Raw genomic sequence first — 72089 nt, 5'->3', positions numbered from 1 at the left:
ACACTGTGTGGGGGCATCATACATACTGCATAAGGGGCATAATGGGGGCATTACACTGTGGGGGCATCATACATACTGCATAAGGGGCATAATGGGGGCATTACACTGTGTGGGGGGCATCATACATCCTGCATAAGGGGCATAATGGGGGCATTACACTGTGGAGGCATCATACATCCTGCATAAGGGGCATAATGGGGGCATTACACTGTGGGGGGCATCATACATCCTGCATAAGGGGCATAATGGGGGTATTACACATCCTACATAAGGGGCATTACACTGTGGGGGTCATCATACATCCTGCATAAGGGGCATAATGGGGGCATTACACTGTGTGGGGGCATCATACATCCTGCATAAGGGGCATAATGGGGGCATTACATTGTAGGGGGCATCATACATACTGTATAAGGGGCATAATGGGGGCATCATACATACTGCATAAGAGGCATAATGGGGGCATTACACTGTGTGGGAGGCATCATACATCCTGCATAAGGGGCATAATGGGGGCATTACACTGTGTGGGGGGCATCATACATCCTGCATAAGGGGCATAATGGGTCATTACACTGTGGGGGGCATCATACATACTGCATAAGGGGCATAATTGGGGCATTACACTGTGTGGGGGCATCATACATCCTGCATAAGGGGCATAATGGGGGCATTACACTGTGTGGGGGGCATCATACATACTGTATAAGGGGCATAATGGGGGCATTACACTGTGTGGGGGGCATCATACATCCTGCATAAGGGGCATAATGGGGGCATTACACTGTGTGGGGGCATCATACATCCTGCATAAGGGGCATAATGGGGGCATTACACTTTGTGAGGGGCATCATACATCCTGCATAAGGGTCATAATGGGGGCATTACACTGTGTGGGGGGCATCATACATCCTGCATAAGGGGCATAATGGGGGCATTACACTGTGTGGGGGCATCATACATGCTGCATAAGGGGCATTACACTGTGTGGGGGCATCATACATCCTGTATAAGGGGCATAATGGGGGCATTACACTGTGTGGGGGGCATCATACATCCTGTATAAGGGGTATAATGAGGGCATTACACTGTGTGGGGGGCATCATACATCCTGCATAAGGGGCATTACACTGTGTGGGGGCATCATACATCCTGCATAAGGGGCATAATGGGGGCATTACACTGTGTGGGGGCATCATACATCCTGCATAAGGGGCATTACACTGTGTGGGGGCATCATACATCCTGCATAAGGGGCATAATGGGGGCATTACACTGTGGGACAGTAAAGGGGTCCTGTACTATGAGAACAATACGTTTCCTCCTTCCTGTCTCCATAGTTGGGTCGTATGTATCTATTACAGGAAACAGAACAAAAACCTTATGATTCTTATAAAGGGGCAACACAAGACCCCAAAAGAGTCTCCGTGCTGAAGGGGTTACTGCCCCCTGCGCCCAGTAATGGGGTCTCCACATACCTCCACCTGCAGAGCCGCCACCACATATATGGCTGCTCCGTGCGCGCAGGCGCTGTGATGAGGTCACAGGAGGGGAGGAGTCAGGGGTCACATGATCAGGGGCCTCAGTGGATGCAGGACTCTGCTGTGCTGGTTGTCATGGTGCTGGATGAGCTGAAGTTTATGTGTGGGGTCAGGAGGGGTTTACAGTGTGGATGTAGCAGAGCCGCGTGTGTACGAGGTGTACGGAGCGGAGCCGCGTGTGTACGAGGCGTACGGAGCGGAGCCGCGTGTGTACGAGGTGTACGGAGCAGAGCCGCGTGTGTACGAGGTGTACGGAGCGGAGCCGCGTGTGTACGAGGTGTACGGAGCGGAGCCGCGCGTGTACGAGGTGTACGGAGCGGAGCCGCGCGTGTACGAGGTGTACGGAGCAGAGCCGTGTGTGTACGAGGTGTACGGAGCGGAGCCGCGTGTGTACGAGGTGTACGGAGCGGAGCCATGTGTGTACGAGGTGTACGGAGCAGAGCCGTGTGTGTACGAGGCGTACGGAGCGGAGCCGCGTGTGTACGAGGCGTACGGAGCAGAGCCGCGTGTGTACGAGGTGTAAGGAGCGGAGCCGCGCGTGTACGAGGCGTACAGAGCGGAGCCGTGTGTGTACGAGGTGTACGGAGCGGAGCCGCGTGTGTACGAGGTGTACGGAGCGGAGCCGCGTGTGTACAAGGTGTACGGAGCGGAGCCGCGTGTGTACGAGGTGTACGGAGCGGAGCCGCGCGTGTACGAGGTGTACAGAGCAGAGCCGTGAGTGTACGAGGTGTACGGAGCAGAGCCGCGTGTGTACGGAGCAGAGCCGCGTGTGTACGAGGTGTACGGAGCGGAGCCGCGTGTGTACGAGGTGTACGGAGCAGAGCCGCGTGTGTACGAGGTGTACGGAGCGGAGCCGCGTGTGTACGAGGTGTACGGAGCAGAGCCGCATGTGTACGAGGTGTACGGAGCAGAGCCGCGTGTGTACGGAGCAGAGCCGCGTGTGTACGAGGTGTACGGAGCGGAGCCGCGTGTGTACGACGTGTACGGAGCGGAGCCGCGAGTGTACGAGGTGTACGGAGCAGAGCCGCGTGTGTACGGAGCAGAGCCGCGTGTGTACGAGGTGTACGGAGCGGAGCCGTGTGTGTACGAGGCGTACGGAGCGGAGCCGCGCGCGTACGAGGCGTACGGAGCGGAGCTGCGCGCGTACGAGGCGTATGGAGCGGAGCCGCGCGCGTACGAGGCGTATGGAGCGGAGCCGCGCGCGTACGAGGCGGACGGAGCGGAGCCGCGTGTGTACGAGGTGTACGAAGCGAAGCCGTGTGTGTTTATGGAGCCCTGTGTCTACGGAGCCGTGCATGTACTGAGCCGTGTGTGTACGGAGCGGAGCCGTGTGTGTACAAGGTGTACGGAGCGGAGCCGCGTGTGTACGAGGTGCACGGAGCGGAGCCGTGTGTGTACGAGGTGTACGGAGCGGAGCCGCGTGTGTACGAGGTGCACGGAGCGGAGCCGTGTGTGTACGAGGTGTACGGAGCGGAGCCGCGTGTGTACGAGGTGTACGGAGCAGAGCCGCGTGTGTACCAGGTGTACGGAGCGGAGCCGCGTGTGTACCAGGTGTACGGAGCGGAGCCGTGTGTGTTTATGGAGCCCTGTATGTACATAGCCCTGTGTCTATGGAGCCATGCATGTACGGAGCGGAGCTCTGTGTGTACGGAGTGGAGCCATATGTATATGAGGTGTATGGAGCCGTGTGTGTATGCTGTATACAGCTGTATACTCCCAGGTTCGGTCGCAGACCCCACGGCTCTTTATCAGACTGTAGAAAACTGACACTGGACACTCGGTAAAACTGCGCTCGGACGTCTCTTGTTTCTCGCACAGATATTGATGACATAAGATGGAGTCAGACGAATCCTCCTACAAAACCTGATAACAAAGTCATTACTACAGGACTGGATGAGAAAGGGATTTATTCTACAAGAAACGCTGGGGCCACAAATGAGAGAATCCGGGCCCCGTGGCTGGATACTCCGGGCCCCCAGCGTGTTAGGGCCACACGGGATCTTTGTTCCTGGAGCTTCTCTACTTGGTATAATGAGACTCTGATCTTGTTCTTATAAAGAGGGTTGGAGTAGAATAGAAGCTGCCTGAATATGAGGACCTTGTCTGATCTCTATGTCCTTATATACAGAGCTATGGAGATAGCGCTATTCTCTGTATAATAGATGTGATGTCGCTGGAGCCCTAATATTCCTGTACAGGGGTCTCTGTAGAGATAATCTTACCCCAGAATTATAGATTAGGAGAAAGAAAAAAAGGGATTGGGGACATTTTATTGTAACTTCCGTTAAAAAAACCCTGTAATCTACTATATAATCGGCTAATGTTTTGGCTAATTTGAATACTATTCCACCTGCTGATTTTGATGCTGATTTTGATGTGTTGTCTGATTTACCTGCCGGTAATGAGAATGTAGCCTTCACTGGCGGCATCTCGTCTTCTTTTCTACCTCCCACTAGTCCTGGTAATTAGTGTTGAGCGATACCTTCTGATATCAGGAAATATCGTATCGGATTGGATCGGACCGATACTCAAAAAGTATCGGATATCGCCGATTCCGATACCGGAAACCAATGCAAGTCAATGGGACACTAATATCGGAATGAAAATAAACCCTTTCTTTCCTTGTAGGTTAATTCTACATGAAGTAAAACAACTAAGAATAATGTAGAATGTATGCGAAAAGCCGGCAATTCATCAGCGCATACACCGGTACCCGACAATTTACAAGAGAAAGAATAGAGCTTCACACATAGATTAGATAGATAGAAACATGTCAGTCACATATATATGAAGTACAGTGACAGTGTTGGTTACTGTACTTGTCATTTAGTGTAAAGGATTTATATAAAAAAATAATAGTGTTTTCATGCACCGTCTCTTTAAGAAAGCCGGCCGGCAATTCAGCATCTGTACCCGACAATTTAGAATTGAAGGAATAGAGAATCACACATAGATTAGATAGATAGAAACATGTCAGTCACATATATATGAAGTACAGTGACAATGTTGATTACTGTACTTGTCATTTAGTGTTAAAATAAAGGATTTATTTAAAAAAAAATTGGCGTGGGGTTCCCCTTAATTTTAGTCTCTAGCGGAGGTTAAGCAGACAGCTGGGGCAGATGTTTGAAGCCTGGGAAGGGGGTAATACCCACGGAGCTTCCCAGGCTACTAATATCAGCCCCCAGCTGAATACCTAGCCTTTACTAGCTATTAAAATGGGGGACCCCCCAAAAAAAATGACGTGGGGTCCCCCCTATTTTAATAGCTAGCAAAGGCTAGGCAGACAGCTGGGGGCTGATATTAATAGCCCAGGAAGGGAGCCATGAATATTGGCCCCCTCCCAGGCTAGAAACACCAGCCGTCAGTCGCCCCAGAAATGGCGCATCCATAGGATGCGCCAATTCTGGCACTTAGCCTCGCTCTTCCCACTGCCCTGTAGCGGTGGCAGTGGGGTAATAGGGCTGGGGTTGATGTCAGCTTATAATGCCAGCTGACATCAAGCCCAGGTTAGTAATGGAGAGGCGTCTATAAGACACCCCCATTACTAACCCCATAGTGAAAGTTAAAAAAAAAACACAAACACCCAGAATAAAGTCCTTTAATTGAAATAAACACACAATTCTTTATTGTTCTAAATTAAACCATACTTACCGTCACGCCCATTCCAGCTGAAGCCAATGATCTCCTGCAAATAAAAGAAAAATAATAAAGCAACCTCATCCTTACCTTTCCATGGTTCCCACGACGGCTCCAGCTCTGCTACATCGAGATGACAGGCTGGACCGCAGCAGAACACTGCCATCCAGCCTGTCATCCCACTGAGAAGCGCAGGCTTGCTTGCGCTCCTCAGTGTCTCTCTGTGACGGCATCCAGATGAGCCGACAATGAACTCGGCTCACCTCATGCACGTCACTGACAGCGTGGGAGAATTCTCACGCTGAAGCGCTGAGTGCAGGAGAATTTTCCCACACTGTCAGTGACGTGCATGAGGTGAGACGAGTTCATTGGACATGACCTCACCTCATGCACGTCACTGACAGCGTGGGAAAATTCTCCTGCACTCAGCGCTTCAGCGTGAGAATTTCCCCACGCTGTCAGTGACGTGCATGAGGTGAGCTCATGTCCAATTAACTCAGCTCACTTCATGTACGTCACTGACAGCGTGGGAGAATTCTCACGCTGAAGCGCTGAGTGCAGGAGAATTTTCCCACGCTGTCAGTGACGTGCATGAGGTGAGCTGAGTTCATTGGACATGAACTTGGCTCATCTTTATGCCGTCACAGAGAGACACTGAGGAGCGCAAGCATGCCTGCGCTTCTCAGTGTCTGCGGGATGACAGGCTGGATGGCAGCGTTTTGCTGCGGTCCAGCCTGTCATCTCGATGTAGCAGAGCTGAAGCTGTCGTGGGATCCATGGGAAGGTAAGGATGAGGTTGGTTTATTATTTTTCTTTTATTGCAGGAGATCGTTGGCTTCAGCTGGAATGGGCGTGATGGTAAGTATAGTTTAATTTAGAACAATAAAGAATTGTGTCTTTATTTCAATTAAAGGACTTTTTTCTGGGTGTTGTGTTTTTTTTAAATACTTTACTAGAAATTCATGGTGGTCATGTCTAATATTGGCGTGACCCCATGAATTTAGGGCTTAGGGCCAGCTGATAATGCCAAGCTGGCCTTAACCCCTTTATTACCCAGTGAGCCACCGCACCAGGGCCCTGGATGAGTTGGGTACAGCGCCAGAAGATGGCGCTTCTATGAACGCGCCATTTTCCGGGGCGGCTGCGGACTGCAATTTGCAGCGGGTGGGGCCCAGAAAGCTTGGGCCTCCCTGCGCTGCAGATTCCAGCCCCCAGCTGCCTAGTTGTACCTGGCTGGACACAAAAATAGGGCGAAGCCCCACGTATTTTTTTTTTTAATTATTTCATGAAATTCATGAAATAATTAAGAAAAAAAGGGCTTCCCTATATTGTTGTGTCCGGCCAGGTACAAATAGGCAGCTGGTGGTTGGGGGCAGCCCGTTCCTGCCTGCTGTACCTGGCTGGACACAAAAATAGGGCGAAGCCCCACGTATTTTTTTTTTAAATTATTTCATGAAATAATTAAGAAAAAAAGGGCTTCCCTATATTGTTGTGTCCGACCAGGTACAAATAGGCAGCTCGTGGTTGGGGGCAGCCCGTTCCTGCCTGCTGTACCTGGCTGGACCCAAATATAGTGCGAAGCGCCACATCAATTTTTTTTTAATTATTTCATGAAATAATTTTTTAAAAAAAGGGCTTCCCTATATTGTTGTGTCCGGCCAGGTACAAATAGGCAGCTGGTGGTTGGGGGCAGCCCGTTCCTGCCTGCTGTACCTGGCTGGACACAAATATAGGACGCAGCCCCACATCAATTTTTTTTTAATTATTTCATGAATTTCCTGAAATAATTAAAAAAAAATTGAAGTGGGGCTTTGCACTATATTTGTGTCCAGCCAGGTACAGCAGGCAGGAACGGGCTGCCCCCAACCACCAGCTGCCTATTTGTACCTGGCCGGACACAACAATATAGGGAAGCCCTTTTTTTCTTTATTATTTCATGAATTTCATGAAATAATTAAAAAAAAAAATACGTGGAGCTTCGCCCTATTTTTGTGTCCAGCTAGGTACAACTAGGCAGCTGGGGGCTGGAATCCGCAGCGCAGGGAGACCCAAGCTTTCTGGGCCCCCCCCCCGCTGCAAATTGCAGTCCGCAGCCACCCCGGAAAATGGCGCGTTCATAGAAGCTGGATGCTGTACCTGGCTGGCATACAAAAATATAGCAAAGCCCACGTCAAAATTTTTGGGAAAAATTAATTAAAAAATAAATAATAATTTAGGGACTGCATCTTTATTAACTCCTCAAATGTCATTTAGTGTTAAAATAAAGGATTTATTTAAAAAAAAAATTGGCGTGGGATCCCCCATAATTTTAGTCTCTAGCGGAGGTTAAGCAGACGGCTGGGGAAGATGTTTGAAGCCTGGGAAGGGGGTAATACCCACGAAGCTTCCCAGACTACTAATATCAGCCCCCAGCTGAATACCTAGCCTTTACTAGCTATTAAAATGGGGGACCGCCCCAAAAAAATGACGTGGGGTCCCCCCCTATTTTAATAGCTAGCAAAGGCTAGGCAGACAGCTGGGGGCTGATATTAATAGCCCAGGAAGGGAGCCATGAATATTGGCCCCCTCCCAGGCTAGAAACACCAGCCGTCAGCCGCCCCAGAAATGGCGCATCCATAGGATGCGCCAATTATGCCACTTAGCCTCGCTCTTCCACGCTGCCCTGGTGCGGTGGCAGGGGGTAATAGGGCTGGGGTTCATGTCAGCGCCAGCTGCCATGAAGCCCAGGTTAGTAATGATGGGCGTCTATAAGACTCCCCCATTACTAACCTACAAAGTGTTAAAAAGAAAAAACACACACTACACCCAGAAAAAAATAATTTATTTGAAATAAAACAGACCATTTTATTTAATTCTTAGTTTACTAAAAAAAAATACTTACCTGTCCACGTTCCTGCGCTGATCTCCCATGCACAGCTGTCACATCTGGAGATGGTGACAGCTGTGCATGGCTGCTGTAAGCTCACACTGCCGGGAATACGTCCGCTCCCGGCAGCGGGAGCCACTGACTGAGGTCACCGGAGTGCATTCAGGCAGCGCAGCTCCGGAGACCTCCTTTACGGCACTGCTGTACCGTGGGAATTCCTCACGATACAGCAGGGCCGTAAAGGAGCTGACCGGAGCAGCGCTGCCTGAACTCCGGCGAACCCGCTTATGCAATGACGGGGCTGCTTTACGGCCCTGTCATTCTAGCGGCGGCAGCGGTTCAGAGCGGTCACATTCTATGTGGCTGCTCTGAACTGGAGATCTTCGTGGGACACTCGTGGACTACTACGGAGGGGTAAGGATAAGGTTGTGGTTTATTATTTTATATTTTATTACAGGAGATCGATGGCTTCGGGGAATTAGGTGTCTAGGTGAGTATAGGTGTAGTTTTTTATTTTTTACTTTATTTTAGGTGGCGATCGGCGGGGACAGGTAATGTATGAACTAATTTATTGTAGGTAACCACTGGCCACCAATGACATGTATTTAACATTTATTGGGGACACAGTAGGGCAATTTATATAGCAGGATCAGGCTGATGGGAACTACTGCTCCCATCGAGCTGATCCTGCTGGCAGGAGTGGACGGGGGACAGACATAGGCCGATGGGAGTAGTAGTGTCACATCGGCCTATGTCTGCCTGCACGCGCACACCCGCAGACATCGCACAGACACCGCACACACTCGCAGACACCGCACACACCCGCACACATCCCGCAGACATCGCACAGACACCGCACACACTCGCAGACACCGCACACACCCGCACACATCCCGCAGACATCGCACAGACACCGCGCTCACCCGCAAACATCGCACAGACACCGCACACACCCGCAGTCATCGCACAGACACCCCGCACACCCGCACACATCACACAGACACCGCACACACCCGCAGACATCGCACAGACACCCACACACACCAATCATGACGGGCTGATGGTCTGGGAGGTGAGGCTGACCTGTGCGGCCGTGGGAAAGTTCATGTGAGTTCATGCAATGCAGTCAAGCATGAACTCACATGAACCCTCTGAGGGCACCGCGGCGACTTCAAATGAACAGCTGATCGGCATCACCTGATACTGCAGCTGTTCATTTGAAATAACCGGCGGGAAAGCGCAGCACAGAACGGGAAAGCCGGCGGTGAAGTCTTTTCACTGCCGGCTTCCCCGCCCGGGTCCTTCGCTCCCCGCTCCTTTGTGCTGCACTCCCCGCCCGGTCCTAACTTACGATCGGGATGGGAGGTGGTGAGGGGAGCGGAGGATCGGGGTGGGAGGCTGCGGGGAAGCAGTATGGGGCTGTGTGATTGTTTAAAAGCCGGCGGCTTTTTACCGCGCGCTGGCTTTTAAACAATCAGGAGAATTCTCCCACGCTGGGATGGCATTCTGATGACAGGCTGGATCGCAGCTGAGCACTGCCATCCAGCTTGTCATCCTTCAGAGAAACGGCAGAGCGCAGGCATTATGGGAACTTCCGATTCCGATATTCGATATTGTAAAAGTATCGGAATTAAGTATCGGAATTCCGATACCGCGAATATCGGCCGATACCCGATATTTCAGTATCGGAATGCTCAACACTACTGGTAATATTATTGACACCTTTCAGGATCGTGTTATCCGGGAGGTTGAATCATTGATTTATGTACTCCCGCTTTCTAATTTATCACAAAATGAGAAATCGGCTTTGAATGAAATTAAATCTTGGAAGGATGTTGTACGTAAAGCAGATAAAGGTGGTAAAATAGTATTACTTAATAAAGATTTTTATGTGGCAGAGTCATTGTCGCAATTGGCAGATTCCAATACTTCTACACCTTTACCTAGTGACCCCACATTTAAAAATAAAAATTTATTGAGATCTTTATTAAGAAAATACGTAGAAAAAGGCGTTCTATCTAAATCTACTGCTGAAAAGCTTCTGCCAGAATTCCCATTGAGGCCTTATTGGTATACTATACCTAAAATCCATAAGTGTACCAAAATCCCCCCAGGCCGCCCTATTGTCTCCGGGGTGGGCTCCCTTTTGGAGCCTCTCTCGAGATATATAGATTGGCTTTTAAAACCGTTTCTACAAAAAATACCTTCATTCATAAAGGACACTGATAGTTTTCTGGTTGCTCTAAAGGAGGTTAACTGGCAACCTGATTTTTCTCTATGTTCTATAGATGTTACCAGTTTATACACTCGCATCCCCAAAGCACTAGGGTTGGAGGCAGTAAAAAAATTCCTGATGCAGTCTAATAAAAGAGTAATTTTCCTCCTTTATTTTAGAAAGCCTTGATTTTGTGCTCTCAAATAACTGTTTTCAGTCCCAGAACCAATGGTACCGCCAGAATATCGGGACTGCGATGGGCACACCCGCAGCGTGTGTCTATGCTAATATTTTTTTTATCTTTTTGTGAAACGCAATTTATTATTTCCTGCAAAAATCCGTTTGTTAAGTGTATTAGATCTTTTTTAAGATATATTGATGATATTTTCATCGCTTGGTCGGGTACCGCAGAAGATTTTACGGCTTTTGTTCAGTTTTTGAACACCACAAATACAGCTAATATGAATTTTACTGCGAATTTTGGAGGACTTTTTCTTGATTTTCTGGATGTTTCCATTTCAATTGAAAATAATACCATTCACACATAATTATTTAAAAAACCTTCAGCTGGTAATACTTTGTTACATTATAATAGTGCTCATCCAGTGCATACTAAATCTGGGGTTCCATACAGCCAATTTCTCCGTCTGCGCAAACTGAATACTTCTGACCAAACCTTTCTTGATCAGGCTTCTGAGTTGAAAAACAACTTTCTTGCTCGTGGTTATCCTAGACATGAACTAAATACCGCACTTGAGAAAGCACAAAAATTTACACGAGATAGTCTTTTATCAAAACGCTATAAGTCATCCTCCCATCATGCACAAATGGCTACTAAAAGGTTTGTAACACAGACCTGTAGAAGCGTCTTCACGTGAAACAGCTGTTGTCGGCTTTTTTTTTCCCGCGCTCCCTGCTTGCCGGACTTTTTATCCTCAGGGAATAAAGATTCTGCTTTTAAGGACTGGTGAGTGCAGCTCATTTTTCTTTCTTATGGTTATTTTGGAATTATTGACAAGTTTATTATGACATCATAAAGGTGAGTGCAACCAGCACTTATTTAATATATATTTGAGTCTTGATACTGCACTTACAATCTGCGCTCTCTCCCCTCTACTTATTTTATAGTATGTTTTTGGAGTGTGGGAGGAAACTGGAGAACCCGGAGGAAACCCACACAAACACGGGGAGAACATACAAACTCCTTGCAGATGTTATCCTTGGTGGGATTTGAACCCAGGACCCCAGAGCTGCAGGGCTGCAGTGCTAACCACTGAGCCACCATACTACCCTACCTTTCCACCCCTCTTTGTTACTTCGGGAGCCGGGCTAACTATGGGGCAGCCGCCACTGGCCGTTGAGCACTGGTCAGCTGCCCATATATTGATAGATTGGATGATTCTAAATGCAGCGACACCAAATATCTGTATATTTTATTTTTTTTGTTATTCTATTTTGAATGTGGTGAAAGGGGGGGATTTAAACTTTTATATTTTTTAAATATTTTTAAAAGCATTTTTTTTTTACTTTTCACTTCCTTCAATAGTCTCTATGGGAGAGTAGAAGCTGCGATCATCAGATGACCTGTGTGTAGCAGAAATGCTCACTGGCTATGAGCGCCGACCGCTAGGCGGCGTTCATAGCATCCTGGCAATGACAACCGCAGGGGTCTCCTGCAGACCCCAGGTTGTCATGCCAGCCCATCAGCGATTCACGGTCATGTGACCTGGTTTTGGCTCCCATTCCTGAGAAAAAATACTGACCGAATACTGACCAAAAACTGATAGTGGGGCCATAGCCTTAATTTGAGGGTATTCACATCCTAATTGAAGGGTTTAGGAATTACAGCTCTTTAATATGGAGCAGTATCTTTTTCATGGGACCAAAGTAATTGGACAATTATCTCAAAAGCTCTTTCATTGACTGCATGGGCTCTTCCCTCATTAATCCATCATCAATTAATCAGGTAAAAGGTCTGGAGCTGATTCCAGGTGTGGCATTTGTATTTGGAAACTGTTGCTGTGAACCCATAATGCGGAAAAGAGCTCTCATTGAATTGAAACAGACTATCATTATATTATATTAATATTAAAGTGTAAGAAATGCACAGTAACATAAAGTAACCTCACCAGTCAAAAGGGAAAAACACACCCGACGCACGTATTGCACCTGGCTTCGTCATGGGGAGATGGTGGACTGAACAACCAGGCTATTTACATGTAGGACCCAATCAAAAAAGTTGTAACGCATGTGGATTCCTGCACATACAAAATGAATGGAACATCATCCAAGAAGCGGCAGTGACTTCAGACACTATCTTCAGATGGCCCGCCCACTGAAAACAAGGTGCCTGTGTGCATGATTGATGGTGCTGTTTTCATGTGATGCGACCAACACGTGAGAGGAAGCAGTCATCTCACCGCTGACGCGCCAATACTGGAGGTGCTGACGGATTCGGCACATAAAAAAAAACACATGATAATGAATAATGTGGTGGCAGAATGGGAAGTGATGTACGATCACATCATTATAGTCACGGTCATGTGGCTTGGCAGAGAAGATCACATGGACAGCAGTCACATGATCAGTTCTTCACAATACAGATGGACAATGACCCAAACATAGTGCGAAAGCAACTCTGGAGTTTTTTACTGTAAAGCAGTGAAATATTCTGTGATGGCGCAATGGTCACGTCAGTAACCAGATCTCGACCCCATCGAGCTGCATTTCACAGGCTGAAGACAAAACATAAGGGAGAAAGACCCACAAACAACCAACAACTGAAGTCACTGCAGTAAAGGCGGCAAAGCCTCACAAAGGAGGAAACCCAGCGTTTAGTGACGTCCATAGCTTCCAGACTTCAGGCCGTCACAGCTGCAAAGGATTCTCTACAAAGTATTAATGAGCATTTTATTTATGGTAAAGTTAATTTCTCCAATTACTTTTCAGCCCCTGAAATGAGGAGGCTTCGTAGAAAAATGGTTGTAATTCCTAAACGTTTCACAGGAGATTTTTGTTTAATCCTTTTAATTAAACCTGAAAGTCTCCGCTTCAATTACATCTCAGTTGTTTCATTTTAAAATCCAAATTAGTGGCCTGCAGAGCTGAAATCACAAAGATTCACTGTCCAAATATTTCTGGACCGAACTGTATTCATATATTTACACTATATGGACAAATATTGCATCTCTTGCCCCCAAAACAAAACCCAAAATGTTCTCCTGCCCCTTTTCCTAACTCCTAATCCCCAAATAGACAAGGACATTCAGAGTTTCCAATCCTCCCTCTTTGGCCACGGCCCCACTATCAGTATTCGGTCAGTATTTTTTCTCAGGAGTGGGAGCCAAAACCAGGTGAGGAACAATCAGAGAAAAGGTATAATAGAAACAAGTCACCAATTCTGCATTTATCACCCACTCCTGAGAAAAAATAATGACCAAATACTGATAGTGGGGCCTTTTGTAGATAAAGCATCTTCAGCCTCGGCTCTTTACCTCCTACAGACAAAATGGTGGGAAAACGAAACACTTTTTATTAATCCGTTATATTTTATTACAGTTTTTATTACAGGGAAATTACAATAAAATGTCCCCAATCCCTTTTCCCTTCTCCCGATCCATAATGCTGGGGTAAGATTATCTCTACAGAGACCCCTGTACAGAAATATTAGGGCTCCAGCGACATCACATCTATTATACAGAGAATAGCGCTATCTCCATAGCTCTGTACACAAGGACATAGAGATCAGACAAGGTCCTCATATTCAGCCAGCTTCTATTTTACTCCAACCCTCTTTATAAGAACAAGATCAGAGTCTCATTATACCGAGCAGAGAAGCTCCAGGGACAAAGACCCCGTCTGCTCCTAACACGCTGGGGGCCGGGAGTATCCAGCCACGGGGCCCGGATTCTCTCATTTGTGGCCCCAGCGTTTCTTGTAGAATAAATCCCTTTCTCATCCAGTCCTGTAGTAATGACTTTGTTATCAGGTTTTGTAGGAGGGTTCGTCTGACTCCATCTTATGTTATCAATATCTGTGCGAGAAACAGGAGACGTCCGAGCGCAGTTTTACCGAGTGTCCAGTGTCAGTTCTTCTACAGTCTGATAAAGAGCCGCGGTGTCTGCAACCGAACTTGGGGAGTATACAGCTGTATACAGCGTACACACGGCTCCGTACACACATGGCTCCGTACACACAAGGCTCCGCTCCGTACACCTCGTACACGCGCGACTCCACCCCGTACACCTCGAACGCGCGGCTCCGCTCCGTACGCCTCGTACACGTGCGGCTCCGCTCCGTACACCTCGTACACGCGCGGCTCTGCTCCGTACGCCTCGTACACGCGCGGCTCCGCTCCGTACGCCTGGTACACGCGCGGCTCCGCTCCGTACGCCTCGTACACGCGCGGCTCCGCTCCGTACGCCTCGTACACGCGCGGCTCCGCTCCGTACGCCTCGTACACGCGCGGCTCTGCTCCGTACACCTCGTACACACAGCTCCGCTCCGTACACCTCGTACACGCGCGGCTCTGCTCCGTACACCTCGTACACGCGCGGCTCCGCTCCGTACACCTCGTACACGCGCGGCTCCGCTCCGTACGCCTCGTACACGCGCGGCTCCGCTCCGTACGCCTCGTACACGCGCGGCTCCGCTCCGTACGCCTCGTACACGCGCGGCTCCGCTCCGCACGCCTCGTACACGCGCGGCTCCGCTCCGCACGCCTCGTACACGCGCGGCTCCGCTCCGCACGCCTCGTACACGCGCGGCTCCGCACGCCTCGTACACGCGCGGCTCCGCTCCGCACGCCTCGTACACGCGCGGCTCCGCTCCGTACGCCTCGTACACGCGCGGCTCCGCTCCGTACGCCTCGTACACACGCGGCTCCGCTCCGTACACCTCGTACACACACGGCTCTGCTCCGTACACCTCGTACACACAGCTCCGCTCCGTACACCTCGTACACACGCGGCTCTGCTCCGTACACCTCGTACACACGCGGCTCCGCTCCGTACGCCTCGTACACGCGCGGCTCCGCTCCGTACACCTCGTACACACGCGGCTCTGCTCCGTACACCTCGTACACACGGCTCCACTCCGTACACCTCGTACACACGCGGCTCCGCTCCGTACGCCTCGTACAGACGCGGCTCTGCTCCGTACACCTCGTACACGCGCGGCTCCGCTCCGTACACCTCGTACACACGCGGCTCCGCTCCGTACACCTCGTACACACACGGCTCCGCTCCGTACACCTCGTACACACGCGGCTCCGCTCCGTACACCTCGTACACACGCGGCTCCGCTCCGTACACCTCGTACACGCGCGGCTCCGCTCCGTACGCCTCGTACAGACGCGGCTCCGCTCCGTACACCTCGTACACACGCGGCTCTGCTCCGTACACCTCGTACACACGCGGCTCTGCTCCGTACACCTCGTACACACGCGGCTCTGCTCCGTACACCTCGTACACACGCGGCTCTGCTCCGTACACCTCGTACACACGCGGCTCTGCTCCGTACACCTCGTACACACGCGGCTCTGCTCCGTACACCTCGTACACACGCGGCTCCGCTCCGTACACCTCGTACACACGCGGCTCTGCTCCGTACACCTCGTACACGCGCGGCTCCGCCCCGTACACCTCGTACACACGCGGCTCTGCTCCGTACACCTCGTACACACGCGGCTCTGCTACATCCACACTGTAAACCCCTCCTGACCCCACACATAAACTTCAGCTCATCCAGCACCATGACAACCAGCACAGCAGAGTCCTGCATCCACTGAGGCCCCTGATCATGTGACCCCTGACTCCTCCCCTCCTGTGACCTCATCACAGCTCCTGTGCGCACAGAGCAGCCATATATGTGGTGGCGGCTCTGCAGGTGGAGGTATGTGGAGGTCCCCATTACTGGGCGCAGGGGGCATTAACCCCTTCAGCGCCGAGACTCTTTTGGGGTCTTGTGTTGCCCCTTTATAAGAATCATAAGGTTTTTGTTCTGTTTCCTATAATAGATACATACGACCCAACTATGGAGACAGGAAGGAAGGAAACGTATTGTTCTCATAGTACAGGACCCCTTTACTGGCCCCACAGTGTAATGCCCCCATTATGCCCCTTATGCAGGATGTATGATGCCCCCCACAGTGTAATGCCCCCATTATGCCCCTTATGCAGGATGTATGATACCCCCACACAGTGTAATGCCCCCATTATGACCCTTATGCAGGATGTATGATGCCCCCCCACAGTGTAATGCCCCCATTATGCCCCTTATGCAGGATGTATGATGCCCCCACACAGTGTAATGCCCCCGTTATGCCCCTTATGCAGGATGTATGATGCCCCCATACAGTGTAATGCCCCCATTATGCCCCTTATGCAGGATGTATGATGCCCCCACACAGTGTAATGCCCCCATTATGCCCCTTATGCAGGATGTATGATGCCCCCACACAGTGTAATGCCCCCATTATGCCCCTTATGCAGGATGTATGATGCCCCCACACAGTGTAATGCCCCCATTATGCCCCTTATGCAGGATGTATGATGCCCCCACACAGTGTAATGCCCCCATTATGCCCCTTATGCAGGATGTATGATGCCCCCACACAGTGTAATGCCCCCATTATGCCCCTTATGCAGGATGTATGATGCCCCCCCACAGTGTAATGCCCCCATTATGCCCCTTATGCAGGATGTATGATGCCCCCACACAGTGTAATGCCCCCATTATGCCCCTTATGCAGGATGTATGATGCCCCCACACAGTGTAATGCCCCCATTATGCCCCTTATGCAGGATGTATGATGCCCCCACACAGTGTAATGCCCCCATTATGCCCTGTAATCAGGTGACTGGATACAACGCACAGACATACACAATGTGGGAGTAACAAATATAATTATTTATGTCCCTGATATGGGGGAATTGTGATAACTATAGCAACAGTGAATAATGCAGAACAGGGAGATTACAAGGTGAAATCTAGAATATCAGATATACAATGAATTCTCCGGCTCACTCTAACTGTAATCGCAGCCTCTGACCGTATGTTACTTTAGCTATTGACAAGGGTGATGGTCCCGACAAATATATATATATATATATATATATATATATATATATATATATATATATATATTTACACACACACACTGGGTATGGAAAGTATTCAGACCCCTTTAAATTTTTCTTTCTTTGTTTTATTGCAGCCATTTAGTAAATTCTAAAAAGTTCATTTTTTCTCATTAAAGTACACTCTGCACCCCATCTTGACTGAAAAAAAGTCAGAAATGTAGAAATTTTTGCAAATTTATTAAAAAAGAAAAACTGAAATATCCCATGGTCATAAGTATTCAGACCCTTTGCTCAGTATTGAGTAGAAGCACCCTTTTGAGCTAGTACAGCCATGACTCTTCTTGGGATTGATGCAACAAGTTTTTCACACCTGGATTTGGGGATCCTCGGCCATTCTTCCTTACAGATCCTCTCCAGTTCCGTCAGGTTGGATGGTGAACGTTGGTGGACATCCATTTTCAGGTCTCTCCAGAGATGCTCGATTGGGTTTAGGTCAGGGTTCTGGCTGGGCCAGTCAAGAATGGTCGCAGAGTTGTTCTGAAGCCACTGCTTTGTTGTTTTAGCTGTGTGCTTAGGGTCATTGTCTTGTTGGAAAGTGAACCTTCGGCCAAGTCTGAGGTCCAGAGCACTCTGGAAGAGGTTTTCATCCAGAATATCTCTGTATTTGGCCGCATTCATGTTTCCTTCAATTGCAACCAGCTATCCTGTCCCTGCAGCTGAAAAACACCCCCATAGCATGATGCTGCCACCACCATGTTTCACTGTTAGGATTGTATTGGGCAGGTGATGAGCAGTGCCTGGTTTTCTCCACACATACCTCTTAGAATTATCACCAAAAAGTTCTATCTTCGTCTCAGACCAGAGAATCTTATTTCTCATAGTCTGGGAGTCCTTCATGTGTTTTTGAGCAAACTCTATGCGGGCTTTCATATGTCTTACACTGAGGAGAGGATCCGTCGGGCCACTCTGCCATAAAGGCCCTACTGGTGGAGGGCTGCATTGATAGACTTTGTGGAACTTTTTCCCATCTCCCTACTGCATCCCTGAAACTCAGCACAGTGATCTTGGGGTTCTTCTTTACCTCTCTCACCAAGGCTCAGTTTGGCTGGATGGCAAGGTCTAGGAAGACTTCTGGTGGTCCCAAACTTCTTCCATTTAAGGAATATGGAGGCCACTGTTTTCTTAGGAACCTTGAGTATTGCATAAATTCTTTTGTAACCTTGGCCAGGTCTGTGCCTTGCCACATTTCTGTCTCTGAGCTCCTTGGGCAGTTCCTTTGAGCTCATGATTCTCATTTGGTCTGACATGCACTGTGAGGTCTTATATAGACAGGTGTGTGCCTTTCCAAATCAAGTCCTATCAGTTTAATTAAACACTGCTGGACTCCAATGAAGGTGTAGAACCATCTCAAGGAGGATCACAAGGAAATGGACAGCATGTGACTTAAATATGATTGTCTGAGCAAAGGGTCTGAATACTTATGACCATGTCATATTTCAGTTTTTCTTTTTTAATAAATTTGCAAAAATTTCTACATTTTTTTTTTTTTTTTCAGTCAAGATGGGGTGAAGAGTGTACTTTAATCAGAAAAAAAAAAACTTTTTTAGAATTTACCAAATAGCTGCAATGAAACAAAGAGTGAAAAATTTAAAGGGGTCTGAATACTTTCTGTACCCACTGTATATAATATTTTCCCTAGCGGGGGTTTCCGGTTCTTCCCCGTAGGATGCAAGTCCTCCTGACAAAGTTTATCAAGGCTCGCTGGGCCGCCATCACTTCAACCAGCCTTGCCCTGCTTGTTGTAGTAGCCTGGACCAACCCCTGTAGCATACGTCAGTGCTGGAAGCAGCAGCCTGGCTCACTTGCGCCTCCCACTCTTAACTGTAGCCGTATACTCCCGAGAGGAATCTCCTCACGGATCTTCGGTGCTTATCCAACTGTGGGCATTTCTCATACCCGAAGTACTGGGGTCTAGTTCTCTGGCCTTGACTGGCGTAGCTGCGACTTCGGCTCTTGACCGGCGCAGGTCTGGTTCTTGGGCTTTAGCTAGCATAGACTGGATTCTGGGACTCATCTGGCACCGGCCGGGTTCTGCTTCCCGGCGCACCACAACGCGCTGCCTTGGGTTTTACCACGGCCTGGTTCCTCGGCTTCAGATTCCCCTGCACATATCGTGCTCGATTCTTTGCTTGGCAACAAATCTGCTCCCATTTTGGGGAGCTGGCCTTTTATGTCAAGAAACTGTGTCATCAAAGTCACCTTACCCGGTGAACCATCTAGACTCCTTCCTGAAACTCGACCTCTTCCCATTGGTTCTGGAGGGTTCCGCTTGGACGACAGATGGCAATCTTCTTATACAAATGCTGCACAACACTGAGGATTTTCTCTTTTTATGGCGCACAATCTTACACTCCTTATGCAGTATGTATGATGCCCCTCACACAGTATAATGTTCCTACAGTACTGCCATCTCTCATACAAAAGATAATATTTCCATAGTTCCACCATCCGCCCCACACACAGTATAATGTTTCCACTGTACCACCATCCCTCACACACATTATAATATTCCCACTGTACCACCATTCCCACCACACACAGTATAATGTTCCCACAGTACTAGCATTCCCCTAGCACAAAGTTTAATGTTCCCACAATACCACCATCCTTCCATGCACATTATAATGTTTCCTGAGGACTGCCATCCCCCACTAACAGTGTAATGTTCCCACAGTACTGCCACCTCCCCACACACAGTAAAATTTTCCCACAGTACTGCCTCCTACATACACAATATGGTACTATCTACCCCACGGCTAATTAATAAATACTTACTTAGCCCCATTCTTGGTGCAGATGCTAATAAACCCAGGACCTATGAGATATTTGCATATTACCAAATTACTGTAGGGGTAAATAAACCCTAAATAAAGGATTAAAAGCATTAAAACATGATTTATCTTTAAAAGTGGTAGATCAATTTAAAATTTCGCCATATCTCCACTATGACTGCAGGAAGAAAGAGCAAGAAGCTGTTAAGATTTTGGACATAGAAGTGGCCAATTTATTGGTACCTATTGGACCTATGGTGCTAAAGCAAAGGCTTTAAAAGGTAAGTGACTCCATTTTTTATTGCATTATAACTAGTGTTGAGCGATACCTTCCGATATCGGGAAATATCGGATCGGATTGGATCGGACCGATACCCAAAAAGTATCGGATATCGCCGATTCCGATACCGGAAACCAATGCAAGTCAATGGGACAGAAATATCGGAATGAAAATAAACCCTTTCTTTCCTTGTAGGTTAATTCTACATGAAGGAAAACAACTAAGAATAATGTAGAATGTATTGAGGGAGGTGGGGGAGACAATAAAGGCATGGAGGTTTAGCCCAATCAAATGGAATAGCAGGAATTAATATATTTTTTAAGACGTTACGAAATATTGACTATGTTAAGTATTTTTATATTTTGTCAGATATTTATGTTTCATTACTTCCATGCTCTTCACCTTCTTTTTTAGTTCTCCCACACTCTCTCCTTCATCATCCTCAGCATCAGCATCTTTTTCATCTTCTTCTTCTTCACCTTCTTCATCTTCTTCTTCTTCACCTTCTTTTTATTATTCTTTTTTTTTACATTCTTCATATTCTTCTTATTCAACTATTAATCTTCTTCATATTCTACTTCTTCATCTTCATCATATTCTTATTTGTGACAGGCATTTCTGTAGTTGTTATCTATAAAAGTTTGAACATTACACCTTTCGTTCTGCTTGTCACAAAAGATTGACAACAGGATTTGTCTGCGTTCAGTTTGGCCTGCAGCAGCAGGTCTTTTCCAGGGGCACCACGAGGAGGAACGGACTCACCCCCATACACTGCTTAGTCATCTTCTGCTTATAATTTAGATATTATCTTTTGCTCTGATTTTTTGTCTTATGCTTAATGTTCTTCCGCTTTTTGTTCTGCAGCTTCTTGTACTTCTGCTTCTTGGTTTTCTGTCTCTTGTTCTTCTGTATCTTGGTGGTTGTCTTCTTCTTCTTTATCCTCTTGGTCAACTTCTTCAGGGTCATCTTCTTGGTCTTCTTCGGAGTGGTCTTCAGGGTCGTCGTCTTCGGGATCCTCGTCTTCAGGGTCGTCGTCTTCGGGGTCCTCGTCTTCTTCGGGTTGGTCTTCAGGGTCCTCGTGTTCAGGGTTGTCGTCTTCGGGGTCCTCGTCTTCTTCGGGGTCGTCTTCAGGGTTGTCGTCTTCGGGGTCCTCGTCTTCTTCGGGTTGGTCTTCAGGGTCCTCGTCTTCAGGGTCCTCCTCTTCAGGGTCCTCCTCTTCAGGGTCCTCCTCTTCAGGGTCCTCCTCTTCAGGGTCCTCCTCTTCAGGGTCCTCGTCTTCAGGGTCCTCGTCTTCTTCGGGTTGGTCTTCAGGGTCCTCGTTTTCAGGGTCCTCGTCTTCGGGGTCCTCGTCTTTTTCGGGGTGGTCTTCAGGGTCCTCATCTTCAGGGTCCTCGTCAGGGAGATCCAGAGTGATTACCAAGAACCATTTCAAAAAGCTTGAACTTGGAAATGTAGCAGAAGGTACAGCTACCGAGGACCAGCTGACGGTACTGGAATTCAGTTACTAAGCAGGAGGTACCTGTGCCAGAAAGCACTACCAAGGGCCAGCAGACGTTGGTGGAACTTGGATACCGAGAAGGAGGCACCTAAGCCAAAGGCACTGCCGAGAACCAGCTGACGGTACTGGAACCCGGATGGGTAGTAGAAGGTACAAGAGCAAATGGAACTAACGAGGACCAGCTGACGGTACTGGAACCCGGATGGGTAGCAGAAGGTACAAGAGCCAATGGAACTACCGAAGACCAGCTGACGGTACTGGAACTCGGTTACTAAGCAGGAGGTACCTGTGCCAGACAGCAGTACCAAGGACCAGCAGACGTTGGTGGAACTTGGATACCGAGAAGGAGGCACCTAAGCCAAAGGCACTGCCAAGAACCAGCTGACGGTACTGGAACCCGGAGGGGTAGCAGAAGGTACCCATGTAAAAAAAAGTTTCAAGGCCGCAAGCCGGCCGCAGTTACCAAAACCCACAGTCCTACAGGGGGTGCTTGTCCTATTGGCACTATGGAACCAGCCTTCATTGCCAGATCCCGCAGCCCACATAGGAGTCACCTAAACTGCAGGCACCATAGAGTCGGCTAACCCGACCGCAACACGACAGGACAATGCATTGGAGGCAAAGTGACGTTGACACTACCCGGAAACAGCTGGCGTGCTGGAACCAGGCTGGGCAGGAGGGAGTACCCGTGCCAAAGACACTGCTGGGAAACAGCTGGAACCCAGGGTAAATAATAAAAACAGAGTGGAGCCAGAGGCGTAATTGGAGCAACTTTAAAATCTGTAGTAGCGTGAATGTGGACAGAGCAGGAGAAATTGCCGGACACACAGCTGGGGATCAGCTGACGTTACTGAACCCCAATAACACTGGAGCAAGCGTTGACTGTGCAGACGGCACTTCTGAGCAGCAACTAGCGGTATTGGAGCCCAGGGTAAATACTAAAAACAGAGGAGCCAAAGGTGTAATTGGAGCTAGTTTTAAATCAGTAGTACAGTGGATGTGGACAAAGCAGGAGAATTTGCCGGACACACAGCTGGGGATCAGCTGACGTTACTGAACCCCAATAACACTGGAGCAAGCGTTGACTGTGCAGACGGCACTTCTGAGCAGCAACTAGCGGTATTGGAGCCCAGGGTAAATACTAAAAACAGAGGAGCCAGAGGTGTAATTGGAGCAAGTTTTAAATCAGTAGTACAGTGGATGTGGACAAAGCAGGAGAATTTGCCGGACACACAGCTGGGGATCAGCTGACGTTACTGAACCCCAATAACACTGGAGCAAGTGTTGACTGTGCAGACGGCACTTCTGAGCAGCAACTAGCGGTATTGGAGCCCAGGGTAAATACTAAAAACAGAGGAGCCAGAGGTGTAATTGGAGCAAGTTTTAAATCAGTAGTAGAGTGGATGTGGACAAAGTAGGAGAATTTGCCGGACACACAGCTGGGGATCAGCTGACGTTACTGAACCCCAATAACACTGGAGCAAGCGTTGACTGTGCAGACGGCACTTCTGAGCAGCAACTAGCGGTATTGGAGCCCAGGGTAAATACTAAAAACAGAGGAGCCAGAGGTGTAATTGGAGCAAGTTTTAACTCAGTAGTACAGTGGATGTGGACAAAGCAGGAGAATTTGCCGGACACACAGCAGGGGAACAGCTGACGTTACTGAACCCCAATAACACGGCAGCAAGTGTTGACTGTGCAGACAGCACTTCCGAGCGCCAACTGGCAGTGTTGGAGCTCAGGGATAATACTGAAAACAGAGGAGTCAGAGGTGTAATTGGAGCAACTTTAAAATTTGTAGTAGTGTGAATGAGGACAGAGCAGGAGAAATTGCCGTCCGCACAGCAGGGGTACAGCTGACGTTACTGAACCCCAATAACCCGGCAGCAAGTGTTGACTGTGCAGACGGCACTTCTGAGCGCCAACTGGCGGTGTTGGAGCTCAGGGATTACAGTTCAGGTGGTAGAAACATGAACACAACAGGAGACCTGGATACTGTTGCCAACCAATTACTTATTCTGGAAGAGGACTGGCAAATTCATGAGAGATCCAGGCCTTGTTCATTTTGAGAAAAGTAAGCCGGTCAACGTTATCGGAGGATAGTCGCATACGACGGTCTGTTAGTACACCACCTGCGGCACTAAAGACGCGTTCCGATAATACACTAGCAGCAGGGCAAGCTAGCACCTCCAATGCATACTGACTAAGCTCTGGCCATGTATCCAGCTTACAGACCCAAAACTTGAAGGGAGAAGAGCCGTCTGGGAGTACACTGAGAGGGCAAGACATGTAGTCTGTCATCATCTGACGAAAACGTTGCCTCCTGCTGACTGGAGCCGTCTGTGATGGTGTAGACATTTGTGGCGGTGGGGACACAAAACTTTGCCACATTTGGGCCATACTGGTCTTGCCTTGTGCTGAGGCTCTGCTTCTGCTCCCTCTTTGTGCAGAGCTTCCTCCACTGCCTCGATGCACTGAGCTGCTTTGTAAAGCACTAGCAGCACTGCTCTCGGTTGGAATGGAGAACATGATGGAATGCACCAGTGCGTCTTGGTACTCCCGCATTTTACGCTCCCGGTTCAGTGGTGTTATGAGGCTTTGTAAGTTGTCCCGGTAGCGAGGATCTAGGAGGGTGGACACCCAATAATCAGCCGTGTTGAGAATGTGGGCGATGCGGCGGTCGTTTCTCAGGCACTGCAGCATGAAATCAACCATGTGCTGCAGACTGCCAACTGGCCAAGAAACGCTGTCCCCTGCTTGAGGCGTGATCTCTGCCTGCTCTGCATCACCCCACCCTCGCTCTAGATACTGACTACTAGAGCATTGTGTACCTCCCTCCTCTGGACAGATGTCTTCCTCATCCATTGACTCCTCCTCATCCTCCTCACAAAGTGTCCCCTGCCTAGGTCTTTGTGAGGAACCACGTTGCGCAGACTGTAGAGAATCAGATGGCATTTGTGACTCCTCATCCTCCACCTCTTCCAAAACCTTGTCCCTTAGTGCTTGCAGTGTTTTTTCAAGCAGGCAGATAAGGGGGATAGTCATGCTGACTAGTGCATCATCTGCACTCGCCATCCTTTTGGAATAATCGAAGGCATGCAAAACGTGGCAAATGTCCTTCATAGAGGCCCACTCAGTGGTGGTGAAGTGTGAACGGCGCGCACTGCGACTTTTTTGCGCCTGCTGCAGCTGGTAGTCCATTACTGCTGCCTGCTGCTCACACAACCTCTCCAACATATGTAACGTTGAATTCCACCTGGTGGGTAGGTCACATATGATGCGATGTTCCGGAAGACGTAATCGGCGCTGCAGAGCTGCAATGCGTGATCTTGCGTTGCTGGAACGCTGCAAGTGAGCGCACTCTATGCGGACCTTGTGAAGCAGTGCATCAAGATCCGGATAGTCCCTCAAAAAACTCTGCACAACCAAGTTGAGCACATGTGCCCAACATGGGATGTGAGTGAAGTTGCCTAGGCCCAGAGCTGCCACCAGATTTCGGCCATTGTCACACACTACCATGCCTGGCTGGAGATTCGCTGGCACAAACCACACGTCGCTCTACTGCTTGATGGCATTCCAGAGCTCCTGCGCTGTGTGGCTTCGATTCCCCAAAGAAATTAATTTTAATACGGCCTGTTGACGTTTGGCCACGGCTGTGCTCATATCGGTCATCATAACAGGTAACCGTTCACGGGTCGATGTGGAGGTAGACCGTGACGGCTCCTGCAGCGCTGATTCAGAGGAACTGGAGTATGAGGAGGAGTCAATGTGTACAGACTGGATTCCTGCAGTCCTTGGAGTTGGCAGAACACGTACAGCGCCACTCTCAAGATCTGTACCCGGCTCCACAACATTTACCCAATGGGCAGTGAGGGAAAGGTATCGTCCCTGTCCATGCTTACTGGTCCACGCATCGGTGGTCAGGTGGACCTTGCTACTGACGGCGTTTTGTAGCGCATGTTTAATTTTTCCCTCCACATGATGTTGCAGGGCAGGGACGGCTTGCCTGCTGAAATAAAAGCGACTGGGCACGTTGTATTGTGGGACTGCCAATGCCATAAAGTTACGGAAGGTGTCAGTCTCCACCAGCCTGAATGATAGCATTTCAATGGCCAGTAGTTTAGCAATGCCAGCATTCAGAGCCTGTGCTCGGGGTTGGTTTGCAAAGTATGGGCGCCTTTTCTCCCATGCCTGTGCTAACGATGGCTGTAGACTGGCCTGGGAGTGTGAGGATGACTGGGAAAGTGGTGCTGTGGGTGGAATTACACTGTGTCTCTGTACAACAGTGCCAGAGATTCTTCCATGGCGATCCTGTGAGGAAGCCGAACCAGCTGTGTGTGAGCTGGAGGAAGAGGCTACAACACGAGCTGAAGAGGTGTTAGGTGGCGCTGTAGGTTGGCCTAGGTCTTCAGTGTGTTTTTGTAACTCCACCACGTGCTTGGTCCGCACATGTTTCCACATATTTGTGGTATTGAGGTTACTGACACTTTTCCCTCTTTTCACCTTCTGATTACACTGCTTGCATTTGACAAAGCAAATGTCATCTGCAACTGTGTCAAAAAAGGACCAGGCACTGCAAGTCTTGGGAGCGTCTGCTTTGGATTTTGGAAGAGCCATGCTCCTAATGGGTGCCTAAGTGGAGGCTACAGGCAACCAAGTCTGCCCCCTCCCTATCCCTCCTTTTTGGGCTGTTTGGGGAATCTCTTCCTCAGAGCTGCTCCCACCACCTTCCTGTCCCTCACACCATGATGGGTCAAGGACCTCATCATCTACACCACCCTCTTCAAACAACTGCTTCTCCTGGGTAGTCTCGACAGCACAGTACGCACCAGAAAGAGGCACCTGAGTCTCATCATCAGATGCATACTGAGGTGTGCTGCTGACCATAGGCACTGGCCCACCCGCCTCTTCAGATTCAGAGAGACAAAACGGTTGCGCATCACTGCATACTACCTCTTCTTCAAATTCTCGAATTCTGCTTGGCTGGCCCCCTCTTTCCAAGCCAAGAGATTCAGAGAACAGAAGTAGAGCTGGCTCCTGTCCAGGGCTCTCTGACTGCCTGGGCAATTTGGCAGGTGGTGAAGAGACAGATGGGTGCTCTTCAGTGCTCTGGACCTGAGAGGATCTGGAACTAATTGAAGTCGATGCGTTAGCTGCCATCCATCCGACAACGGCTTCAATTTGGTCCTCTCGCAGTAGTGGGGTACGGCTAGCTCCTACAAAGCTGCGCATAAAGGACTGTTCCCTGGTAAAACTGGGGGATGCTGAGTCACTGGTGCCCGCAGCAGGCACAGAATCCCCACGTCCTCTCCCTGCAGGCACAGAATCCTCACGTCCTCTCCCTGCAGAAACTCCACGCCCACGACCACATGCCTTACTCCCTGCCTACTTCATCTTGGTAGTCTGATAAAGATAGGCAGAAAAGTACTAAGGCCTTAGTATGCTTATTCCTGAACAGCTGCTAACATGTATAAGAAACACTAATTTTATAAAGTATGGACTAGACTTTAATATGAGCTAATGTGGCCTACACAACTGTAAAGTGGAGTGTTTGGTGAACTTTATTTAGGTTTTTTTGTCACAAAAAGACACTGGATGTGCCCAAAGATGTAATACCGATAGTATCACAAACTTTTTGTAGCTATTACAATGTAGGAAGGTAACCTACAATGCAATAGATGAGGCTACAAAAAATAGGCTAATACTATTCTGGCTGGGGCTGCAGGGCGCAATGCTGCAGAAAGGCTCCTCTAACTACTCCTATATAGTGTGTTTGGAACCAATTTAGCTGAATACGGATGGAACCACCACACTAATAGGAGATATCAGGAAAAATTATGAATTGTCAAAAAAGGACAATGTATGAGGCAGTGACACACACTGAGTGCACTACAACCAGACGTGGCTGAAGCACACACTGCAGGGTGAGCTGCACTCACACACACACAGACCTTGCAGACAGCCGTGAACAGCGCAGAGAACTGTGCACTAGCGCTGCAAGGCACAGCGATTTATAAAGTAGCTTGGGTAAAGCAGAATAGACCAAATAGGTAGCTAAAACTGTCCCTCAGAACAGCAGCGTCCTATGCCTAACTGAATTCACAGCAGAGTGAGCTCAAAATGGCGGCGGCGGCTTTTATAGTGCATCATGACATCATTTCAGCAGCCAATCACAGCCATGCCATTAGTTAAGATGCCTACATGCCTAACAGGATGTGCCCACACTTCTTAGGATCCTCATTGGCTGAATAAAATGAAACTGGCTCATTGCATTATGGGAACTTCCGATTCCGGTATACGATATTGTAAAAGTATCGGAATTAAGTATCGGAATTCCGATACCGCGAATATCGGCCGATACTCGATATTTCAGTATCGGAATGCTCAGCACTAATTATAACCCCAGCCCCTGAGGAAGCCAGTCATCGAATGGACATAGAGAGTACTACTAAGAAGTTGTACCGATGGACCTCAGCCAGTGAGGTCCTCACAAATCAACTGGGAGCTTAGAGTAGCTCTCAGGGGCCGTAGTGACACAGGGGATGATGGGCCTTCCCATAATGGTTTGCTGGACTGTTGTGGCTTGTAACAAAAGTTATGTACTGCTACATGTAACCAGAAAGTTCCAGACTGCTTCTTCTGCATTATGCATTCATACGCTGCATTCAATCACGCAGTTAAATCTGCATGTGTTCATTGAACAATGCGGATTTACCACATCTAATACATTCTATTGTGGAAATTTCTGTTTGCGGAGACTAGTGTCTCCACAACAGAAATTAACATGCTGTGGCTCGTAAACCCGCACCACCGGTGAGTTTATGCAACGTCAAATAGAAGCACAGTGGGCATGGGATTTCTATAAATCCCATCTACTGTGCTTGTAATGTGGAATGTAGCGTTTTATACGCAGCGCAGGTGAGCTGCATCCAAAACTCTGCTATTCCTGATCGTGGGCACGTACCCTTGGACATTGTTCTTCCTCATTCATCTCCACATCATCTGGTCCAGGCTTGCAGAGTCAGGAGATATGAGTTCTCTATATATATATATATTTTTTTTTTTTCCTTTTGAGGTTGGGGGGTCCACTTATAGCTATTGTTGTTATGGACGTGACTTACCTAACATTGCACAGTGAATCTGTTTTCACTATAGTGACTGATATTTCTTGTTGATAAAACTGTGATATTTTTTTCACTTTAAACTTTTTTTTAAACAACTCTCATTAGTTCGATCATACAACATACAAGCCTCTGATCGCTCCGGTGATGCACTGTACTACTGTAGTGCCGTGTATTATCCCTGCCTGTCAGTGTAATACTAACGACCCCATATACATGAGATAAGTGTTGCCTAAATGGTCATTTGGCAGACGGCTATCTCTCCCGACTCCCCCATACACACAAATATTCCAGCTTTCCTGTGGTTTGTATGAGAGTGTCGCCTCCAGACTCCTCTAGCGGAGGATTATCTACAGGAAGAACAAACGGAATAGCCTCTGAAATTCAGGATGCCAGATCCTTCCCTGCCCTGACATCATCTGTCCGTAGGCCCCGAATACATTGTATAGTTGACTAAACCCCACTGAAATCAGTGCTTTAATGTAACTTTAGTCTAATGTGTATGGGGGTGTTAAAAGGTAACTTATTACTATCGAGTACTTGGGTGAGGAGGGGAATTGAGCTGAACATTGTCAAACCTTCTGAGATGCCATGTTTCCTTTTGACAGCAGTAAGTGGTTAAACTGCCAGGGTTTCTGTTGCAGCCACACTTGTGCCATCTCTGCATTGTACATCTATGTTCTGGTGCCCAAAAGAGTTATTTTTTTTTTTAAAACAAATGTTTAACCTCTTAAGAAATAACAATGGGCCTAATACATTTTGCAAGTTTCTTTCTTTTTACAAGAATTGTTGGTGCCAGTGTTCTTTTGAAACATTTTAATATCTGATTTTTTTCTGGTGTATTTCTTGTAATATAGGAAAGCCTGAGGCCAGAAATAAACCCCATAAAACACTGTATATGGAGACTTTGGTATCAAATAATTTCTGTCTGCGGTGTTTGTGCAAACAAAAAAGCTTTTATAAAAGCCTCAAACTTCTGTGTGTGAATCAGTCATGAGATCTAATATGGTAGAGCCCGGGAAAGACGGGAAACATTCATATAGGCGGCTGGTGGTGATGTAGTCAGTGACGGACTCTGGCCAAATATGTTTCTAGAGCCGCAGTAGAAGATGAAGATGTCGTCCTCATCATGAAGTAGTTATTTCTCATGTTATGTGTAATGAATATCTCCTGCAGTATTGATAATGCCAATTCTAGCGTCGGTAAATGAGACGACAATTAGTGTTATGGAAGATGAGTCTATGAGAAACGCATTCAACTGGAGAGGAAGAAAATGCTTGTTTTCTGTGGCATAAAATATATAGTTTTTATTAGTAGATGTGAAGAAGAAAACTAAATACTGTAAAATAATAAATCTCCTCATATGTTTCCCTTATTATCTCCAGTAATTGTATTATTACACAGGATTTTTATGATGTTACATAGTCTCATCTTCTTATTCAGGTTTCTACAATATCAGATCCTCTCAGTGAAGATCTTCTAGATAAGAGAATTTTCTTGATTTACCCATCAAAGATGGATATGGACAGAGACAAGATGGCGGAGAGGATATTACACCTCACCCTAGAGATCCTCTTCCGGCTTACTGGAGAGGTGAGAGATTCTGATGACGTCACATTACATCATTCTTATCTATGGGAATAACAGATGGACAGAACTGGATAGATGAGGCCTCTGGAAATGTCTGTAGTGAGATTTATTAATGAGTTTCTCCATTACCAGGATTACATAGTAGTGAAGAAGACCTCTAGTGAGCGCTGTCAGGACCCTGTGTCTGAGGGATGGAGAAGACCCCTGAGCCCAGTCACGGGGCCTCCACCTTACACCCTGATACATGAGGACATCAATGACCAGAAGATCCTAGAACTCACCTACAAGATGATTGAGCTGCTGACTGGAGAGGTGACACTGCTGGGAATGCTGGGACATTATACAGTAATGCTATGAAGAGATCAGGGGATGACTGTATCATTGTATGTGTTAGGTTCCTATAAGGTGTCAGGATGTCGCTGTCCATTTCTCCATGGAGGAGTGGGAGTATTTAGAAGGACACAAAGATCTGTACAAGGACATCATGATGGAGGTTCCCCAGTGCCTCACATTGCCAGGTAATAGACAGGACTAAATACACACGGCCTATAATTATCTGTATGTAAAGGATGAATTCAGTCCCTGTATGTGTTTCCTCCAGATCTATCCAGTAAGAGAACAACACCAGAGAGATGTCCCCGTCCTCTTCTTCCACAGGACTGTAAACAAGAAGATCCCAGTGTTCTTCAGGATCATCAGGTAGATGAAGAGAAGGTGTCATGAGATCTCCCCTATGATGTATAGATGTCTGTGAAGGTCTTGTGCTCAATTTTGTTTTATCTACCAGTATTACATGTTTTATACTTGTGAAATGAGAATGGTGGAGATGGCAGGATTAAAGTTGATCATAGATGTGACTTCTTCATCTGTCTGTGACTTTTACATTATTTGTTTCAGGGTGAAGATCTGACCCATATTAATACTACAGAGACATATGTGAGGGGTGATGAGCGATGTAAAGAGGAGATTCCTACATATGACTACCCAGGTGAGTAGTGACCACTAAATGCAGAGAAGTCACAGATTCTTCTCAGTCACCGGCTGTGGCTGCTTTATTGGTAGTGCAGTCCGGTTGTATCACAATCGTGTGATCACCATTTTGCCACTAGACCACAACATTCTCCTCCATCCGAAAATGTTCAAATTACTTTGTGAATTGGGAAAGCCCTTTTCTAGAGAACTTACAACCTGGGATTAGGAGACGCTGTCCGTTACCTGCCCAGATATGTAAACTACAAAGTCAAATGACAGCGTACGTAGAATGTGCTGACAAGTTAGAAAATCACTTGAAGAAAAACATTATGATGGTCCTGTAAGAGAAAGCGGAGGGTAGTGATGCTGTTGGCTTCCTAGATCCCTGATATCTTATTGGATAAATCTACCTTCTCTCCCTTCTGTGCTGCTGAATGTCCTCATATGGTCCCTACAAGACCAGGTCCAGTCTTTCTGGCCAAACTTCACTTTTATTATCGACAACATTAAATGTGCAGTGAGGGACAAGTGTGAATTTCTGTACAATAACAACAGAGTTTCCCTTTATCTTGACTTTTCAAACCAATTAACGTCAAACAGGATCGTGATATACTACATAAAAACATTACACCTGTGCCATGATATATCTCTAAGCTGTGCTTGGCTGAAGGCTGTAATATACATATATTCACGTCTGCAGGAGATGTGTTGGCATGGCTCGAGCCCTGGTTTCATGGATTCACTCCACATCATAAATTCCATTATGTTTTCAATCCTAAGGAATTTAGATTACTGCACAATCTCTCCTGAAATGGGGAGCTGTCACGAAAACACCAATTGGTCAGACCTTGCAGCTCTCTGACGCCCCCTTATCCTGCTGGTCAAACACGGTATTGACCGAGGATAAGCACGGGCGCAGCTGCTCTAATTTATGTCGACTATTGCGGCACGTGATGTGACAGGACGTGTATATATACCACCAGTTCCTTCCAGGAACGTACAGTGCTGGCCAAAAGTATTGGCACCCCTGCAATTCTGTCAGATAATAATCAGTTTCTTCCTGAAAATGATTGCAATCACAAATTCTTTGGTATTATTCTCTTCATTTAATTTGTCTTCAATGAAAAAAACACAAAAAGACTTGTCCTAAAGCCAAATTGGATATAATTCCACACCAAACCTAAAAAACGGGGTGGACAAAAGTATTGGCACCATTTGAAAAATCATGTGATGCTTCTCTAATTTGTGTAATTAACAGCACCTGTAACTTACCTGTGGCACCTAACAGGTGTTGGCAATAACTAAATCACACTTGCAGCCAGTTAACATGGATTAAAGTTGACTCAACCTCTGTCCTGTGTCCTTGTGTGTACCACATTGAGCATGGAGAAAAGAAAGAAGACCAAAGAACTGTCTGAGGACTTGAGAAACCAAATTGTGAGGAAGCATGAGCAATCTCAAGGCTACAAGTTCATCTCCAAAGACTTGAATGTTCCTGTGTCTTCCGTGCGCAGTGTCATCAAGAAGATTAAAGCCCATGGCACTGTGGCTAACCTCCCTAGATGTGGACGGAAAAGAAAAATTGACGAGAGATTTCAACGCAAGATTGTGCGGATGGTGGATAAAGAACCTCGACTAACATCCAAACAAGTTCAAGCTGCCCTGCAGTCCAAGGGTACAACAGTGTCAACCCGTACTATCCGTCGGCGTCTGAATGAAAATGGACTGTATGGTAGGATACCCAGGAAGACCCCACTTCTTACCCCGAGACATAAAAAAGCCAGGCTGGAGTTTGCCAAAACTTACCTGAGAAAGCCTAAAATGTTTTGGAAGAATGTTCTCTGGTCAGATGAGACAAAAGTAGAGCTTTTTGGGAAAAAGCATCAACATAGAGTGTACAGGAAAAAAAAAGAGGCATTCAAAGAAAAGAACACGGTCCCTACAGTCAAACATGGCCGAGGTTCCCTGATGTTTTGGGGTTGCTTTGCTGCCTCTGGCACTGGACTGCTTGACCGTGTGCATGGCATTATGAAGTCTGAAGACTACCAACAAATTTTGCAGCATAATGTAGGGCCCAGTGTGAGAAAGCTGGGTCTCCCTCAGAGGTCATGGGTCTTCCAGCAGGACAATGACCCAAAACACACTTCCAAAAGCACTATAAAATGGTTTGAGAGAAAGCACAGGAGACTTCTAAGGTGGCCAGCAATGAGTCCAGACCTGAATTCCATAGAACACCTGTGGAGAGATCTCAAAATGGCAGTTTGGAGATGGCACCCTTCAAATATCAGGGACCTGGAGCAGTTTGCCAAAGAAGAATGGTCTACAATTCCAGCAGAGCATTGTAAGAAACTCATTGATGGTTACCGGAAGCGGTTGTTCGCAGTTATTTTGGCTAAAGGTTGTGCAACCAAGTATTAGGCTGAGGGTGCCAATACTTTTGTCCGGCCCTTTTTTGGAGTTTTGTGTGAAATGATCAATGATTTCATTTTTGCTTCATTCTCTTTTGTGTTTTTTCCTTGCAAGCAAATTAAATGAAGAGAATAATACCAAAGAATTTGTGATTGCAATAATTTTCAGGAAGAAACTGAGTATTATCTGACAGAATTGCAGGGGTGCCAATACTTTTGGCCAGCACTGTATATATACCTCCGACCAGCCACCCTCAAACCACAATATCACATAAATACTGGTATACTGCCACCACCGATCGCTTAACAGGTGGATTGGGTACCCGTTAGGTAATGTGAATTAGCGGGTGAGGAACGTGTTTGCTCGACATAGGACAAGAAGAACGAAGCTGGTAAATAATAATGATTTACTCCCGAAAGTGGGCAGTGTTTACAAAAGATATACAAGATATTATAAAAGAGACAATGTACATATATGAATAAAAAGTTATTAAAATAAAAGGGATAAGTAATAGCAAAACCTGTGCCACGTGGTGATGGTCTCAGATTCTGTGGGGGGGGGGGGCGGCTCCCCGGAAATTAGATGTGATTCTTCCACGCAGCATGGTGTGCATGCGTCTGACGTCCCGGGGCAAGAATGACTTAAAAAATGGCCGTTCTGGTTTTTAGTAAAGGGGCCAAAACATTAGGAGACACCCATGGTGCTTACCTCACACGGGGACTCGGCTTTGTGAACCCACCCAGCTGCAGAAGACCTAAAACTCCTTCAGATTTCATATCTTGGTGTGGGGGGGGTCCCACATCCAAGATGGAGACATCATGTTTGCCGTCACCACTATTCATGAAGATGGATATCAAATATGAAATCTCTATGATGCTCAGAAGCTCAGAACCCATTTCCCGGGCTTCCGGTGGTCTCCTCGTCACGAAAACCACACCATCACAATTGGAAAAAGATGACCATCTCAAAAATGTGGTCCCTGTGTTTCTGACAGTCATGTGCATTATTAAAATCGACATTAAACGTTTGTGCAGCTAAACAATAGGATTGGAGGGAAAAATCCAGGGTATACCAGTGCTTGCTCTGGGCTGAGGCTTTATGACGCTCATAAAAATTCCTGAGGTTTGGGGGAAAAGCAACAGTGAGTTCTATGTAAAACTCTTACAAATGGACAGGGTGTGGAGATTTGAGACAGCTCTCATTTTTTAAAACTATGACCAAAAATACATTTTGCCTGACAGGAGCACTAATACTTTCTCTACTCTTCTCATCAGGACTCATAGTAGCTCCAGTGGTCCACCATAAATGACTGCAATTCCGGTTTAGTGTTGTAGTTCTCCCCTGATACATATATTGTTGTTGGGGATGTAACATATCTTTTATTCTGTCTTTTTTTACAGGTTCATTTTGTATGATAGTTTGAGTGTGGTGGAATCGGCCTGACTCACTTATGTGACTCTGTAACTCCCTCGTTGTCTTTAAAAGAAGGTCTCCATTATGTCTTCCCAATGCCCGAGGTCTAAATTTAAGACACCTCAGCTCTGCACTATTATAAAAAGTTCTCTTTAAATGTCTAATATTTCTTCTTGAAACTCCTCTGACAGAAAATATTGGCCCTTATCATAGTTTAGATTACGAAGAGCCACCGAGCCCCATACTCCAATTACCACAGAAAGGTTTCACCACTAGTTACTCGTTTTTAACTGATGGAGACTATTGAGTTTGATCATTTCAGTAGATGTGTTATTGTGTATAGTCACAGTTTTTGACTTCAGTAATCCTCTGATTTAACCTCTTCACGCAGCCAGTTTTGTGTTCCTAGTCAGGCTCCATTTTCAAATCTGATGTGTGTCACTTTATGTGGTGATAACTTTGGAATTCTTCACAAAGGATAATAGGAAACAAATGGACCTTACAAATTATTTTCCAACTTCTCTTGAATCTGACAATACCCTATATACGGTTGTACACTAATGTCTGGGCACATGGCAGGTTAAGAAGGGAAGGAGCGACATTTAGCTATTGTATTGCAGATCTTGCTGGAATAGTTTTCAGACACAATGTATTGGGGGCACTGTTCATGGTCACCTGACGGCTCAAAAGATGGCCACCACTAACAGGCTTGGTGCTATATAATCCATTTTCCAGATCCCAGGGACTGCCTTGCTTATCCCCAGAGGAGATGGGACACACCATTTACAGAAGCCTTAATATAATAAAATGACAGAAAACCAGAGCAGTAGAAATCACCATAAAGTAGCTTCATTTTGAAAATTATAACCCTCAGTGAATTAATCTATAGGAGAAGTGAATATTTTGACTCCATAATCACTTTCCAGAAATTAGCACACAGTGGATGTTGGAGGGTGAAAATTACACATTTGCCATTTTATTACCCAACACATAGTGCCCAGATTGTGCTCTAGGAGACACACACCGTAAATTAAGTGGGTTCTTCTCACTATAGTAATGCCAAATACATGGTTGCTAAATATTGTTTAGGCACACTTCAAGGCTCAGAAGGAAGGGGGAGATTTGACTTTGGGAGACCGAATTTTGCTGCATTGGTTTATGGATGAGTAGAAGTTTTTATTGGTATCATTTTTGTCTACATAACATTTTTTGATGGCTTCTTATTCCATATTTTGGAGACAGAATGAACAAACAGTTGAACACCACGCTCTACTGGTTCATTCTATGAGGTTTTCACTGTCATTCTGTCAATAACTTGCCATTTCTACAGACATTTAAGTAGAAATGTTCAAAAATATAAATTCAAGGATATTTCATTCAAAATTATTAATTGTTTTTTTTCTTGGCAGATAACTGTACCTGGAGATCAGAGAGACAGGAGATTTTTAAATCGGATGATCTTGAGATCTTACAGGATACAATTGAAGTGAATGCCATTTCTCCAGATATACCATCATCCCTTCAAAGCAAAGATCTATCATCTAAGCCTATGGAACAGGTCCTGTCTTCTGATTCATTACCGACTATGAAGGAAAAAAATCAAAATAAAAAAATAAGCATTAAAAAACGAACTGCTCCTAAAGGAAAGAGGTCATTTTCACTTTCAGAAAATGGAAATAGTTTTACCCTCGAAAAGTCTATTCTTAAACATCAAAAAATACACACAGCGGATAATAGATTGTTTTGTTCCAAATGTGGCCGAAGTTTTAACCAGAAATCAGTTTTTGTTGCGCACCAGCGAACTCACACAGCGGAGAAGCCTTTTTCATGTTCAGAATGTGGGAAATGTTTTAACCGGAAATCACTTCTTAATATCCACAAGAGAACTCACACGGGGGAGAAGCCTTTTTCATGTTCAGAATGTGGGAAATGTTTTAACTGGAAATCAGTTTTTGTTAGACACCAGAGAACTCACAGTAAGGAGAAGCCTTTTTCCTGTTCAGAATGTGGGAAATATTTCAACCAGAAATCACTTCTTAATATCCACAAGAGAACTCACACGGGGGAGAAGCCTTTTTCATGTTCAGAATGTGGCAAATGTTTTAACCAGAAATCAGATTTGATTAAGCACCAGAGAACCCACACAGGGGAGAAGCCTTTTTCATGTTCAGAATGTGGGAAAGGTTTTAACCAGAAATCAGCTTTGGTTAATCACCAGAGAACTCACACAGGGGAGAAGCCTTTTTCATGTTCTGAATGTGGGAAAGGTTTTAACCAGAAATCAGCTTTGGATAGACACATGAGAACTCACACAGGGGAGAAGCCTTTTTCCTAATCCTTTTTTTTTAATCCAATACATTTTTATAGATATTTTTTTATTAGGTTTTTTTTTTACAAACCAAGAAACCAGTACATACAGTAATAAAATAACATACCATAGGATGACATACATGCATCTCTCCTATATATCCTTTCAGCTTGCCCATTACCGTCTGATAACTTGCAGTCACTATATCTTACAATTAACATTCCACATTCTTGAAATTTCTTATATAACCATAATATTGTAATAAACATTATAATCCTATACACTTATAGGTGTGCTATATTACTGTTAAATATGAATTATGGATATTCATTTTTTAATCTGAATTTTATATAGATCAGCCTCGAGCTAGGTTTTGCTGACAAGACATTCAGGCTATACTTGTCTTATTAGCTCAGTGTAAGTTAGTGCCATAAGCAGAACAACAGGTGCTGTGAGGGGCCAATATAACCCATACAGGGTGGGGGTCTCGGGGTCTCTTTTCCATTCTACATTACATGGCTCAGTCCTAGGATCTAAGAGCTGAAGAGACAGGGTCGTCGTCTTCGGGGTCCTCGTCTTCTTCGGGTTGGTCTTCAGGATCCTCGTCTTCAGGGTTGTCTTCGGGGTCCTCGTCTTCTTCGGGTTGGTCTTCAGGGTCCTCGTCTTCAGGGTCCTCGTCTTCAGGGTCCTCGTCTTCAGGGTCCTCCTCTTCAGGGTCCTCCTCTTCAGGGTCCTCCTCTTCAGGGTCCTCGTCTTCTTCGGGTTGGTCTTCAAGGTCCTCGTCTTCGGGGTCCTCGTCTTCTTCGGGTTGGTCTTCAGGGTCCTCGTCTTCGGGGTCCTCGTCTTCTTCGGGGTGGTCTTCAGGGTCCTCATCTTCAGGGTCCTCGTCAGGGAGATCCAGAGTGATTACCAAGAACCATTTCAAAAAGCTTGAACTTGGAAATGTAGCAGAAGGTACAGCTACCGAGGACCAGCTGACGGTACTGGAATTCAGTTACTAAGCAGGAGGTACCTGTGCCAGAAAGCACTACCAAGGGCCAGCAGACGTTGGTGGAACTTGGATACCGAGAAGGAGGCACCTAAGCCAAAGGCACTGCCGAGAACCAGCTGACGGTACTGGAACCCGGATGGGTAGTAGAAGGTACAAGAGCAAATGGAACTAACGAGGACCAGCTGACGGTACTGGAACCCGGATGGGTAGCAGAAGGTACAAGAGCCAATGGAACTACCGAAGACCAGCTGACGGTACTGGAACTCGGTTACTAAGCAGGAGGTACCTGTGCCAGAAAGCAGTACCAAGGACCAGCAGACGTTGGTGGAACTTGGATACTGAGAAGGAGGCACCTAAGCCAAAGGCACTGCCAAGAACCAGCTGACGGTACTGGAACCCGGAGGGGTAGCAGAAGGTACCCATGTAAAAAAAAGTTTCAAGGCCGCAAGCCGGCCGCAGTTACCAAAACCCACAGTCCTACAGGGGGTGCTTGTCCTATTGGCACTATGGAACCAGCCTTCATTGCCAGATCCTGCAGCCCACATAGGAGTCACCTAAACTGCAGGCACCATAGAGTCGGCTAACCCGACCGCAACACGACAGGACAATGCATTGGAGGCAAAGTGACGTTGACACTACCCGGAAACAGCTGGCGTGCTGGAACCAGGCTGGGCAGGAGGGAGTACCCGTGCCAAAGACACTGCTGGGAAACAGCTGGAACCCAGGGTAAATAATAAAAACAGAGTGGAGCCAGAGGCGTAATTGGAGCAACTTTAAAATCTGTAGTAGCGTGAATGTGGACAGAGCAGGAGAAATTGCCGGACACAGCTGGGGATCAGCTGACGTTACTGAACCCCAATAACACTGGAGCAAGCGTTGACTGTGCAGACGGCACTTCTGAGCAGCAACTAGCGGTATTGGAGCCCAGGGTAAATACTAAAAACAGAGGAGCCAAAGGTGTAATTGGAGCAAGTTTTAAATCAGTAGTACAGTGGATGTGGACAAAGCAGGAGAATTTGCCGGACACACAGCTGGGGATCAGCTGACGTTACTGAACCCCAATAACACTGGAGCAAGTGTTGACTGTGCAGACGGCACTTCTGAGCAGCAACTAGCGGTATTGGAGCCCAGGGTAAATACTAAAAACAGAGGAGCCAGAGGTGTAATTGGAGCAAGTTTTAAATCAGTAGTAGAGTGGATGTGGACAAAGCAGGAGAATTTGCCGGACACACAGCTGGGGATCAGCTGACGTTACTGAACCCCAATAACACTGGAGCAAGCGTTGACTGTGCAGACAGCACTTCTGAGCAGCAACTAGCGGTATTGGAGCCCAGGGTAAATACTAAAAACAGAGGAGCCAGAGGTGTAATTGGAGCAAGTTTTAAATCAGTAGTAGAGTGGATGTGGACAAAGCAGGAGAATTTGCCGGACACACAGCTGGGGATCAGCTGACGTTACTGAACCCCAATAACACTGGAGCAAGCGTTGACTGTGCAGACAGCACTTCTGAGCAGCAACTAGCGGTATTGGAGCCCAGGGTAAATACTAAATACTTACTGTGTTTTGCACAGGTTACATCTATTCTGGATATGGACCTTAAAGCCAGGGAACTTTCCTGGCAAGGACAAATTAATGAAGTGTTTGGCAACAGTGGTGCTACGGCAATGGACTCCAGTGGTTCACAGGTTGATTCAGTCTCAAGCATAATTAGGGGCTTACTACTAAAAAGAACACGTTTATGGTGGAACAAAGCCTTTTTAGAAAACTATATATTGAAACAATTGATCCCTAGGGGCCTAAGGGTACGGGTTATACCATCATTTCTGGTAGAAGATGAGGAGTTCATCAGAGATTGGGAGCAGATATGCAATGAGACGTCTAAAAGGTTCATGCAACTGTTGATACAACTGAATCTTAAATCAATCAGTGAGATTGACAAATCCCTTGAGACAATTTATGTAAAGGCTAAGGTGGATTTTTCGGTGGATCAGATGAATATCATTGATACACAAATGGATAAATCCATGGATCTATGGGTTAAAGACATCCAGACAAACCATGCCAGGAAATTGATGAGAGACCAGAGGGATCTTGCCTCAGGGAGAATCTACATGTGGAAAAAGTCTGTACTTTCAGGCAACAATAGAGCTCGTACTCCCTCACTATCATCCAATCCACAGACTAGCGAGGCCTCTGACGCCTCCTCTTCCGTCTCTGGTTCGGTAGTTTCTACTCCTAAACGGAAACGTGAATTACGGTTTCCTCCCAACAAGCGCAACTATACCTACGCACCAGAGGCGAGAGACAATCTAAAGGTAATCAATTTGAGTGCTCACTCTTTTTCTGAGATGGAGTTGTCAATATTAAAGAAAGGTCTAATGTTTTGCCCTACGGCGCAATTTGATAGATTTTCAGCCATCAAAGACTTGCATCTCTTTGCAAGGAAATTATTATTTAAACGACACTTCCATGATGAAACTACATCTCGCTTATTCCCCACAGAGACGGAACAGGAGGCGCTAGCTGATCTTGAAGTACTGGCGGAGGAACATAATGATCAAATAGAGGGTAAGATCCCTCCATCTATTAAACCACGTTCTCAGAAATTTCCTCCTTTATCCAATTGCTCAACCATTGAGGTATTTGTCAAAATGGTGAGCAAGGATTTTGAAAGTATTCCCCGATATCCAACACGGGATAATTTAACGAGAGATGAGAGACAATGTCTCCAGAAATTGCGTAAATATTCTGACGTCGTATTTAAGCCAGCAGATAAGGGTGGGAATGTGGTGATCTGGCCCAAATCTATGTATGAGGAAGAAGCGTTCCGTCAACTTAAAAATCCAGAGTGCTATAAAAAGTTGACCTTTAACCCCTTGGGTAAATATCAAAAAGAATTAGATTACATTTTGCAATCCGCCAGAGATACTGGTGCTATTTCTAAGGAACTATACCTAGCATTACGGGTCAGTGAACCTGTCATTCCCACCCTATATCTTCTACCTAAGATACACAAAGATTGTAAGACCCCACCGGGTAGGCCAATAGTATCAGGGAGGGGGAATTATCTGGAAAATGTGAATCGTTTCATTGATGCTGAACTTCAGCCCCTGGTGGAGCTGTTACCTTCATTTACGAAGGATACCTCAGATTTTTTGAAGAAAATTGATGGACTCCACATAGGCATGGATACCATATTGGTGACATGCGATGTGGAGTCGCTGTATACCAGCATCCGCCACGTTGATGGTATTCAGGCTACCCAGTTCTTCATTCAAGCCTCTTCTAAGACATTGAATATGATGAACTTTATCAGCCAACTACTTGAGTTTACTCTATCGCATAATTTTTTTCTATTCAAGGAATCCTTCTACCTGCAGCTCCAGGGCACCGCCATGGGGGCATCTTTTGCTCCAGCGTATGCCAATCTATTCCTGGGGCTGTGGGAGAGGGATCTTTTTCTGTCTGATCTATATCCTTCGATTGACCGCGTCCTTTTTTGGACGCGGTACATCGATGATATTTTCTTGATCTGGCAGGGGACTGAGGTAGAATTACACCATTTTATGGATAGCCTGAATCACAATCATTCGAACATCCATTTAACATACCAGAGTGATAGGAGCTCTATTGAGTTTCTGGACGTTAAAATCCACAGGGACTACCAAAATTGCCTGCAATCTTCCCTGTTCCGTAAAGACACAGCAGTGAATTCTCTACTGCTGGCGTCCTCATCACATCCCCCTCCAATGATCCGGTCGATACCGGTGGGCCAATTTCTCAGATTGAGAAGAATATGCTCTAACGATGTTGACTTTTTACAACAGGCTGATATATTGAAAACAAAATTTCTGGAAAGAGGGTACAGCCGTCGTTCTATTAAAAGGGCTTTCAATAGGGCCAGACACACCTCTAGGCATTCGGCCTTGTATGTAAAGAATACGAAGATATCTGACAAGACTGTCAGATTCATTACTCAACATCATGGACAGACCAATCTGATGCGTCACTTTTTGGACAAATCATGGCCCATTCTACTATCAGATCCAATCTTATCTAAATACTTAGGTCCAAAACCAAACATTACTTTCCGTAGATCACGGAATCTACGTGATGAACTAGTCAAAAGTCATTATATAAACATATCTACATCATTTCTATCTAGAGCCAAAGTACATAACGGCTGCCGTCCCTGTGGGAAGTGTGTAGCCTGTCCCAATGTGGGGAGATCGGATAAATTTCATAGCTCTGATGGACTCACTGAATATAACATTCAACATCATATAACATGTTCTTCCACGGCTGTGGTATACTATGCTACATGCCCATGCTCACTGATCTATGTGGGGCTAACAACCCGCCAATTAAAGGTTAGGGTACGTGAACATGTTCTTGGTATTGCTGCAGCAAAGGAAATTAATGACCCGTCCCTCTTAAAGACATTACCAAGACATTTTAAGCAATTTCATGAATGTGATGCTTCATTGCTTAAGGTCATTGGCATTGATTTGATTCCATCAAACATTAGGGGGGGAAAAATCAGCAAGTTGTTGGCCCAGCTTGAAACTCGCTGGATCTGGACACTTAAAACAGTATGTCCACTTGGGTTAAATGAAAACATCAGCTATGTCCCATTCTTGTGATCCACATAGTCCTTGAACCTAGGTTGTGTTTTTGTTTTTAGCGTATGTTTTTATGAGGTTTTAACTTTCTTCTTTTTATATTTTCCGTATTTAGCGTACTACTGATGTGATCTTTGCTGTCATCACCAGACTGGGGCCTCGCATATCATGGGGGATTATGGATTGAAGACTGGATATCGCTACAGTTTTTTATTTCCATTTATTTATATTTGTATATATATCTATCTATATATATATTTTTATATAGTATTTAAAAAAAATTTTTCTCCTTTCTTCTCCTTTTTCTTTTTGTTTTTTGTTCCCCCCCTCCCCCCCCCCCCCCTTTCCCCCTTTTTGGCTTCCTCCCCTTTTCCTTTTTCCCTCTTCTTTTCCCCTTCCTCCCCTTTCCCCCCCCCCCCCCTCCCCTTTTGCCTTTCCTGCCCTTCTTTCTCCTTCTCTTCTTATTCCTTTTCTTTCTTTTCTTTTCATCCCCTTTTTCTTTTTCCCGTTGTTCCTGTATATTCATTTATCTATGTCGTCCAGTACATGCAATATTCCTTATGAAATATGATATACCACCATTGTATATAGATGTATAACATTTTTTAATTTTTATGATCTGTGCATATGATATGTATTTATTTATTATATTATATGTATTTATTACTATATTTATATATTGATATCACCGTATATTTTTATGATTATCTTGTGTGTTTATGATGTATGTATCACATATTATTCGCCCGTGGTGTGTACTTCCTTGTTTATTGACACATCTAACACTGATGGGTGTATTATCGATTATCTATACCATCTGTATACTATGATAGATGGTATTGATGGTTTTGTAGATGTTTTCCATCCTGCAATAGCATGGCAATTCGTAGCAGGATGAGTTCAGACATTTTTCGTATTTGTTCCTTCTCCTTTTTTTCTTTTGGTTTCTCTTTCTTCCCTCATCCTTCCTTGTCTATCTTCACTTCTACCCCCCTTCTTTCTTTGTCTCTCTTTCCTTCCCTCCCCCCCCCCCCCCCTCTTTTCTTCTTTATTTTCTTCTTTTTCATCGTCACTATTTAACTTTAATATATATTCACTCATCTTTGGTTTTACACATTAGTTTTGCACTGTCACTTTTATTTCACAGTGTTTCACCTTCGTTTCTCTTTTCCTTTTTTATCATTTATTTACATTCATTCTTATTTTCTTTTCACTGTCACATTATACAATTATATCTTTATTCATATTTTCTAATCTCACGTCCATCTACATACATACACAGGGACACTTTTTCTACTGTCATGTTCACCTATGTGCATTGATTTGCACCTGTGATGTATTTAGGCACAAGCCTTCACATTTTCACTCTTACATATCTTTCCTTTTATGCTGTTTATTTACTTATTGTTTTATTCCTATTGTGTATCCTTAGTATCCTTTCTATTTTCTTTATGGATTCTTTATACCCCATGATTGCGATGTAAATGGTTTCATGTTCCCCTTCCATTCCAAATCCGCTGAGTATTTAATATGAGAATTTCTATTTGAAGCGTGCCGGTTACTGTGTATATCCGGTTACTATGGGTACCTGGTTGGCGTGGCGCGCATGCTCAGTCCGTGTTCCGGGGAGCTGTGATGCGTGCGTCTCTATGTGTCAGGTGACTCGGGTCTTTTTGACCCGATGTCAGCTGATGCATGACGCGGCGCTCGCGGCTTCCGGTTCCTCCGGGCTGCGCATGCGCACATTACAAACGCCTCTTGCCATTTGTATCAGCATAACACTGGGTGCACGTGTTTTTACGCGATCGCGCCCTGAGGTCACATCAATTATGTATGCCCCGGATTCTATTGGTCACATTTACCTTTATACACGCGGTGGTTCAGTTGGACAGTACCCCCTGACGAAGGACTTGCTGTCCGAAACGCGCGTCGGGGTTCGCCGCACGTGCTATCCACACAAGCTGCTATAGACTAAGGTATATTATTTTCTCTTTTACTGATTACATGCTGTCACCTAAGTATTTACCCAGTAGATACATTTGATACCAATATGGTTACAATGATGATGTACATGCACCTCTATATTCATGAGATGGCTTGATGCCTGTCTCTGTGTTTGTTCTCTTAGGTGGTATTTACTATATGTCCAATGGAGCTTTAACATGTGTCTTATATATATACCTGTTGTACTATTACTCATATGTGTCTATGCAGCTCACTATGTAATCTCTATTATATGATTTCTGTTTGTGTTTGGTCACTGCAATGCGGTTTTTCTTCTTGCATGAAGTGCCACGTGTTGCCGTTATTATAATAAAGTCTTATATGTATCCTTTATTGGACCTATCATTCGGTGGTTCTCGTTTTTCTTAAAAACAGAGGAGCCAGAGGTGTAATTGGAGCAAGTTTTAAATCAGTAGTACAGTGGATGTGGACAAAGCAGGAGAATTTGCCGGACACACAGCAGGGGAATAGCTGACGTTACTGAACCCCAATAACACAGCAGCAAGTGTTGACTGTGCAGACAGCACTTCCGAGCGCCAACTGGCAGTGTTGGAGCTCAGGGATAATACTGAAAACAGAGGAGCCAGAGGTGTAATTGGAGCAACTTTAAAATTTGTAGTAGTGTGAATGAGGACAGAGCAGGAGAAATTGCCGTCCGCACAGCAGGGGTACAGCTGACGTTACTGAACCCCAATAACCCGGCAGCAAGTGTTGACTGTGCAGACGGCACTTCTGAGCGCCAACTGGCGGTGTTGGAGCTCAGGGATTACAGTTCAGGTGGTAGAAACATGAACACAACAGGAGACCTGGATACTGTTGCCAACCAATTACTTATTCTGGAAGAGGACTGGCAAATTCATGAGAGATCCAGGCCTTGTTCATTTTGAGAAAAGTAAGCCGGTCAACGTTATCGGAGGATAGTCGCATGCGACGGTCTGTTAGTACACCACCTGCGGCACTAAAGACGCGTTCCGATAATACACTAGCAGCAGGGCAAGCTAGCACCTCCAATGCATACTGACTAAGCTCTGGCCATGTATCCAGCTTACAGACCCAAAACTTGAAGGGAGAAGAGCCGTCTGGGAGTACACTGAGAGGGCAAGACATGTAGTCTGTCACCATCTGACGAAAACGTTGCCTCCTGCTGACTGGAGCCGTCTGTGATGGTGTAGATGACGCACCCCTGGGCCTTCGTCGCGCGGCATCGCGCGCACGGGAGCTTACCCGGAGCCGGATCTGTTGAGGGTTGTAGTCTCGTGGCGGTGACCCGGTCCGTGCCCAGGGAGTCAAACTGAGCGGCGATGTATTAGCGGTAGATGTTGGACGACTACGCCACCCGTTGAATGCAGCGAAGGAGCTGCCGCTGCAGGGCAGACCGCTGAGGCCGGTGGTAGGATTGTGCAGCGTGATAGTATCACCCCCAACGGGAGGGGTATGGCCTCAGGGCAGCCGACGTGGATGATGGGGGTAGCAGGAATCACTCAGAGACGATGCGGTGTAATTCAGGGTCTTTACTGGTGATAAAGATAGACCCTCCCGGAGTACTGGCTAGCGATCGGGGCCTGGTCAGTCCTTGAGCAGATGGGATCTCCCCTGGCCAGGCGGAGTTGTAGGCCTCCCAAACTGACTGTACTCTTCTGGCTACCTTGCTAGAGGCGGGTATAAGTAGTCCACGTCCCTGAGTGTACCGTGTGGTGCTCACCCGTATTGCCGGTGACTCGGGGCCTTCTAGTGGCGTCTGCTCCACGACGGCGGTGCTGGTCCCACGCGTGTGACCGTGCCTTCGGGTTTCTTGGCCAGAGGACCTGAAATCCCCTGCCGGGCGGTTTCTGCTGCTGGGTAAAGATTAGTCCCCACAGCCTCGGACTCCGGGTCCGGTGATAGCTTCTCAGTCAGGGCGAGCTCTGCAGCTGCCAGCCCTGACTCCTTATAGCACTGCTCCCACAGAGCTCCTGATGTTCTTTTCCTAGATCTGCTTCTCTTCTCTGTCTCTACTTCTTCTCTACTCCCTAACCCTGCCTCAGCCCTAGGTTTATATAGGGGAAGTTCTTCCCCTCCCAGGACTGGGCAGGAGGTGTGGCATGCACAGGATCCCTGACCAAGAGACCTCCCACCTGCTCTCAGACATAACATTGCTGTTACTGTGGAAACCAGACCCCTGGGGTGCCACATTCCCCCCTAGTGAAATTTAGTACTCCGGGACTAAACAATTTTTTTAGAAAAACATAACAAGGTATAAACAATAATAATACAATAAGAAAAACACATAAAGATGGTTACGGCGTGTCCGCAACCGGGTGCAGTCTTTGAAGAAAACAAAGGTGTCCATTTCACCAAAACAGGGAGACGTAACCAGGTAGGGGTCTGTCCTGCCCCGAGTCCTTAACAGTCTTTAGTCCATTCCTAGGTTACGCTCCAACCATGTACAAGGATTCCCGGTAAATCCACCAAGGACTCCTATAAATAACTAGAAACACATAATTATACACAAGCAACAAGAAAAACAGGTAACCACAAATAAAACAATTTATACACTTCAAATCCTCCAACGTGCGGGTAACTGGCCTCTAGTGGCCCTAGTGGACCTACGGAGCTGACTGTCTAGCCCTGAACTACAGGGTGTAGGAGCTGTCAAGGGTAAACTGGGCAGCTGTCTACCGGCTCTTTGGCTCACTAGGGGTACGGCAGGCTCACTATAAGCAGAGGGTTGATCCTCCTGTTCTGCTTGTGTGGAGTCTTCTGCCTCCTGGACCGGCTGCTCTTCCAGCTCTACCTGTTGCTCCGTAGGCACTTGGGATGCTGGTTGGAGGAACGTGAGGACGGGTACCACAACTGCTCCATTGACTTGAGTCCAGGACCGAGGGAAGTCTCCGAGCACAGTACTAACCATATCTTCCCTTTCCTCTACGGGTCGATGGTCTTCTTGTTCCTCTTCAGAGTTCCGTAGCTGTTCAGGACACTTCTTCAGGTGATCCCGGGATACAATGGCTACGGTCTCCCCTCCGTCTTTACTGATGGTACAGACTTTCGGGTTCTCGTGGCTTGAGGGCAGTACGGTGTACGGGTCCTTCTCCCACTGGTCGTCCAACTTGTGGAGCCATCTTTTCCTCTTCAAGACCTGCTCTCCGGGTACCAGGGGAACAGCGGGAGCATACTGGTTGTAAGTTTTCTCTTGTCTTTCCCTAGCCTGACAGAGACTTCGCTCCACGCTCTCCTGTACTTTCCGGTACTGCTGCTGCCTCTCTGTGTCCCAGTCTGCTTCTGGTGAAGTGTCCTCGGGTGTCAGGACTCCCATTTCCAGGTCAACAGGTAACTTACCAGGTCTCGCCCTCATTAGGTAAGCCGGGGTACAGTTGGTGGAACCTACCGGGATGTGGTTGTATAGGTCCACCAGATCGGGCAGCTTCTCAGGCCACAGACTGCGTTCTTCCAGGGGCAACGTTTTCAGGAGATCCATTACCACCTGGTTCATTTTCTCACAAAGTCCATTAGTTTGCGGATGATAGGGTGTCGTCCTTATCTTCCGGCAGCCATACAGATTGCAGAATTCCTGGAAGACCTCCGCTTCAAAGGCAGGTCCCTGGTCCGTCAGCACTTGGTCCGGGTACCCGTGTGGACGGCAGAAGTGCTGCTGGAAGGCTCTAGCTGCTGTTTGAGCTGTTAAGTCCTTAACGGGGACGACAACCAAGAACCGGGAGTAGTGATCCACAATGGTTAACGCGTAGACGTAGCCACTTCTGCTTGGGGTCAGTTTTACATGATCCAAGGCTACCAGTTCCAACGGCTGCCGGGTGACGATGGACTGCAGGGGAGTCTTCTGGCTGGCACGGTCCTTCCTTCTTAGGTTGCACGGGCCACAGTCTCTGCACCACCTCTCGATGGTTCCCCTCATGCCTACCCAGTGGAACCGCCCACGCAGCAGGAACTCCAGCTTCTTCCATCCGAAGTGTCCAGCCCCGTCGTGGTATGCCTCCATCACCATGGCTGCGTCTCTCCGTGGCACCACTACTTGCCAGATTAGTTCATGCGTCCGGGAGTTAACCATTCTGCGGCACAACTTCCCCTTGTAAAGGAACAGTCGACTCTTCTCAGCCCACAGTTGCTTGGCTTCCTCCGGAGCGTCTGGGTCAAGGCGAGCCTCTGGCCGAGTCAGCATCTCCTTTACCAGCCGGACGGCAGGGTCACTGTCTTGCGTTTCCTCCCAGTTGTAGTGAGGCAAGGGGTTAAACGTAGCGGCTTGCTTACTCCTTACCCGATGGGAATACTGGATAGTCCCATGACGGTGGAACGCGGGGAGTTCGACTTCTTCCAGTCCCTCTGGATCTTCTCCTACGTCCGGTAGGTTTGGCATCCTGGACAGGGCGTCCGCGTTGGTATTGGAGCGTCCTGCCCGGTATTTGATTGTGAACTCGTAGTTGGACAGACGGGCCATCCATCTCTGCTCTAGGGCACCGAGTCTTGCCGTGTCCAGGTGTGTCAACGGGTTGTTATCCGTGTACACGGTGAACCGGGAAGAAGCGAGGTAGTGCTTAAAGCGTTCGGTGACTGCCCACACCACTGCCAGGAACTCTAGCTTAAATGAGCTGTAATTCTCAGGGTTTCTTTCGGTGGGTCACAGTTTTCGACTGGCGTAAGCGATTACTCGTTCTTTCCCCTGCTGGATCTGGGACAGTACGGCTCCTAGCCCGATGTTACTTGCGTCGGTGTAGAGGATAAAGGGCTGGCTGTAATCAGGGTACGCCAGGATTTCATCCCCCGCGAGGGCCATCTTCAGCTGGCGGAAGGACTCTTCTTCTAACTTCTCCCATTTGAAGGGCGGCTTCTGGTTCTTGGCCTTCTGGGACTGGCCTATCAGGAGGTCCTGCATAGGAGCTGCCTTTTTGGTGAAACCGGGGATGAATCTGCGGTAATAGCCTACCAACCCGAGGAACTGCCGCACTTCCTTTACACTGGAGGGACTTGGCCATTCCTTAATTGCGGTGATCTTATCAGGGTCGGGAGCCACTCCGTCAGCGCTCACCACGTGTCCCAGGTACTGCACCTTTGGTTTTAGGAGGTGACACTTTGAGGGTTTTACCTTTAGGCCGTAGTTTGCCAGAGCTTCGAACACTTCCGCCAGGTGTTTCAGGTGTTCCTCATAAGTCTTGGAATATACGATGACATCGTCCAGGTACAACAGGACCGTCTCGAAGTTTCTGTGGCCCAGACAGCACTCCATTAATCGTTGAAAGGTTCCTGGTGCGTTACAGAGTCCGAACGGCATGCAGGTAAACTCGCTAAGTCCCATCGGGGTGGTGAATGCGGTCTTCTCCCGGTCCGCCTCTGCTACAGGAACCTGCCAGTACCCGCTAGTGAGATCCAAGGTAGAGAAGAAGTTAGCAGATCTTAAAGCAGCCAAAGACTCCTCTATCCTTGGTAAGGGGTACGCATCCTTGTGTGTGATACGGTTGATTTTCCGGTAATCTACACACATCCTCATGGTGTTGTCTTTCTTTTTGACTAAGACTAGTGGAGCTGCCCAGGGGCTACAGCTATCCCTGATCACCCCAGCCTCCTTCATGTCCCTAAGCATCCCCTTGGCGTGTTGGTAGTGTGCAGGGGGTACGGGTCGATACCTCTCTTTTATGGGAAGATGGTCTCCCGTGGGGATGTGGTGTTCTACCCCTTTGACTCGCCCGAAGTCTAACGGGTGTTTACTAAACACTCTCTCGTACTCTTGAACCACCCGATAGACTCCCTGTTTCTGGTGTGAGGGAGTGGAGTCAGTACCCAAATGTAGTTGCTGACACCAGTCCTCCATTGTTTCCTTAGAGCCGTTACCTTCCTCCGGGGAAGATGGAGGCAAGGGTTCTACGGACTGTATGGAATTTTGATTGATGGTATACAATTTGGCTAGCGTGGCATACCGGGGCAGGTACACTTCCCTCTTCCCGATATTTATTATGCGAACGGGCACCCTCCCATGGCGTACATTGACTACCCCCCGTGCTGTCAAAATGGTGGGCCTACTGTCTGAGTAAACTGGTTCTACCATTGCCTGGTAATCTCTACCTCTCAGACCAATAGCTGCCCGGCACCAAATCATCATTTCACTTTTTGGGGGCATGGCAATAGGGAAAGGGTCACACATTCTTACGCTACCAATCTCACCACCGGAGAGTTCTATCTGTTGCCGTCGCATCAGTGCCCGGATCTCTTTCTGGAGCACTCGCTGCTGGCCGGAGCTGGCGTTCTTGGCAACCTGTTGTAAAAGGAAAATCACCTCTGCAAGACAATTTTCAATTACATTAGTTCCTAGAGTTATCTTTGGGTGACTCTCGTGTTTATCAATGTCTACAATGATCAGTCCCTGTGCTGCCAGTTCGACTCTACCGATTTTAATGGTCACCTCTTTAAATCCAATCTGTGGCACGGGCTGACCATTGCTGGCGATGATACTCAAGTCGTCGTCAGGGTAGCGGGTGATATCCGAGTCATTCCAGTACTGCTTGAAGAGCACGTACGGGATAGTGGTGTCCTGTGACCCGGTGTCCAATAGGGCACTCATAGGGATGCCATCCAGTGCCACAGGCAAGACTGGACGTCCTCCCACATATCTGTCGCGCCAGTTCGATGGGCCTGATGATCTTTTTCCTGGGGGTTGGCCCTCTACCCCAGGTTGTGCCAGTTTAAAGGACAGTACCTTGCCATATGTCCGGATTGATTGCAGCGGCGGCAGATGGGTTGTCCGTCCTCGTTGTATCGGTCGCTGGGTCTTCCTCTGGCCGGTGGGGTCCTCCTTGGTCGACGCCACGGGATGTCCTCCGGTCCGGATGCCAGCTGGATCTTCCCTGGAGTGGAAACCTGTAAAGACTGCAGAGTTCGGGTTAGCGCAGCAACGCTTTTAGCTAGCTCTTGGACCTGATGGTGCAGGTCTGGAGCCGGGTCATTGTTCAAAGCCTGCGCATCAGCTCCCACAGGCCCTGCCGACAAGGGCGCCGCCTCCTGGTGGTAAGTGGTAGTGGGGCGTCTGTGGGTCACAACGCCACCTGGTGCTGGTTCTCGGAGCACCCGGATGGCTCTGTCCTTGAACCGTGCAAATCCCAGATGAGGGTCCTGTAAGGCCATTGCCCGCAACTGGGTTCGGTGGGCATTGCAATATAAACCCTCTATAAATTGTTCAGTCAACAGCCTGTCCTCGTCTCCCACGCCGTCAGGGTCGGTCTGCTTAATGGCTCTCAGGGCCTCTTGTAGGTTCAGGGCATAGTCCCTTATACTCTCATGTGCCCGCTGTTTGCACCCGTAGAATCTAAGCTTGATCTCGGCTGAGGTGCGGGTATCAAAGGTGTCCCTCAGCCGGGTTAGTATCTCTGCGACAGTCCTCCTCCCAGGTGGCCAGGACTTTACCTCCCTTTGGGCTGCCCCGGTTAATTGGGCCACCAGGATGCTCACTTTTTGCTCCTCTGTGAGGGGATACACCTGGAAGAGGCTATCCAGCTTTTCTCTAAAGTCATGCAGGGTATGTGACTCCCCTGAGTACTGGGGTAGCCAGGCTGCCCCCGGGATATAGGGCATGGTGAAAGGCATAACCGCAACAGCGGTGGCGCTGGCGGGGGTTGAAGCGGTGAAGCTCTCCTCCGTATCCGACATCCTTCTCCCCCCTAGTGGACCGTGGCCTACCTTGCGATGATCCTCTTCCGTAGGCCGCGGCTCCGCAGTGGATCGTCAGGGTTGAGGACCTTCCGTCGCGCTCCTGTGACGTCGGCGTCTGCTGGGCTCCTTCCAGGACCTTACGCAACGTCCGGACGTGAGGCGGGGCTTCAGTTCTCGCGCGCTTTCGGAGTCCACGCCCCTCTTCTTCCCGCGCGGCGTCCTCAAGATGGCGTCCAATGGCGGGAAAACTCCACGGCTGGCGGGAAGAAGGCCGAAGATGGCGCCGAATGGCGGGAAAACTCCACCGATGGCGGGAAGGAAGCGGAAGATGGCGCCGGATGGCGGGAATCTTCACCACAGGTAAGTTTGAACAGTCTTTTTCAGGCACGCAGTACCCGGTGGTTGCGGGCACGAGATCCTGCCGACTACGCCAGAAGTTGACGCACCCCTGGGCCTTCGTCGCGCGGCATCGCGCGCACGGGAGCTTACCCGGAGCCGGATCTGTTGAGGGTTGTAGTCTCGTGGCGGTGACCCGGTCCGTACCCAGGGAGTCAAACTGAGCGGCGATGTATTAGCGGTAGATGTTGGACGACTACGCCACCCGTTGAATGCAGCGAAGGAGCTGCCGCTGCAGGGCAGACCGCTGAGGCCGGTGGTAGGATTGTGCAGCGTGATAGTATCACCCCCAACGGGAGGGGTATGGCCTCAGGGCAGCCGACGTGGATGATGGGGGTAGCAGGAATCACTCAGAGACGATGCGGTGTAATTCAGGGTCTTTACTGGTGATAAAGATAGACCCTCCCGGAGTACTGGCTAGCGATCGGGGCCTGGTCAGTCCTTGAGCAGATGGGATCTCCCCTGGCCAGGCGGAGTTGTAGGCCTCCCAAACTGACTGTACTCTTCTGGCTACCTTGCTAGAGGCGGGTTTAAGTAGCCCACGTCCCTGAGTGTACCGTGTGGTGCTCACCCGTATGGCCGGTGACTCGGGGCCTTCTAGTGGCGTCCGCTCCACGACGGCGGTGCTGGTCCCACGCGTGTGACCGTGCCTTCGGGTTTCTTGGCCAGAGGACCTGAAATCCCCTGCCGGGCGGTTTCTGCTGCTGGGTAAAGATTAGTCCCCACAGCCTCGGACTCCGGGTCCGGTGATAGCTTCTCAGTCAGGGCGAGCTCTGCAGCTGCCAGCCCTGACTCCTTATAGCACTGCTCCCACAGAGCTCCTGATGTTCTTTTCCTAGATCTGCTTCTCTTCTCTGTCTCTACTTCTTCTCTACTCACTAACCCTGCCTCAGCCCTAGGTTTATATAGGGGAAGTTCTTCCCCTCCCAGGACTGGGCAGGAGGTGTGGCATGCACAGGATCCCTGACCAAGAGACCTCCCACCTGCTCTCAGACATAACATTGCTGTTACTGTGGAAACCAGACCCCTGGGGTGCCACATAGACATTTGTGGCGGTGGGGACACAAAACTTTGCCACATTTGGGCCATACTGGTCTTGCCTTGTGCTGAGGCTCTGCTTCTGCTCCCTCTTTGTGCAGAGCTTCCTCCACTGCCTCGACGCACTGAGCTGCTTTGTAAAGCACTAGCAGCACTGCTCTCGGTTGGAATGGAGAACATGATGGAATGCACCAGTGCGTCTTGGTACTCCCGCATTTTACGCTCCCGGTTCAATGGTGTTATGAGGCTTTGTAAGTTGTCCCGGTAGCGAGGATCTAGGAGGGTGGACACCCAATAATCAGCCGTGTTGAGAATGTGGGCGATGCGGCGGTCGTTTCTCAGGCACTGCAGCATGAAATCAACCATGTGCTGCAGACTGCCAACTGGCCAAGAAACGCTGTCCCCTGCTTGAGGCGTGATCTCTGCCTGCTCTGCATCACCCCACCCTCGCTCTAGATACTGACTACTAGAGCATTGTGTACCTCCCTCCTCTGGACAGATGTCTTCCTCATCCATTGACTCCTCCTCATCCTCCTCACAAAGTGTCCCCTGCCTAGGTCTTTGTGAGGAACCACGTTGCGCAGACTGTAGAGAATCAGATGGCATTTGTGACTCCTCATCCTCCACCTCTTCCAAAACCTTGTCCCTTAGTGCTTGCAGTGTTTTTTCAAGCAGGCAGATAAGGGGGATAGTCATGCTGACTAGTGCATCATCTGCACTCGCCATCCTTTTGGAATAATCGAAGGCATGCAAAACGTGGCAAATGTCCTTCATAGAGGCCCACTCAGTGGTGGTGAAGTGTGAACGGCGCGCACTGCGACTTTTTTGCGCCTGCTGCAGCTGGTACTCCATTACTGCTGCCTGCTGCTCACACAACCTCTCCAACATATGTAACGTTGAATTCCACCTGGTGGGTAGGTCACATATGATGCGATGTTCCGGAAGACGTAATCGGCGCTGCAGAGCTGCAATGCGTGATCTTGCGTTGCTGGAACGCCGCAAGTGAGCGCACTCTATGCGGACCTTGTGAAGCAGTGCATCAAGATCCGGATAGTCCCTCAAAAAACTCTGCACAACCAAGTTGAGCACATGTGCCAGACATGGGATGTGAGTGAAGTTGCCTAGGCCCAGAGCTGCCACCAGATTTCGGCCATTGTCACACACTACCATGCCTAGCTGGAGATTCGCTGGCACAAACCACCCGTCGCTCTACTGCTTGATGGCATTCCAGAGCTCCTGCGCTGTGTGGCTTCGATTCCCCAAAGAAATTAATTTTAATACGGCCTGTTGACGTTTGGCCACGGCTGTGCTCATATCGGTCATCATAACAGGTAACCGTTCACGGGTCGATGTGGAGGTAGACCGTGACGGCTCCTGCAGCGCTGATTCAGAGGAACTGGAGTATGAGGAGGAGTCAATGTGTACAGACTGGATTCCTGCAGTCCTTGGAGTTGGCAGAACACGTACAGCGCCACTCTCAAGATCTGTACCCGGCTCCACAACATTTACCCAATGGGCAGTGAGGGAAAGGTATCGTCCCTGTCCATGCTTACTGGTCCACGCATCGGTGGTTAGGTGGACCTTGCTACTGACGGCGTTTTGTAGCGCATGTTTAATTTTTCCCTCCACATGATGTTGCAGGGCAGGGACGGCTTGCCTGCTGAAATAAAAGTGGCTGGGCACGTTGTATTGTGGGACTGCCAATGCCATAAAGTTACGGAAGGTGTCAGTCTCCACCAGCCTGAATGATAGCATTTCAATGGCCAGTAGTTTAGCAATGCCAGCATTCAGAGCCTGTGCTCGGGGGTGGTTTGCCGAGTATGGGCGCCTTTTCTCCCATGCCTGTGCTAACGATGGCTGTAGACTGGCCTGGGAGTATGAGGATGACTGGGAAAGTGGTGCTGTGGGTGGAATTACACTGTGTCTCTGTACAACAGTGCCAGAGATTCTTCCATGGCGATCCTGTGAGGAAGCCGAACCAGCTGTGTGTGAGCTGGAGGAAGAGGCTACAACACGAGCTGAAGAGGTGTTAGGTGGCGCTGTAGGTTGGCCTAGGTCTTCAGTGTGTTTTTGTAACTCCACCACGTGCTTGGTCCGCACATGTTTCCACATATTTGTGGTATTGAGGTTACTGACACTTTTCCCTCTTTTCACCTTCTGATTACACTGCTTGCATTTGACAAAGCAAATGTCATCTGCAACTGTGTCAAAAAAGGACCAGGCACTGCAAGTCTTGGGAGCGTCCGCTTTGGATTTTGAAAGAGCCATGCTCCTAATGGGTGCCTAAGTGGAGGCTACAGGCAACCAAGTCTGCCCCCTCCCTATCCCTCCTTTTTGGGCTGTTTGGGGAATCTCTTCCTCAGAGCTGCTCCCACCACCTTCCTGTCCCTCACACCATGATGGGTCAAGGACCTCATCATCTACACCACCCTCTTCAAACAACTGCTTCTCCTGGGTAGTCTCGACAGCACAGTACGCACCAGAAAGAGGCACCTGAGTCTCATCATCAGATGCATACTGAGGTGTGCTGCTGACCATAGGCACTGGCCCACCCGCCTCTTCAGATTCAGAGAGACAAAACGGTTGCGCATCACTGCATACTACCTCTTCTTCAAATTCTCGAATTCTGCTTGGCTGGCCCCCTCTTTCCAAGCCAAGAGATTCAGAGAACAGAAGTAGAGCTGGCTCCTGTCCAGGGCTCTCTGACTGCCTGGGCAATTTGGCAGGTGGTGAAGAGACAGATGGGTGCTCTTCAGTGCTCTGGACCTGAGAGGATCTGGAACTAATTGAAGTCGATGCGTTAGCTGCCATCCATCCGACAACGGCTTCAATTTGGTCCTCTCGCAGTAGTGGGGTACGGCTAGCTCCTACAAAGCTGCGCATAAAGGACTGTTCCCTGGTAAAACTGGGGGATGCTGAGTCACTGGTGCCCGCAGCAGGCACAGAATCCCCACATCCTCTCCCTGCAGGCACAGAATCCTCACGTCCTCTCCCTGCAGAAACTCCACGCCCACGACCACGACTACATGCCTTGCTCCCTGCCTACTTCATCTTGGTAGTCTGATAAAGATAGGCAGAAAAGTACTAAGGCCTTAGTATGCTTATTCCTGAACAGCTGCTAACATGTATAAGAAACACTAATTTTATAAAGTATGGACTAGACTTTAATATGAGCTAATGTGGCCTACACAACTGTAAAGTGGAGTGTTTGGTGAACTTTATTTAGGTTTTTTTGTCACAAAAAGACACTGGATGTGCCCAAAGATGTAATACCGATAGTATCACAAACTTTTTGTAGCTATTACAATGTAGGAAGGTAACCTACAATGCAATAGATGAGGCTACAAAAAATAGGCTAATACTAATCTGGCTGGGGCTGCAGGGCGCAATGCTGCAGAAAGGCTCCTCTAACTACTCCTATATAGTGTGTTTGGAACCAATTTAGCTGAATACGGATGGAACCACCACACTAATAGGAGATATCAGGAAAAATTATGAATTGTCAAAAAAGGACAATGTATGAGGCAGTGACACACACTGAGTGCACTACAACCAGACGTGGCTGAAGCACACACTGCAGGGTGAGCTGCACTCACACACACACAGACCTTGCAGACAGCCGTGAACAGCGCAGAGAACTGTGCACTAGCGCTGCAAGGCACAGCGATTTATAAAGTAGCTTGGGTAAAGCAGAATAGACCAAATAGGTAGCTAAAACTGTCCCTCAGAACAGCAGCGTCCTATGCCTAACTGAATTCACAGCAGAGTGAGCTCAAAATGGCGGCGGCGGCTTTTATAGTGCATCATGACATCATTTCAGCAGCCAATCACAGCCATGCCATTAGTTAAGATGCCTACATGCCTAACAGGATGTGCCCACACTTCTTAGGATCCTCATTGGCTGAATAAAATGAAACTGGCTCATTGCATTATGGGAACTTCCGATTCCGGTATACGATATTGTAAAAGTATCGGAATTAAGTATCGGAATTCCGATACCGCGAATATCGGCCGATACTCGATATTTCAGTATCGGAATGCTCAACACTAATTATAACCCCAGCCCCTGAGGAAGCCAGTCAACGAATGGACATAGAGAGTACTACTAAGAAGTTGTACCGATGGACCTCAGCCAGTGAGGTCCTCACAAATCAACTGGGAGCTTAGAGTAGCTCTCAGGGGCCGTAGTGACACAGGGGATGATGGGCCTTCCCATAATGGTTTGCTGGACTGTTGTGGCTTGTAACAAAAGTTATGTCCTGCTACATGTAACCAGAAAGTTCCAGACTGCTTCTTCTGCATTATGCATTCATACGCTGCATTCAATCACGCAGTTAAATCTGCATGTGTTCATTGAACAATGCGGATTTACCACATCTAATACATTCTATTGTGGAAATTTCTGTTTGCGGAGACTAGTGTCTCCACAACAGAAATTAACATGCTGTGGCTCGTAAACCCGCACCACCGGTGAGTTTATGCAACGTCAAATAGAAGCACAGTGGGCATGGGATTTCTATAAATCCCATCTACTGTGCTTGTAATGTGGAATGTAGCGTTTTATACGCAGCGCAGGTGAGCTGCATCCAAAACTCTGCTATTCCTGATCGTGGGCACGTACCCTTGGACATTGTTCTTCCTCATTCATCTCCACATCATCTGGTCCAGGCTTGCAGAGTCAGGAGATATGAGTTCTCTATATATATATATTTTTTTTTTTCCTTTTGAGGTTGGGGGGTCCACTTATAGCTATTGTTGTTATGGACGTGACTTACCTAACATTGCGCAGTGAATCTGTTTTCACTATAGTGACTGATATTTCTTGTTGATAAAACTGTGATATTTTTTTCACTTTAAACTTTTTTTTAAACAACACTGATTAGTGCGATCATACAACATACAAACCTCTGATTGCTCAGTGATGCACTGTACTACTGTAGTGCCGTGTATTATCCCTGCCTGTCAGTGTAATACTAACGACCCCATATACATGAGATAAGTGTTGCCTAAATGGTCATTTGGCAGACGGCTTTCTCTCCCAACTCTACCGTACACACAAATATTCCAGCTTTCCTGTGGTTTGTATGAGAGTGTCGCCTCCAGACTCCTCTAGCGGAGGATTATCTACAGGAAGAACAAACGGATTAGCCTCTGTAATTCAGGATGCCAGATCCTTCCCTGCCCTGACATCATCTGTCCGTAGGCCCCGAATACATTGTATAGTTGACTAAACCCCACTGAAATCAGTGCTTTAATGTAACTTTAGTCTAATGTGTATGGGGGTGTTAAAAGGTAACTTATTACTATCGAGTACTTGGGTGAGGAGGGGAATTGAGCCGAACATTGTCAAACCTTCTTAGATGCCATGTTTCCTTTTGACAGCAGCAAGTGGTTAAACTGCCAGGGTTTCTGTTGCAGCCGCACTTGTGCCATCCCTGCAGTGTACATCTATGTTCTGGTGCCCAAAAGAGTTTTTTTTTTTTTAAAAACAAATGTTTAACTTCTTAAGAAATAACAATGGGCCTAATACATTTTGCAAGTTTCTTTCTTTTTACAAGAATTGTTGGTGCCAGTGTTCTTTTGAAACATTTTAATATCTGATTTTTTTCTGGTGTATTTCTTGTAATATAGGAAAGCCTGAGGCCAGAAATAAACCCCATAAAACACTGTATATGGAGACTTTGGTATCAAATAATTTCTGTCTGCGGTGTTTGTGCAAACAAAAAAGCTTTTATAAAAGCCTCAAACTTCTGTGTGTGAATCAGTCATGAGATCTAACATGGTAGAGCCCGGGAAAGACGGGAAACATTCATATAGGCGGCTGGTGGTGATGTAGTCAGTGACGGACTCTGGCCAAATATGTTTCTAGAGCCGCAGTAGAAGATGAAGATGTCGTCCTCATCATGAAGTAGTTATTTCTCATGTTATGTGTAATGAATATCTCCTGTAGTATTGCTAATGCCAATTCCAGTGTCGGTAAATGAGACGACAATTAGTGTTATGGAAGATGAGTCTATGAGAAACGCATTCAACTGGAGAGGAAGAAAATGCTTGTTTTCTGTGGCATAAAATATATAGGTTTTATTAGTAGATGTGAAGAAGAAAACTAAATACTGTAAAATAATAAATCTCCTCATATGTTTCCCTTATTATCTCCAGTAATTGTATTATTACACAGGATTTTTATGATGTTACATCGGCTCATCATCTTCTCATTCAGGTCTCTACAATATCGGATCCTCTCAGTGAAGATCTTCTATATAAGAGAATTATCCTGATTTACCCATCAAAGATGGATATGGACAGAGACAAGATGGCGGAGAGGATATTACACCTCACCCTAGAGATCCTCTTCCGGCTTACTGGAGAGGTGAGAGATTCTGATGACGTCACATTACATCATTCTTATCTATGGGAATAACAGATGGACAGAACTGGAGAGGTGAGGACTCTGGAAATGTCTGTAGTGAGATTTATTAATGTGTCTCTCCATAACCAGGATTACATAGTAGTGAAGAAGACCTCTAGTGAGCGCTGTCAGGACCCTGTGTCTGAGGGATGGAGAAGACCCCTGAGCCCAATCACGGGGCCTCCACCTTACACCCTGATACATGAGGACATCAATGACCAGAAGATCCTAGAACTCACCTACAAGATGATTGAGCTGCTGACTGGAGAGGTGACACTGCTGGGAATGCTGGGACATTATACAGTAATGCTATGAAGAGATCAGGGGATGACTGTATCATTGTATGTGTCAGGTTCCTATAAGATGTCAGGATGTCGCTGTCTATTTCTCCATGGAGGAGTGGGAGTATTTAGAAGGACACAAAGATCTGTACAGGGACATCATGATGGAGGTTCCCCAGTCCCTCACATCACCAGGTAATAGACAGGACTAAATACACACGGCCTATAATTATCTGTATGTAAAGGATGAATTCAGTCCCTGTATGTGTTTCCTCCAGATCTATCCAGTAAGAGAACAACACCAGAGAGATGTCCCCGTCCTCTTCTTCCACAGGACTGTAAACAAGAAGATCCCAGTGTTCCTCAGGATCATCAGGTAGATGAAGAGAAGGTGTCATGAGATCTCCCCTATGATGTATAGATGTCTGTGAAGGTCTTGTGCTCAATTTTGTTTTATCTACCAGTATTACATGTTTTATACTTGTGAAATGAGAATGGTGGATATGGCAGGATTAAAGTTGATCATAGATGTGACTTCTTCATCTGTCTGTGACTTTTACATTATTTGTTTCAGGGTGAAGATCTGACCCATATTAATACTACAGAGACATATGTGAGGAGTGATGAGCGATGTAAAGAGGAGATTCCTACATATGACTACCCAGGTGAGTAGTAACCACTAAATGCAGAGAAGCCACAGATTCTTCTCAGTCACCGGCTGTGGCTGCTTTATTGGTAGTGCAGTCCGGTTGTATCACAATCGTGTGATCACCATTTTGCCACTAGACCACAACATTCTCCTCCATCCGAAAATGTTCAAATTACTTTGTGAATTGGGAAAGCCCTTTTCTAGAGAACTTACAACCTGGAGGATCCACCTACCCCCTGGGATTAGGAGACGCTGTCCGTTACCTGCCCAGATATGTAAACTACAAAGTCAAATGACAGCGTACGTAGAATGTGCTGACAAGTTAGAAAATCACTTGAAGAAAAACATTATGATGGTCCTGTAAGAGAAAGCGGAGGGTAGTGATGCTGTTGGCTTCCTAGATCCCTGATATCTTATTGGATAAATCTACCTTCTCTCCCTTCTGTGCTGCTGAATGTCCTCATATGGTCCCTACAAGACCAGGTCCAGTCTTTCTGGCCAAACTTCACTTTTATTATCGACAACATTAAATGTGCAGTGAGGGACAAGTGTGAATTTCTGTACAATAACAACAGAGTTTCCCTTTATCTTGACTTTTCAAACCAATTAACGTCAAACAGGATCGTGATATACTACATAAAAACATTACACCTGTGCCATGATATATCTCTAAGCTGTGCTTGGCTGAAGGCTGTAATATACATATATTCACGTCTGCAGGAGATGTGTTGGCATGGCTCGAGCCCTGGTTTCATGGATTCACTCCACATCATAAATTCCATTATGTTTTCAATCCTAAGGAATTCAGATTACTGCACAATCTCTCCTGAAATGGGGAGCTGTCACGAAAACACCAATTGGTCAGACCTTGCAGCTCTCTGACGCCCCCTTTTCCTGCTGGTCAAACACGGTATTGGCCGAGGATAAGCACGGGCGCAGCTGCTCTAATTTATGTCGACTATTGCGGCACGTGATGTGACAGGACGTGTATATATACCACCAGTTCCTTCCAGGAACGTACAGTGCTGGCCAAAAGTATTGGCACCCCTGCAATTCTGTCAGATAATAATCAGTTTCTTCCTGAAAATGATTGCAATCACAAATTCTTTGGTATTATTCTCTTCATTTAATTTGTCTTCAATGAAAAAAACACAAAAAGACTTGTCCTAAAGCCAAATTGGATATAATTCCACACCAAACCTAAAAAACGGGGTGGACAAAAGTATTGGCACCATTTGAAAAATCATGTGATGCTTCTCTAATTTGTGTAATTAACAGCACCTGTAACTTACCTGTGGCACCTAACAGGTGTTGGCAATAACTAAATCACACTTGCAGCCAGTTAACATGGATTAAAGTTGACTCAACCTCTGTCCTGTGTCCTTGTGTGTACCACATTGAGCATGGAGAAAAGAAAGAAGACCAAAGAACTGTCTGAGGACTTGAGAAACCAAATTGTGAGGAAGCATGAGCAATCTCAAGGCTACAAGTCCATCTCCAAAGACTTGAATGTTCCTGTGTCTTCCGTGCGCAGTGTCATCAAGAAGATTAAAGCCCATGCCACTGTGGCTAACCTCCCTAGATGTGGACGGAAAAGAAAAATTGACGAGAGATTTCAACGCAAGATTGTGCGGATGGTGGATAAAGAACCTCGACTAACATCCAAACAAGTTCAAGCTGCCCTGCAGTCCAAGGGTACAACAGTGTCAACCCGTACTATCCGTCGGCGTCTGAATGAAAATGGACTGTATGGTAGGATACCCAGGAAGACCCCACTTCTTACCCCGAGACATAAAAAGCCAGGCTGGAGTTTGCCAAAACTTACCTGAGAAAGCCTAAAATGTTTTGGAAGAATGTTCTCTGGTCAGATGAGACAAAAGTAGAGCTTTTTGGGAAAAAGCATCAACATAGAGTGTACAGGAAAAAAAAAGAGGCATTCAAAGAAAAGAACACGGTCCCTACAGTCAAACATGGCCGAGGTTCCCTGATGTTTTGGGGTTGCTTTGCTGCCTCTGGCACTGGACTGCTTGACCGTGTGCATGGCATTATGAAGTCTGAAGACTACCAACAAATTTTGCAGCATAATGTAGGGCCCAGTGTGAGAAAGCTGGGTCTCCCTCAGAGGTCATGGGTCTTCCAGCAGGACAATGACCCAAAACACACTTCCAAAAGCACTATAAAATGGTTTGAGAGAAAGCACAGGAGACTTCTAAGGTGGCCAGCAATGAGTCCAGACCTGAATTCCATAGAACACCTGTGGAGAGATCTCAAAATGGCAGTTTGGAGAAGGCACCCTTCAAATATCAGGGACCTGGAGCAGTTTGCCAAAGAAGAATGGTCTACAATTCCAGCAGAGCATTGTAAGAAACTCATTGATGGTTACCGGAAGCGGTTGTTCGCAGTTATTTTGGCTAAAGGTTGTGCAACCAAGTATTAGGCTGAGGGTGCCAATACTTTTGTCCGGCCCTTTTTTGGAGTTTTGTGTGAAATGATCAATGATTTGATTTTTGCTTCATTCTCTTTTGTGCTTTTTCCTTGCAAGCAAATTAAATGAAGAGAATAATACCAAAGAATTTGTGATTGCAATAATTTTCAGGAAGAAACTGAGTATTATCTGACAGAATTGCAGGGGTGCCAATACTTTTGGCCAGCACTGTATATATACCTCCGACCAGCCACCCTCAAACCACAATATCACATAAATACTGGTATACTGCCACCACCGATCGCTTAACAGGTGGATTGGGTACCCGTTAGGTAATGTGAATTAGCGGGTGAGGAACGTGTTTGCTCGACATAGGACAAGAAGAACGAAGCTGGTAAATAATAATGATTTACTCCCGAAAGTGGGCAGTGTTTACAAAAGATATACAAGATATTATAAAAGAGACAATGTACATATATGAATAAAAGTTATTAAAATAAAAGGGATAAGTAATAGCAAAACCTGTGCCACGTGGGGATGGTCTCAGATTCTGTCGGGGGGGGGGGGACGGCTCCCCGGAAATTAGATGTGATTCTTCCACGCAGCGTGGTGTGCATGCGTCTGACGTCCCGGGGCAAGAATGACTTAAAAAATGGCCGTTCTGGTTTTTAGTAAAGGGGCCAAAACATTAGGAGACACCCATGGTGCTTACCTCACACGGGGACTCGGCTTTGTGAACCCACCCAGCTGCAGAAGACCTAAAACTCCTTCAGATTTCATATCTTGGTGTGGGGGGGGGGTCCCACATCCAAGATGGAGACATCATGTTTGCCGTCACCACTATTCATGAAGATGGATATCAAATATGAAATCTCTATGATGCTCAGAAGCTCAGAACCCATTTCCCGGGCTTCCGGTGGTCTCCTCGTCACGAAAACCACACCATCACAATTGGAAAAAGATGACCATCTCAAAAATGTGGTCCCTGTGTTTCTGACAGTCATGTGCATTATTAAAATCGACATTAAATGTTTGTGCAGCTAAACAATAGGATTGGAGGGAAAAATCCAGGGTATACCAGTGCTTGCTCTGGGCTGAGGCTTTATGACGCTCATAAAAATTCCTGAGGTTTGGGGGAAAAGCAACAGTGAGTTCTATGTAAAACTCTTACAAATGGACAGGGTGTGGAGATTTGAGACAGCTCTCATTTTTTAAAACTATGACCAAAAATACATTTTGCCTGACAGGAGCACTAATACTTTCTCTACTCTTCTCATCAGGACTCATAGTAGCTCCAATGGTCCACCATAAATGACTGCAATTCCGGTTTAGTGTTGTAGTTCTCCCCTGATACATATATTGTTGTTGGGGATGTAACATATCTTTTATTCTGTCTTTTTTTACAGGTTCATTTTGTATGATAGTTTGAGTGTGGTGGAATCGGCCTGACTCACTTATGTGACTCTGTAACTCCCTTGTTGTCTTTAAAAGAAGGTCTCCATTATGTCTTCCCAATGCCCGAGGTCTAAATTTAAGACACCTCAGCTCTGCACTATTATAAAAAGTTCTCTTTAAATGTCTAATATTTCTTCTTGAAACTCCTCTGACAGAAAATATTGGCCCTTATCATAGTTTAGATTACGAAGAGCCACCGAGCCCCATACTCCAATTACCACAGAAAGGTTTCACCACTAGTTACTCGTTTTTAACTGATGGAGACTATTGAGTTTGATCATTTCAGTAGATGTGTTATTGTGTATAGTCACAGTTTTTGACTTCAGTAATCCTCTGATTTAACCTCTTTACGCAGCCAGTTTTGTGTTCCTAGTCAGGCTCCATTTTCAAATCTGACGTGTGTCACTTTATGTGGTGATAACTTTGGAATTCTTCACACAGGATAATAGGAAACAAATGGACCTTACAAATTATTTTCCAACTTCTCTTGAATCTGACAATACCCTATATACAGCTGTACACTAATGTCTGGGCACATGGCAGGTTAAGAAGGGAAGGAGCGACATTTAGCTATTGTATTGCAGATCTTGCTGGAATAGTTTGCAGACACAATGTATTGGGGGCGCTGTTCATGGTCACCTGACAGCTCAAAAGATGGCCACCACTAACAGGCTTGGTGCTATATAATCCATTTTCCAGATCCCAGGGACTGCCTTGCTTATCCCCAGAGGAGATGGGACACACCATTTACAGAAGCCTTAATATAATAAAATGACAGAAAACCAGAGCAGTAGAAATCACCATAAAGTAGCTTCATTTTGAAAATTATAACCCTCAGTGAATTAATCTATAGGAGAAGTGAATATTTTGACTCCACAATCACTTTCCAGAAATTAGCACACAGTGGATGTTGGAGGGTGAAAATTACACATTTGCCATTTTATTACCCAACACATAGTGCCCAGATTGTGCTCTAGGAGACACACACCGTAAATTAAGTGGGTTCTTCTCACTATAGTAATGCCAAATACATGGTTGCTAAATATTGTTTAGGCACACTTCAAGGCTCAGAAGGAAGGGGGAGATTTGACTTTGGGAGACCGAATTTTGCTGCATTGGTTTATGGATGAGTAGAAGTTTTTATTGGTATCATTTTTGTCTGCATAACATTTTTTGATGGCTTCTTATTCCATATTTTGGAGACAGAATGAACAAACAGTTGAACACCACGCTCTACTGGTTCATTCTATGAGGTTTTCACTGTCATTCTGTCAATAACTTGCCATTTTTACAGACATTTAAGTAGAAATGTTCAAAAATATAAATTCAAGGATATTTCATTCAAAATTATTAATTGTTTTTTTTCTTGGCAGATAACTGTACCTGGAGATCAGAGAGACAGGAGATTTTTAAATCGGATGATCTTGAGATCTTACAGGATACAATTGAAGTGAATGCCATTTCTCCAGATATACCATCATCCCTTCAAAGCAAAGATCTATCATCTAAGCCTATGGAACAGGTCCTGTCTTCTGATTCATTACCGACTATGAAGGAAAAAAATCAAAATAAAAAAATAAGCATTAAAAAACGAACTGCTCCTAAAGGAAAGAGGTCATTTTCACTTTCAGAAAATGGAAATAGTTTTACCCTCGAAAAGTCTATTCTTAAACACCAAAAAATACACACAGCGGATAATAGATTGTTTTGTTCCAAATGTGGCCGAAGTTTTAACCAGAAATCAGTTTTTGTTGCGCACCAGCGAACTCACACAGCGGAGAAGCCTTTTTCATGTTCAGAATGTGGGAAATGTTTTAACCGGAAATCACTTCTTAATATCCACAAGAGAACTCACACGGGGGAGAAGCCTTTTTCATGTTCAGAATGTGGGAAATGTTTTAACTAGAAATCAGTTTTTGTTAGACACCAGAGAACTCACAGTAAGGAGAAGCCTTTTTCCTGTTCAGAATGTGGGAAATATTTCAAACAGAAATCACTTCTTAATATCCACAAGAGAACTCACACGGGGGAGAAGCCTTTTTCATGTTCAGAATGTGGCAAATGTTTTAACCAGAAATCAGATTTGATTAAGCACCAGAGAACCCACACAGGGGAGAAGCCTTTTTCATGTTCAGAATGTGGGAAATGTTTTAACCAGAAATCCACTTTGGTTAGTCACCAGAGAACTCACACAGGAGAGAAGCCTTTTTCCTGTTCAGAATGTGGCAAATGTTTTAACCAGAAATCAGCTTTGATTAAGCACCAGAGAACCCACACAGGGGAGAAGCCTTTTTCGTGTTCAGAATGTGGGAAATGTTTTAACCATAAATCAGCTTTGGTTAATCACCAGAGAACTCACACAGGGGAGAAGCCTTTTTCATGTTCTGAATGTGGGAAAGGTTTTAACCAGAAATCAGCTTTGGATAGATACATGAGAACTCACACAGGGGAGAAGCCTTTTTCCTAATCCTTTTTTTTTAATCCAATACATTTTTATAGATATTTTTTTATTAGGTTTTTTTTTTACAAACCAAGAAACCAGTACATACAGTAATAAAATAACATACCATAGGATGACATACATGCATCTCTCCTATATATCCTTTCAGCTTGCCCATTACCGTCTGATAACTTGCAGTCACTATATCTTACAATTAACATTCCACATTCTTGAAATTTCTTATATAACCATAATATTGTAATAAACATTATAATCCTATACACTTATAGGTGTGCTATATTACTGTTAAATATGAATTATGGATATTCATTTTTTAATCTGAATTTTATATAGATCAGCCTCGAGCTAGGTTTTGCTGACAAGACATTCAGGCTATTCTTGTCTTTTTAGCTCAGTGTAAGTTAGTGCCATAAGCAGAACAACAGGTGCTGTGAGGGGCCAATATAACCCATACAGGGTGGGGGTCTCGGGGTCTCTTTTCCATTCTACATTACATGGCTCAGTCCTAGGATCTAAGAGCTGAAGAGACAGCTGACATGTAGGCCCTGACACACGTGCTGGACACAGACAGACGCAACCTACCATTCAGGATCCCAGGAAAAGATGGGTGAATCTCAACTAGTAGGCTAATTATGGACAAATGGAAAATCACTTTGTAACTATTTCACCTATTTTATGTAACTGCTGGAATTATTATTTTTAATGGACAACCCAAAAATAAAAAATATATTCTTTGAACAATCGCATCTGATAAACAGTCCTATCTATATATAAATATACGAAAATAAGTATATTTAACATTTTGGCGAGCCCCCATTCCTGATTTTTTTGTGCTTTCAAGTGGCTTCCTTCTCCTTGAACAAGGTGGGGGAGAGGAGGAAAGCTTTTGCTGAACACCTGTTGTCCAAGTGTCGGGAAATCCACTAACTTTGTCACAAGAATCAGAAAGAACCTACAGAAGATTGAGGACTGATATATTCTCCAGATGGATTGACAGGCACAAGAAGTACTACAAGGATCAGAAGTACGCTGATGACCAAAGCCCAGCCTAAAGGAGAAGCTGAGAAATCTGAAGTTAAGGAAAAATATGGATATTATTTCTTCTTTTCTAAGCAAAGTAAACTAAAATTTAAGGCTACTGACGAGACTGACTTAGACGTTTTTGTGGCTTAGCTTATGCGCAGAATGTGAAATGGAGAATTTAAAATTAGATTCTAAGCTGGTGTCCTTTTATAGAGACAAAGAAGTTGAAAAATATTTTACAATTGGTTGACGTATTTCACAAACTTGTGTCAGAAAAGTCTAAGCATGACTGTGTAATAGTGTCAGAGGATACTAATGATGTTACTGATTCTGACTGTAATGTGGAAATTGAACAGGATAACAGCTACTGAAGGTGACCTTGTGTCTATTGACAAAGAGACTGACTTGGGAACGGATGAACGAGAAACTGACATAATAAGTGATGTAGGAGACATGATTGACTTAAGTAATGTAGGAGGAGCTTATGTACAAAGACCATTAAAATTAGAAGAAAACTTAAAACCTACACAGCCCAACTCCAAATTAAAGTTTGGAAAAATTTATTAAAATGATAAAAAATCATGCCAAAAATCCATGTCTGTAGAAATTCCGAGATATTTGAGAGCTTTGGTGATAAGTTTAATTTAACTAATGAGGAGAGGAGTCAATTATTTAAAATGTGGATTCCTGTGACATTTTCCAGACGTCTGGTGTTAATGTCCTGTGAACATGACTCTCCTAATCAATGGATAAATGATTCGGACTGATTAAAATATTTGATTTACTGTTCAACCAAGAGTTTCCCAGACATAGATGATCTTCAAAAATTAAGGATTGGTAGGAAAGAATGTACGTTTACATTCATGTCCATATTTGAATGGTTGTACAAAACTCATCAAAAATGGAAAATGACAACAAATGCTAACAAATTTTGTACAAAAATCAAATTCTTAAATCCAGCATCTCGAGTTATTGCGTCACAATAAGAATCTTTATTTAACCCTGCTGTTCTGTTCGGTCAAAAATGACCGAATTTGAAATTTGATATTTTTTAAAATATTCATTATGCGGTTCTGAAACTTGTGGTTAATTGACGTTTCCTCATTTGAGGGGTTCTTACTGTGGGTAGTAGGTGTTTTGTTTTTTTTTACTTTTTGCTCCAGGTTTTTTTTTATACTTGTACTGTTTGGTCAAAAATGACCTATAGCATTTTATACTAATCTTCAGCCATTTTTTGAGTAACATAAAGGAGTTATAATCTCATTTTGGACTATATGTATATTGCATCTACTACTGTTTATCGACTTATCTAGGTCCTTTTGGTCCATGCTGATTTACACGTACATACATTTTCAAATTACGATACAGCAGATGGATTCGCTTCCAGTATAGTTATGTGCAAAATTTTTTCTGTATCTTATTTATGGGTAGAGATTCTACCAACATTTTATAATCCTGGTGAAAATGTGACTGTAGATGAACAACTGGTGTCATTCAGAGGTAGGTGCCTATTCAGACAGTATATTCCAAGTAAGCCTGCAAAGTATGGCATCAAAATATGGACTCTGTGCGACAGCAAAAGTTCATAAGCTGTAAACGCTTAGGTATACATAGGAGAAAACACTGGCGAAAGAGCTGAAAAAAATCAAGGTATGCGAGCAGTTTTGGATTTGACACACGGACTCAAAGGACAAAATGTTATATTTTTTCACATCATACCAACTGGGGGAGATGTTGCTGAACAGAAAAATGACCATGCTGGGTACTGTTAGAAAAAATAAGCCAGAACTGCCACAAGGTATCCTCAGTAAGAGAGACGTTTATAGTTCTATGTGTTATTTTACTAAGGATACAACAGTAGATTATTATGTTCCCAAAAAACACAAACGGATCATTCTGTTGAGCACAATGCACCATGATAGTGCAATCAGTAATCGAGAGGACAGAAAGCTGGACATGATTTTACATTACAATGCCACAAAAGGGGAAGTTGATACTCTAGATCAGGGGTCTCAAACACGCGGCCCAAGGGCCCGCAAGCACTGGAGCCCCAGTAATGATTGCAGCCTAGTCCTGAGGGCAGCCGAAGTCAGTGATTCTTTTCAGTTGAATGTTCTACAAGTTAGGGACCAGCATTGGCCACTACTACAAGATGGGTTACCAGGATAGAGGACATTACTACAATATGGGGACCAGGATGGGGGGCATTACTACAAGATGGGGACCAGGATGGGCACATTACTACAAGATGGGGACCAGAATGGAGAACATTTCTACAAGATGGGGACCAGGATGGAGAACATTATTACAGGTTTGGGACATTACTACAAGATGGGGAACAGGATGGGGAACATTAATACAAGATGGGGATCAGGATGGGGGACATTACTACAAGATGGGGACCAGGATGGGCACATTACTACAAGATGGGGATCAGGATGGGGGACATTACTACAAGATGGGGACCAGAATGGGCACATTACTACAAGATGGGGACCAGAATGGGCACATTACTACAAGATGGGGACCAGTGGGGCACATTACTACAAGATGGGGACAAGGATGAGCACATTACTACAAGATGGGGACCAGGATGGGCACATTACTACAAGATGGGGCCCTAATGGGCACATTACTACAAGATGGGGACCAGGATGGAGAACATTACTACAAGATGGGAACCAGGATGGAGAAGATTACTACAAGATGAGGACCAGGATGGAGAACATTACTACAAGATGGGGACATTACTATAAGAAGTTGATCAGAATTACTATATGGTGCTAATTGTAAGATGAAAAAAAAATCACTGTATGTCACCAATTAGGGGACACAAAAAGGAAATAAAAATTGTAAAAAAAATGCAAAACTGTACCATAGCCCATAAAATGAATGCCATTGAAAAGAATAAAATAAAAAAGCCAAAAATGTTCAAAAA

General features: G+C 46.3%; 2 long non-coding RNA genes and 1 pseudogene across 2 annotated transcripts; all 3 read left to right on the top strand.

Moving 5' to 3' along the window:
* Positions 1–16088: 16088 nt before the first annotated feature.
* On the top strand, positions 16089–30630 carry LOC141201602 (uncharacterized). Its single transcript, XR_012272954.1, has 3 exons — positions 16089–16153; positions 20359–20455; positions 30517–30630. It is a non-coding gene; the product is annotated as an uncharacterized lncRNA (long non-coding RNA).
* A 251-nt stretch (positions 30631–30881) lies between these two features.
* Positions 30882–31343, top strand: LOC141201603 (uncharacterized). The gene is made up of 3 exons (XR_012272955.1): positions 30882–30975; positions 31058–31181; positions 31265–31343. It is a non-coding gene; the product is annotated as an uncharacterized lncRNA (long non-coding RNA).
* Positions 31344–31501: 158 nt separating this feature from the next.
* LOC141201600 (uncharacterized) lies at positions 31502–69187 on the top strand (annotated as a pseudogene).
* Positions 69188–72089: the final 2902 nt, after the last annotated feature.

This window comes from Phyllobates terribilis, unplaced genomic scaffold (genome assembly GCF_046119375.1).
Source record: "Phyllobates terribilis strain yellow unplaced genomic scaffold, ASM4611937v1 Scaffold_119__1_contigs__length_5224398, whole genome shotgun sequence".
NCBI classification, from domain to species: Eukaryota; Metazoa; Chordata; class Amphibia; order Anura; family Dendrobatidae; genus Phyllobates; species Phyllobates terribilis.
This window is presented reverse-complemented; position numbering and strand designations above follow the sequence as displayed.